At 50.5% G+C, this 64240-nt stretch overlaps 2 protein-coding genes across 2 annotated transcripts in view; one reads left to right on the forward strand and one right to left on the reverse strand.

The window, feature by feature from the left end:
* Nucleotides 1–4195, forward strand: part of LOC121851695 (transmembrane protein 164-like) — a 7587-nt gene extending 3392 nt beyond the window's left edge. The window contains exons 4-6 of the mRNA XM_042345772.1: nucleotides 245–323; nucleotides 2417–2517; nucleotides 3652–4195. Coding sequence (XP_042201706.1) covers nucleotides 245–323; nucleotides 2417–2517; nucleotides 3652–3858 — 387 coding nt within the window. The 3' untranslated portion in view covers nucleotides 3859–4195. The remainder of the gene's footprint in view (nucleotides 1–244; nucleotides 324–2416; nucleotides 2518–3651) is intronic.
* Nucleotides 4196–20096: 15901 nt separating this feature from the next.
* LOC121851696 (integrator complex subunit 4-like) lies at nucleotides 20097–59070 on the reverse strand (the record flags this gene model as incomplete). Its single annotated transcript, XM_042345773.1, is given in 23 exon segments — nucleotides 20097–20445; nucleotides 22221–22341; nucleotides 23916–24059; nucleotides 25369–25528; nucleotides 29741–29800; nucleotides 30518–30648; nucleotides 32978–33058; nucleotides 33266–33359; nucleotides 34772–34925; nucleotides 36176–36313; nucleotides 37475–37590; nucleotides 38259–38280; nucleotides 38283–38400; nucleotides 38962–39167; nucleotides 43877–43961; nucleotides 44958–45029; nucleotides 46939–47059; nucleotides 49610–49698; nucleotides 50632–50682; nucleotides 53294–53479; nucleotides 54126–54235; nucleotides 56700–56817; nucleotides 58873–59070. Coding segments are annotated over 23 exon segments (2766 nt in total), but the record flags the coding sequence as incomplete, so codon positions are not given.
* Nucleotides 59071–64240: the final 5170 nt, after the last annotated feature.

Here is a 64240-nt window from a genome sequence, read left to right on the forward strand (position 1 = left end):
CAAGGAAACTTGCCTAAAGGTTTCCATGCCTGAGAATCAAACCTGGGTCCTCTTGTGTGCGAGGTGAGCTCTCTAACCCCTGAGCTACAGCACTCCTGAAATAGTCAATCCCAGTTGTAAATCTTCGATCCAGTCGCCCCTTAACCCTGTGCATTCTAAAGAGTCCCACCTTCCTCACAACTGTCCCTCAGTGGTGAGACCCTTGTGATGACCTCTGATATAAATGTGATCTCTCTCCTTGAAGCTCCCCTTTGAAACCGAGGTGTATTACATTCAGCACGTCCTCCTGTACATCGTTCCCATCTACCTGCTGCACCAAGGCGGTGAGTCTGACCTGATATTTCTCACTGAATTGTACAACAACTTTACATATACAAAGCACACTTCACGCATCTCAGAGTGTTTAACAGTGGCACTTGCCTTCTATCCAGTGAGGCTCAAACCTGCGTTTGTCACATGCCTACCAAGTACTGACTATCTTCCTTGGCGGGGGGGGTAAGTGGATTGTCAGCACCAAGCCGATCCATTGTGGTGGTCTTGGTTGTCCAGTTCCTGAGCCAGGCAGGTCCGCAGTGCTCCAGGGTACTGCTGATGACAGTCACTGGGGACAAGGAATCATCAACAACAACTTGCACTTATATAACGCCCCCCCATGCAGGGCACCATCTCAGAGCGCTTAACAGTGGTGGAGCCTGACTCCCGAGACAGGAGGAGGGGGAAGGTAGCCATAAGCACAGTCGAACAGGAAAGTCTTCAGGCAGGACTTGATAGAGGGGAGGGATGGGGGATGAGGCAGAGGGATTGAGGAAGAGCATTCCAGAGTTTGGGGGACTAGTGGCTGAAAGCGAGACCTCCGATGTTGGGGCGGAGGGTGCAAGGGACGAGCAGGAGGCCAGTGCCAGTTGAGTGGAGGTGTTGAGTGGTGGATTGGGGAGTGAGGCGGTCAGAGACGTTGGGAGGTGGCAGGGAGTGAATGGATTTGAACACAAAGTGAGGATCTTGAAGTCGAATCCTCTCACTCAGGTCCTGTTAACCCTGTAGCCAAAGCCTTAATAATGGATAGGGTGATCCAGCTGGACAAGCAGCGTGAAAGCTCGCCAAACAGCGCTTTCAATGGCAAACTATGTGGTGTTAGCTGGTTAGACTCCCAACACACACTCTGGGGTCCCCAAACTGTACCTAATACTCCATGGAATTAGGCAAGCAGGATGCATCCCTCTAGGGGATGCACAATCCATTCCAACAATATTTCTTAAGCATGTCTCAGACACTCAGCTGATCCCCCAAAAAATTGATGAAGTGATCCATAAACAGGTGTAGGCCATTCAGCTCCCTTGAGATAAAGGCCAACATCCTATCAGCGTTTGTGATAACATTTTGCGGCTTGTTTTTAGTGATTTGTCTCCGCAGATACCCAAATCCCTTTGCTCCTCCACAGTTCTTAGTTTCTTGCCATTTAGAATATATTGTGTTTTGCTATTTTTGGATCCATAGTTGACGGCCTCACACTTCCCACATTGAATTCCATCTGCCACAGTTTTGCCCACTCACTTAATCAAAGTCCCCTTGTATCTTCCTGCACCCATCTGCACAATTTACTGAGCCTCCTAACTTTGTGTCATCCTGCAAATTTTGTATAAACCTCTCTATTTCTTCATCAAAGTCATTTATATGGTGAAAAACCCGGGCCCCAATACAGACCCCTGGGCTACACCACCTGTCACATCCGACAATCAGGGAACGTTCCTTTATCCCTACTCTCGGTTTCCTGCCTCCCAACCAATTACCAAGCCACATTGCAAGGTTACCTCTGATTCCATGAGCTTTTATCTTTTGCTAATAACTTCTTGTGCAAAACCTTATCAAATTCCTTCTAAAAAGAAAGTCTATGCAGACGATATCTATAAACACTCTCTTATCCAGCATGTTAGTGATCTCCTAAAAAAATTCAATTAGATTCATCAGACATAACCTATCCTCTCAAATCCATGCTGACTCTCTTTGACTTGCTCATACTCAGTCACTCTATCCCTGATGAGAGATTCCAGTGACTTCCCCACGAGTGAAGTGAAGTTGACAGGTCTGTAATTACCTGGTTTCTCCCTCCCTCCCTTCTTAAATGATGAAGTGGCATTTGCAATTCTCCAATCCAAGGCACAACTCCCGAATATAGAACTTTGGAAAATTATGACTAACGCATCTGCAATTTCCTCCCCTACATTACCACTCTCTCTTAATATAGGTATCAAATGGTCTCTCAGTTGCTCTCTTGACCATTTCCCCCCTGCTCGGGTCATGACCCAACTGTGCAGCGCCTTGGGACGTCCTCCTGACGTGAAAGGCGCTCTATAAATGGAATCTTGTTGTTGTTGTTGTTGTTGTTGTTGAGGTGACAGACTCACTGCATGTGTTTCAGGTGTGTACAAGGCAGAGCCCTTTGGGGACATGTGGTGGGCTGTGCTGGCCACAGGGTTGCTGTTCTTCTATCACTTCACACTGCTGCAGACCTTAGCCATGGTGAGTCAACGCTTAATAATAATATTCCTTGCATTTGATATAGCGCCTTATCACATCGTTCTCAAAGCGCTTCACAGGGCAGACACACTGTAAAGTGGATTGACTGTGTATCTTGTGGAGTCCTGTAGCTCAGTGGTTAGAGCACTCGCTTTGCAAGCGAGAGACCTGAGTTCAATTCCAGGCAGAGGGCGAAACCTTGGGCAAGTTTCCTTACTCCACACAGAGCCTAATAATAATCCCTCCAAAACCAAAAACAATAATAAATTGGTCATTTTCAATCTACGACTGTTTGTGGGACATTGCTGTGCGCAATTGGCTGCCGTGTTTCGCCCACAAATATACGGTCAATTCACTTTACAGCATATTCTGTGAAGCTCTTTGAGACGTCGAGAAGATGTGAAAAACACTATATCAAATGCAAAGATTATTATTATATTATCTTGTGGACGAAACGCAGTAGCCAATTGCTCACAGCAGTGTCCCACAAACAGCCGTGGATTGAAGGGACCAAATTGTATTTATTTATTGGGGGGATTATTTCCCCTGGAATGTGATCTGCCAAGCGACTAACAACTGGGTTCCTACTTACTGCTGGTAAACAGAGGTGTGAGGAGTAAGGAAGCTTGCCTAACGTTTTGAACCCGGGTCCCCTTACTTGAGAGGCAAACGGACTAACCAATACCCTTCAGGACTCCCATCCCCTTTGCTGGGAGAGAGGTGACAATGCAGTGTGCAATATCCTCACAGTGAAAGAGATGGAGCACTGTGTGGAAATGGTTTGGCACACTCTCACCGTTGAGTTAGAAGACTGGGTTCAAGCCCCCGGTGTAGGCCAGTCTAGGCTGATGCTCCAGTGTAGTGCTGGGGATTGCTACATTGTGCAATATTACAGGGTATGAAATGAGGAAATGGATGAACATTAAAAGAGGTTCATTAAACCGAGGTCCGTCTGCCTGTTCAGATGGATGGGGTTAGAGAGCTCCAGTGGGGGAGCGAGCCCCAGCACAGACACAATGGGAGAGAGAGCAGGGAATGGGGTTAGAGTAGAGAGTTTGAGTGGGGGAGCGAGCAGTATGAGACAGTGTGCTGTAGCTGTGTGACTGGTGACAGTAATGGGCTCCTTGTATTTTCCAGGTGACCCAGGTGAACCTGAACAACATGCTGTGCCCGGCTGTCTCGGACCCCTTCTATGGCGCCTGCTACCGGATCTGGGCGTCCATCCACCAGACTGCACTGTTACTGCTGCACGGGAAGGTGCTGACCGCACTGGCTCAGGCCGTGCCCCTCACCCGCCGACCTTTGATGGAAGCCATGAAGACCCCCCTGAAAAAGGCAGAGTGAGCGGAGACATATCCGAGACTCGAGACCCGGCTTCAGACCTCCGACCCGACCGGCAAGGACAATAACAACTTGCGGAGCCTTCACCCGGGACAGCGTCTCGGAGTCTGATGCTGAGCCGGGGCAAGGTGAACGGAAGCACGGTCGAAGAGGAAGATCTTCAGGCACGATCGAAAAGCGGGTAAACAACCCCAACAAAAGACATTTACACAAGGCCTTTCGTGTCGGAAGTACGTCCAAAGGCACTGCACAGTCAGACCCAAACTGGGTGTGGAGAGTAGTGAGGGTCGGGGTAGGAGGGTGATCGAAGGCATGGTGGAAGAGGGTCTTGAGACGTGCCTTGAGGAGGTGAGGAGAGAGAGACAAAGAGAGGGGAGAAAGTGAGTACCAGAGAGAGAGAGAGAGAACAAGCGAGCGGAGGGCAAGTATGCAGGCCCTGAGAGATGGGGAAGAGAAAGTGGGGAGAGAGTGAGCGGAGAGGTAGAGAGAGTATGTGAGGGGAGAGAACACAAGTGGCTGAGATCAAAAGGACAGTGAAGCCAAAGAGAGAGCGAGGGTATCGTGCCCAGACCACGCTGCTGTGTACACATCGAAACGGCGACATGTACATGTGTCAGGCAGTGATATGTAACGGGAGGGTGCTGTATACCACATGTGTGTTGGGATAGTGACACTGACGGTATTTGCCAGGGAGCTGCTGGTATTCTGGTCTCCGATTTTCTGGGTTGCTCAGTGTTTCAGCTGCCGAGCTCGCACTCTGGCCTCCGAGTTAGGAGGTTGAGGGTTCAAACCGCAAGTCAGGGACTCTGAGCTCACAATTCAGGCTGACGCTCCAGCCCGGAGAGAGAGAGAGAGACGCATTGTCAGAGACGCCGTCATTCAGATGAGATGTTAAACCTCACTGCCCTGATCCGGTGGATGTTAACGATCGGGAACAGAGACAAGAGTTTCTCTCTCTCACTCTCTCCAGGTGTCTTGGCCAACAATCTCCCGGATAAAATCACGGGCTCACTTCAACCACAACAACAAGATTCCATTTATAGAGCGCCTTTCACGTCGGGAGGACTCCCAAAGCGATGGACAGTTGGGTCACTTCACGGCTGTTAGTGGGACCTCATCACATCACATGACTGCAATTAGGGACATCGCTGTGTGAAAATTGGCTGTCTCAGTCACCTACAAAACAGTGAATTCTGTGAAGCGCTTTGACTCGTCTTCCCGCTGTGAAAGGCGCTGTATAAATAATAATAACCCTTGCACTTGACATTGCGTCTTATCACGTGTCGAGACGTCTTAAAGTGCTTCACAGAATATACTGTAAAGTGAATTGACTGCACATTTTTGAGGGTGAAACATGGGAGCCAATTGTGCACAGTGGTATCCCACAAACAGTCATGGATTATTTTTTTTACGAGATTATTTAATAGCAAATTGTTGTTGAGGCGATATCCAAACCCATGTAATTGGCATCTGCAAACAAACTGTTCTCCAGACAGAAATTCCAATGTCATATATATCTGGGGGATTGTGTTCCAGGATGCTTGGAAACAGAGAGAGAAAGTTGCTTCTCCTTTTCACTAGCCTTGGGGGGAATCCTCAGTGCCAGAGTGGCAGGTGATGTGAAGCTGTTTTGTGTTGAGTTTCCTATCTCACTCATGGTACAATAAAAATAGTCCAGTATCACACAATGTGCCTTTTAGCTGCCTGAAAATATTGTCTTCGGTCCTTGTATGTTTTCGCCTCATTCCTCACTCGACTTCCTGCTCCCGAGCCTGGAAATCTCACCCAGTCTCAGCCCCAAACACCACCTTGTCTTAACATTTAAGTTGGCGACAAATTCAGGGAGAATTCTTCTTTGGTGGAGTTGAGTTAGGTTACTTATTTGCAGAGTAAAGGTGTCAGCCTGGCTCCGTAAGAAAGACTCTCGCTTCCAAGTCAGAAGGTTATGGGTTCAATCTCCACTGTCAGGACATTGAACTCATGTGGTCACGGGCTGACCCTACAATACAATACAGCGCTGAGGGGAAAGAGCGCTGCATTGTCAGATACGACGTACAGCGGATGAGACGTTAATCCAGTCAGTACCCTGTTCAGGTGGATGTTAAAGATCCCGCGGTGCTTTGGAAGATGAGAAGGAAGTTTCTCTCTCTTGGTGTCCTGGCCAAAAATCCCCCAGATAAAATCACGCGCTCACTTTATGGGATGTTGTTGTGTGCAAATTAGCTGCCCCTATTAGCTGCCCCTACATAACCGAGTCACTACACTTTACAGTAAATCCTGTGAAGCACTTTGAGACGTCCTGCCAACATGAAAGTACTGTATCTCGGATGCAAGATGAACGTAGGAAAAATAGGAACAGGACCCGCCAGGGCCATTCAGGCAACAAGTCTGTTCCATTAGTTTAATGGATCTCGACACCTCGAGAGCCTCACTCGAGCAGAGAACCCAGAGTGAGCTACGTCCGGAGTGAGGCAAGGCCAGAGTGAGAAGGAATTGGGTGAGAGTGGTAATTGCTGTGGAAGCTGCTATCGTGAGTATTCAAGGGTTCAAGTATTGTGCTACTAAAAACTGTTAAAACTGTTGATACCATTGGGAGATTGGTCTTGTGGTGAAACTCTACAGGGAGCGGTTGTAGCTAATTAGAGTTAGACTTAACCAATAACAGCAACATACTGATTAATCACTTGATTAGGTGTTAATTCTAAATTACTGCTGACCAATTGGAAACTGTTGCATCCAGGGGGTATATACAGGGGATCGCTGGGAGAGCCTTACTCGAGCAGAGAGCCTAGAGTGAGCTATGTCTGGAGTGAGGCGAGAAGAAATTGGGTGAGAGTGGGAATTGGGTGCAGAGGGTAAGTATATCTTCTAAACGACAATAATACAGGGATAAATAGAGTGAGAGGTGAGAATGGCCTGGCAGGGGACGTGTGAGGAGTGTGGTATGTGGGTGTTGATGGAGGGCCCTGAGCCCGGGTGACTTCACCTGCAACAAATATCTGCAACTGAGGAAGCTCCAGCTTAGAATAGCTGAGCTGGAGTCTCAGGGGGAGACACTGCGCAGCATTAGAGATGGGGAGAGCTTCCTGGACAGTTTCACTGGAGCCAGACACTCCCTCGAGTCCCAGGGAACATTCCTTTGCCAACAACGGGCAGGACTGGGTGAGGGTCAGACAGGCGCGTAAGAGGACCCGAAAGAGAAGGGCAGAGGAACCCCAGGCCCAACAGCAATGAAATACTTGCAACCTGTGTCGACAAGGAAGTCTGTGAGGAAGATGGGCAAACTTACCCCAACACCTCTATACAGGAGGCCACACTGGGAATAGTCAGAAAGAATATAGTGGTAATTGGGGATGAGACAGTCAGGAAGACTGACGCACTTTTCTGCAGCCATAATAATAATCCTTGCATTTGATATAGCGCTTTTCACGTCGGGAGGACGTCCCAAAGCGCTTCACAGAATAACTAATGTGAATTGACTGTATATTTGTGGGCGAACGCGGCAGCCAATTGCGCACAGCAATGTCCCACAAACAGTCGTAGATTGAAAATGACCAATTTATTATTGTTTTTTGGAGGGATTATTATTAGGCTCTGTGTGGAGTAAGGAAACTTGCCCAAGGTTTCACCCTGATCTGCTGGGAATTGAACTTAGGTCTCTCACTTGCAAAGCGAGTGCTCTAACCACTGAGCTACAGGACTCCACAAAGAAGACTCAGTTGCCTTCCTGGGACCAGAGTGAAGGATGTCACTTCTGGGCTGGAGAAAAAATTGAAGCAGGAGGGAGTGGATCCAATAGTTATGATTCACATAGGGACCAATGATGTAGGGAGGACCGAGTTGAGGAGCAAGTTCCGGGAATTGGGAGTTGAGCTAAAGTGTAGAACATCAAAGGTATTAATATTGGGATTATTACCTGAGCCGGGGGCAAAAAAAAATAAAGAGCTGAATGCCTGGCTAAAAGAATGGTGCGGAGCGCAGGGGTTTCACTTTATAGGCCACTGGCACCAGTATTGGGGGAGACGGGAGCTATTCCAAAGGAATGGACTCCACCTAAACAGGGCTGGGACAAATGTCCTGGCAACATGAATAAATAGGGAGGTAGACAGGGCTTTAATTCAATCACATGTAATCCCATCACAATTAAAATTAGGACAGATGAAAGTGGGAGAGCAGATTAACCAGGGAGATGAGCAAAGGGTGTCAAACGGGGAAAGGAAGTCCAGGGATAGGGCACTGGTGAATAGGACTAATAGCCCGAAGTCAGAATTAAAGGCGCTATATCTGAATGCGCGAAGCATTCGAAACAGGAGAGATGAACTAACTGCCCAAATAGAAACAAACGGGTATGATCTGGTAGTCATCACCGAGACACGGTTACAGGGAGATCGAGGGTGGGAGCTAAATATTCCAGGGTATGTGGTGTGTAGGAAAGATAGGCAATGTGGTAAACGAGGAGCGGGGGTGGACCCGCTAATAAAGGATGGGATAAAAATAGGAGAGGGGAAAGATTTTAAATCAGAAAAGCAGGAAGTGGAGTCAGTATGGGTGGAGGTACGTAACAACAAGGGGCAGAAAACTCCAGTGGGAGTAGTTTATAGACCCCCGAACAGCAGTCACAGTATCTCTCAAGGTATAAATCAGGAAATTAGCAGAGCTGTAGTAAAGGAAAAACATTAATTGTGGGTGATTTTAATCTGCACATAGATTGGGACAACCAAAGTGGGAAAAATATGATAGAGGAAGAGTTTATAGAATGTATTAGGGATAATTATGGAGATCAGTGGCCGAGGAGCCGACCAGGAACAGGTCATATTAGCCCTTGTTTTGTGCAATGAAACAGGGCTGATCAGCAAACTGGAACTTAGGGCTCCTTGAGGGCAAAGTGATCATAATGCGATGGAATTTAGCATTAAGTTAGAGAGAGAAATAGTTAAGTCCAAAGCAAAGTTTTTAAATTTAAGTAGAGCTGATTTTTCTGGTATGAGAGAGGATTTGGCCAAAATAAACTGGGAAATTAGACTGAAGGATTTGACAGTAGACCAGCAATGGCAGACGTTTAAGGAGATAGTGCAAAATTCCCAGTGAGCACGTATTCCTTTGAGGAATAAGAATGCCACAGGAAAGGTGGCCCAACCGTGGCTCACTAGAGCAGTGAGGGACAGTATAAAGTTAAAGGAAGAAGCCTATAAAACAGCTAAGATGAGGAGTAAACCCGAGGATTGGGAGAACTTTAGGGATCAACAAAGGAGAACCAAAAAAGTGATTAAGAGGAAAAAAATGGAATATGAGGGCAAACTAACGAAGAACATAAAGACAGACTGCAAGAGTTTTTATAAATATATAAAGAGGAAGAGGATGTCAAAGGTAAATGTGGGTCCGTTACAGGCAGAGACGGGGGGAATTATAGTAGGGGACAAAGTCATGGCAGAGTCATTAAACAAGTACTTTGCTACTGTCTTCACCTTAGAAGACACTGAAAACCTACTAAGAATAGAGGGGAACCAAGAAGACAATGTTAGTGAGCAACTTGGGGGAATTAATATTAGTAAAGAAATGGGTTTAGGTAAATTGTCAGGTCTTAAAACTGATAAATCCCCTGGACCTGATGGCCTACATCTTAGTGTTTTAAAAGAGGTGACTACTGAGATAGTGGACGGCTTGTCTTTGATCTTCCAAAATTCTCTGGATTCTGGAACGGTTCCTAATGATTGGAAGATTGCAAACGTGACACCACTATTTAAGAAGGGTGGGAGAGAAAAGATGGGAACTATAGACCAGTTAGTCTGACATCAGTGGGAGGGAAAATTCTTGAGTCCTTAATTAAAGATGTCATTATGGGATTCCTGGAAGACCATAACAAGATTAGGCAGTCACACGGCTTTACAAAAGGGAAGTCATGCTTCACTAATCCTTTAGAGTGTTTTGAAGATGTATCTATCAGGTTAGAGAGGGGGGAACCAGTAGGTGTAGTATATTTAGATTTTAAGAAGGCATTTGACAAAGTGCCACACAAAAGGCTATTGCACAAGGTTAAGGCCCACGGGATTAATGGGAACATATTAGCGTGGATTGAAGAGTGGCCAACGGGTAGAAAACAGAGAGTAGATAGACGGGTCATTCTCGAATTGGCAGGAGGTGACTAATGGAGTGCCACAAGGATCAGTGCTGGGCCTCAGCTATTTACCATTTACATCAATGATGCAGACGAGGACATTGAATGTAACATATCTAAATTCGCGGATGACACTAAACTCGGTGGGAGAGTGAGCTCTGAGGATGATGCAAAAAGATTGCAATGGGATATAGATAGGAGAGGGGAGTGGGCGAGTTAGTGGCAGATGGAGTTTAATGTGGGGAAGTGAGAAGTTATTCATGTAGGTAGAAAAAATAGAAAAACAGATTATTTTCTAGAGGGGGAGAGATTAGATAGTGTTAGTGTTCAGAGGGATTTGGGTGTCCTCGTACACCAGTCTCAAAAAGTTCGTTTGCAGCAGCAACTAAGAAGGCGAACGGCAGTTAGTGCTCATTGCAAAAGGTTTAGAATACAAGAGTAGGGAAGTCTCGCTGCAACTGTATAGGGCTTTGGTGAGACCGCACTAAGAGTATTGTGTGCAGTTTTGGTCCTTATTTAATGAAGGACATACTTGCCCTGGAGGGGGTGCAGCGTAGATTCACTCAGTTAGTGCCTGGGATGAGAGGACTGACCTATGAGGAGAGGCTGAATAAACTGGGGCTGAAATCTCCAGAGTACAGAAGAATTAGAGGAGATCTTAATGAAACATATAAGATTCTTAAAGGGCTGATAAAGTAGACACTGAGGGTCTGTTTCCCCGGGAGGAGAATCTATAACCAGTCTGAAAATTAAGGGTCAGCCTTTTAGAACAGAGTTGAGGAAATATTTCTTCACTTGAATTTATGGAAATATTTCTTCACTTGAATTTATGGAATTCACTCCCCCAGAAGGCTGTAGATGCTCAGTCCTTGAACATCTTGAAGGCTGAGACTGATAGATTTTTTAAAAATAGAGGGATTAGGGGATATGGGGAGAGAGCGGGTAATTAGAGTTAGGTCAGAAGATTAGCCATGATCTTATCGAATGGCGGGGCACAGCTCGAGGGGCCGAATGGCCGACTCCTGCTCCTAATTCTTATGTTCTTATCTTTTAATCCCAATGGCCTGTCCTTTTTTATTGCTCAGCCGGGTGTCAGACACACACGGAAACCCATCATTGTGCTCAAGAGTCTCCAAACCAAGCTGAGGATTCCACGCATCCCACCTACACGTGGAAATCCCAGATAGATTGCTGGAATGGAATACGCTCTCTCTCTCTCCCTGGAGGGACACATCCTGTTTACCTAATTCTGAAGAGGATAAGGTGCAGGTTGGCGAGAGCGAAGGGGGAGCCCAGAGTGTGCGTTGGGGTAACTGCTGGAGTCTAACCATCTAAAACCACGTAGCTTGCCATTGATATCACTGGCAAGCTTTCTGCTGCTTGTCCAGCAAGTATCACTCTCCACGTTCGGGCTTTGTCGTGCAGGATTAACAGGAGCTGAGTGGGAGGATTTGCTGCCCCTTTTATTTCTTAAAGTCATACCAAACCTGTTGGCCCTGGGAGACTGGAGGTCTGAAGAGTTAAATGTGTATGTGCTGAATATCCTGTTTACCAGACACTTCAACTAAGTCTCCAGCTGTTCACTGGAGGGTAACAAATTGTTCCAAGATGCACATACCTGGATTCGTTCAACAAACAACATTTCCAGCTGTGTCTCAAGCGAGTCAAACCTTCCCCCAGGAAAACAGATGTGAAGAAACAACATTCATCTTTATAACATCTTATCAAGGTGAAACCCTCAAAACCCGTATAAAAATAATAATCCTTGCATTTGATACATCAGCTCTAGGGAATGTCCTCTAATAGTGCCCATCTTTGCCAGTTTGTGAAATCCTGTAGCTGAGTGGTTAGAGCACTCACCTCACAAGCAAGAGGACCTGGGTTCAATTCCCAGCCAGGGCAAGAACTTGGGGAAGTTTCCTGACTCCACACACACTCTCTGTTTACTTAACGGTAAGTAGCAACCCGGTTGTCAAGTCGATTGACAGACTGTTTTCGGAGGGAGGTGGTGGGGGGTGAAATGTGATCACTCAACCCACGATGGAAGTTTCAAGGCTTGGATCTTGGAAGTCTCTCCGTTGGGGGCAGCGAGCCAGGTGAGTTTGGGGGCGAGAGGTTGGAGGATTCTGGCAAAAGGAGGGGAACATGCATTAATGAGTGAGTCCATACAATGGGACCTGTACCTTACGGTTATTCCTAAAACTGTAATAATAATAATCATTGCATTTGATTTATCACGATAGACATCTCAAAATGCTTCACAGGATATATTGTAATGTGGTTAGACTGTATTTTGTGGGCGAAACACAGCACAAAGCAGTTGTCCTGGAATCGAGTGTAGAAGCAGAGAGATAGAGTTGGGTGTGGAATGTGAAAGTTGAGACCATGTCTGTGGATGATGTCACCAAGGGGGAGCATGTAGGGGTTGAATTTATCACCTCAAGGCTGGACTACGGGAACTCTCCTCGTCAGCCTTCCCGGCACCTCCCTCAACACTGCAGGTCATTCAGAACTCTGCAGCTCGTGTACTGTCCCGCACAAGACACCGCGACCACATCACTCCCACCCTCGCCCTCACCCTCACTCGCCTCCACTGGCTCCCCATCCCCCAGAGGATCGAATTCAAGATCCTCACCTACAAGGCCATTCACGGCCTCGCTCCCTCCCACCTCTCCGACCTACTATCCCCCCACGTACCTGCCCGTACTCTCCGTTCTTCTGCTCTGGTTTGGTCCACACACACCCCGCCCTAACCCTCCCCTACCATCGGTGGCCGGGCCTTCAGCCTCTCAGCCCCGAGGCTCTGGAACTCCGTCCCCCAGTGCCTTCGCCACTTCCTCCCTTTCCTCCTTCAAGGCCGGTCTCAAGACCTTTCTCTTCAACCGTGCCTTCAGCTCCCCTCTCGACTCTTCCCCCTCCTCACTCTCTTCCCTCCCCTCACCATTTCCCTCCTGCTCGGGTCCCGACCCAACTGTCCAGCGCCTTGGGACGTCCTCCCGACGTGAAAGGTGCTCTATAAATACAATCCTGTTGTTGTTATTGAAGGGAGGGGACCGAGGACAGAGCCCTGAGGAACCGCACTGTGTGGGGATTGCAAGAGAAACCGGAGACAATTTAGCGAAGGTGTGAGAACAGATCTAAATTATTCAAGGGCAGAACGTTGAAGGGTGAGATGAGAGGAGAGGTGGTGAAGGAGGATAGAGTGGTCCACAGTATCGAAGGCAGCAGAGAGGTCAAGGAGAACGAGGAGGCAGAGGAAGCCCTGGTCACAGATGAACAAAATGTAGTTTGTCACCTTGACCAGAGCAGTTTCCGCACTGTGAGCAGCATGGAAACCCGATTAGAGGGGCTCATGAAAGGAGTGGTTGGAGAGGAAGGAGCGAGCTGGGAAGCAACAACTCTTTCAAGAACCTTGGAAAGAAAAGGGAGGTTGGAGATGGGCCGGTAGTTAGAAGGTAAGGTCAGGGAATGATTACAGGCGTTTTTACGGGGATGAACATAACAAAATAAGAAATAGGAACAGGATTAGGCCATTCAGCCCCTCGAGCCTACCCCGCCATTCAATAAGATCATGGCTGATCTTCTAAACTAACTTCATTTACCTGCCCTATCCCCACATCCCTTAATCCCTTTAGTTTTTAAAAATCTATCGATCTCAGTCTTGAACATGTTTTTGTCCACAAATACAAAGTCAATGCACTTTACAGCATATTCTGTGAAGCGTTTTGAGACGTCTAGAAGACATGAAAAGCGCTATATCAAATGCAAGGATTATTATATTATCCATAGCCTCTGGGGTCCAGAATTCCATAGTCACTACCCTCTGAGTGAAGAAATGTTTTCTCAACAGTGCTAAAGTGATCTTTAATCCTGAGACTATGACCCTAGTTTTAGATTCTCCAACCAGGGGAAATAGTCTCATGGCATCTATCCTGTCAAAACTCTTAAGAATCCTATAGATTTGTGTAAGATCACCTCTAATTCTTCTATATTCTAGAGAATATAGGCCTAGTCTACTCAACCTCTGCTCATAGATCAACCCCCTCATCCCAGGAACCAACCTCGTGAATCTACACTGCACTAATCTAAGTGATAATTTATCTAAGGTGAGTGTATCCTTTCTTAGATAAGGAGACCAAAAGTGCACACAATATTCTAGGTGCAGTCTCACTGAGGCCCTGTACAGTTGCAGTAAGACTACCCTACTCTTGTACTCTAACCCCTTTGCAATAAACGCCAACATGCCATTAGCCTTCCTAACTGCTTGCTGTACTTGCAAACTAACTTTCTGTGACTGGTGTACAAGGACACCCAAATCCCTCTGAAAACTATCTAGTCTCTCCTCCTCTAGGAAATAATCTGCTTTTCTATTTTTTCTACCTAGATGAATAACTTCACACTTCCCCACATTATACTTCATCTGCCACCTTCTTGCACACTCACTTAACCTATATCCCTTTGCATTTTCCTTGTGTCCTCCTCACGGCTGACTTTCCCACCGAGCTTTGTATTGTGCACGAATTTAGATACATTGAGCTCTATTTCCTCGTCTAAGTAATTGATGTCGACTGTAAACAGTTGAGACCCAAACACCGATCCGTGTGGCCTCCACTCGTCACAACCTGCCAATCTGAGAAGGACCCATTTATCCCTACTCTCTGGTTTCTGCCTGTTAACCACTCTTCGATCCACGCTAATATCCTTAATTCCATGACCCCTAATCTTATGTAACAACCTTTTATGTGGCATCTTGTTGAATGCCTTCTGAAAATCCCAATTCACTATATCCACTGGTTCCCCCATGTAATCTGCTCATTATATCTTCAAAAAACTCTTTAAAAGATTTGTCAAACACGATTTCCCTTTCATAAAAGCCATGTTGACTCTGCCTAATCATACTTAGACTTTCTAAGTGCCCCACGACGACGTCCCTAATTACAGACTCTAGAATTTTCGCTACCACCGATGTCAGGCTAACTAGTCTATAGTTCCCCATTTTTTCTCTCCCACCCTTCTTAAACAGCGGTGTTATGTTTGCGACCTTCCAATCAACGGGAACCGTTACAGAATCAGGAAACTTTGGAAGATCAAAAACAATGCATCCACTGTCTCTGCAGTTGCCTCTGCAGCCATAAACCCGAGGATGCAGCCCATCAGGTCCAGAGGATTTATCAGTTTTTAGTTCCATCAATTTCTCTAGTACTATTATTTTACTGATAATAATAATAATCCTTGCATTTGATATAGCGCTTTTCAGTCTTCTCAACGTCTCAAAGCGCTTCACAGAATAGACTGTAAAGTGAATTGACTGTATATTTGTGGGCAAAATATTAATTTCTTTAAGTTCCTCACTAACATTAGTCCCACTATTTTGGTAAATTTTTAGTATCTTCTAATGTGAAGACAGAAGCAAAATATTTGTTTAGTGACTGCCATTTCTTTATTTCCCATTATAATTTCTCCTGTCTCTGCCTGTAAAGGACCCACATTTACTTTTGTTAATCTCTTCCTCTTTATATATTGTAAAAGCTTTTACAATCTGTCTTCATATCTCCAGCTCGTTTACTCATGTTCCATTTTCTCCTTAATCAGTTTCTTGGTTATATTTTGCTGATCTCTAAAGCCCTCCCAATCCTTAGACTTACAGCTCTTGTTGGCAATATTATAGGCCTCTTTTAATTTTATACTTTCCTTAACTTCTCTAGTTAGCCATGGTTGAAGCACTTTTCCTGTGGAATTTTTATTTTTCAAGGGAACATGCATTCGCTGGGAATTATCTAATATATCTTTGAATGTTTGCCATTGCTGGTCTACCATCATATCTTTTAATCTATTTTTCCAGTCTATTTTAGCCAAATCGTCCCTCATACCTGCAAAGTTGGCTTTATTTAAGTTTAAGACACTTGTTTCGGACTTAACTCCATCACTTAATATTAAATTCCATCATATTATGTATGGTCACTCTGCCTTAACTTGAAGATTACTGATTAGCTTGCCTTCATTACAATACAAGGTCGAGGCGAGCCTGTTGCTTGGTTGTTTCCTCAGCATATTGTTCTAGAAAACTATTTCCAATGCATTCCATAAACTCATCCTCTAAGTCACTTTTGCCAATGTGGTTTTTCCAGTCTATGTGAAGATTAAAATCACCCGCTATTATTGTATTCCCCTTGCTACACGTTCCTCTAATTTCCTGATTAATACTCTGCCCAATTCTGTAACTGCTGTTCGGGGGTCTATAAACTACTCTCACCAGTGTTTTCTGCCCCACCTCCACCCAGACTGACTCTACATCCTGATTTTCTGACTTAAAATCCTTCCTCTCTCCTGTTTTTATCTCATCCTTTATTAACAGCCCCCTCCCACCCCTCGGTTTCCATATTGCCTATCTTTCCTGTACTTCAGGTACCCTGGAATGTTTAGCTCCCAACCTTGGTCTCCCTGTAACCACATCTCAGTAGTGGCCACTAGATCGTACGGATTATCTCTATTTGTGCCATTAATTAATCTATCTTGTTTCAAATGCTTCGTGCATTCAGGTTAGCGCCTTTAATTTTAACTTTTTACTATTTCCCCTACTTATTAATGCTCTATTTTTGTTGTTAAACTCTTTGTCCCTACCTGACACACTCTTTTTCATTTCCCAAGTCGCTACTCTGCTCTAGTCTTGACTTAATTGCTTTGTAAGTTTACATTTAACCGTAACCCTCCCTCCTCCACCCCCACCCCACCCTCCCTCTCTCTCACTCGCTCGCTCCCTCCTTCCGCCACTCTATCTACCTAGTTATTGGTTTTGCCAGGACACTGGTCCCAGCCCGGTTTAAGTGGAGCGCATCCCGATCAAAGAGCTCCCTCTTTCCCCAATACTGGTGTCAGTGGCTCATAAAATGAAACCCCTGCCTCCTTCACCGCTCTTTCAGCCAGTCTAACCCTTTAATCTGCTTGACCCTGTACCAATTTGTGCATGGCTCAGGAGTAATCCCGAGATATTACCTTAGAGGTTCTGCTTTTTAATTTCATCCCTAGCTCTTTAAACTCCCTCATCAGATCATCTTTACTAGCAGAATCCATGTGGTCAGTTCCTATGTGGATCACAATGGGATCCTTCCCCTCCTGCTCCAAGTTCTTCTCCAACCGTGAAGAGACATCCTTAAACCCTGACACCAGGAAGGCAACAGCCTTTGTGACTCCTGATAGTGAAGAGTATCTGTCCTCCTGACTATATCGTCCCCAACCACATTCCTTTTTGCTGCCCCCACTTGTGTGGCCTCCTGTACAGAGGTGCTGTGGTCAGTTTGCCCATCCTCTTTACAGGCTTCCTTACCCACACAGGTTGCAAGTACCTTGTACCTGTTTGACAAGGTTAAAGCCTGAGGCTCCTCCACCACTCCCTCTGGGGTCCCCTTGACCTGCCTGACTGTCAGTCACACTGTCCTGTCCCTGACCACTGACAAGATCTGTACATCTACTGAGCCTCGGGGGAGTGATTGCCTCCTGGGTCAGAGTATCCAGGTCGCTTTCCTCTTCTCTAACGCTGTGCAATGTCTACACCTCAGATTGCAGCTCAGCAGCTCTCTGCGCTGAAGCTTCTTTAGTCGCAGATGTAGCTGCCGGGGCTCAGGCTGCTCTCCTTCAACTCCCACAACACCCGCCCTGCCATTCCTCCGCCACTCACACTGACCTCACGGTCATGTCACTTATTGTTTTCCTGCAGCTCCACCGCAGCTCCTCCCCACACTGCCCTCGCTCTCCTCTCCGAATTCCTTCCTCTCTCTCTCCTGTTTTTTTCCCCCAGGTTCAGCCGTTAAGTGTGACATCCCCTGACGTCACTTGTTGTTTTCCCACTCTCTGAATTAGCGGCTGCTGACCTACACTATAGGGGGTTTATACCGCTGCTCAGCCGCAGCGCCTCCCCTTGCCAGATGATAGGGAGATATTGATGGTGTCAGAGCAGAGGGTGAGGAGGTGGAGCTGGGAGGTAAGGAGAGGGGTGGGATCAAGGGAGCAGGTGGTGTTTCAGGATGGATATGGTGGTGATGAGAGGAGGGGGAGACAGGTTCAAAGATATGGTGGGAGGGTTGGATAGGGGTCAGAGTGTGGGGGGGAGATGAGGATGGAGTGACAATTGGGAGGGCGGAGGCAGTTGATTGGATCCCCTCGATTTTGGACTCGAAGAAATCCAGCATCTCCTCACAGTCAGAGGTTGAGGAGCGAATGGGCGAGTGTGGGAGGGTGGATGGAGGAGCGGTTGGTGGTGGAGAGTAGGAGCCTGGGGATGTCCTTCGCTTCCAAGATTATCTTGGAGTTGGATGATTTGGCGGAGGCAAGGGCAGAGTGGTACATTTTGATGTGGTGTAGCCAGATCTGCCAGTGAACCGTTAGGTCAGAGTTAGGAAATAATATCTCGGGAGACAGTATATAGTTCAGGACATGACATGTGGTAGCAACTGCCAGGATGGTGGAAGGTGAACTGGATGGACCTTGGTCTTTTTTGGTCTAGCATTTCCTACGTTCCTATCATCACGGGAACTTTAAAAGTTCACCTGAATGTCTCAAGTGAAAGATAATAATAATCCTGGCATTTGATACATCGCCTTATCGCAGTTTTGAGACGTCCTCAAAGCGCTTCACAGAATATACTGTAAAGTGAATTGACTGTATTTTGAAATATACACAGCAGCCGATCGCACACAGCAGATGGCACCTTGTCAATACAGCTGGCAGTGGGGCTTGAACCCACAATCTCCTGGGCCAGGCGATCACCCGAGCCAGGCTGACACACATTCTCCATCTGTCCTCCTCTGAGCCAACATACTAACCTTTTAACTGAAGCTACTTCAAGGTCCCAGGAACTTTACAGGCTGTCCACAAGGTCCTGTTACACCCGTTACAAAACACCCACACACTAACACACACAAAAATAACACAAACACTCACTCTCACACAACTTAACACACGCAAACTACTACACACACACTGACAAACATATTCAGTTTCACATACACACTCGCTAATACACACACAAAACCCGCAAACACATACACCCCTGACCCACAGTCACACACTCACTCACACACACACAAACTAACATACAGTAACACACACACCACACACACAGACAGCCATTAAAACACTTGTAGTGAATACAATGAAGTAATTCTAAATACAATTATCATCGTCCTTCCACATGTTGTTGGTCAGTGTTGGGGGATTGTCGGCCAGGACACCGGGAGAGAAAGAGTTTGAGAGAAACTGCCTTCTCTTTTCAAAGGTCTTTAAAATCCACCTGAACAGACAGATGGTACCCTCCGTTTAACGTCTCATCTGAAGGACGGCACCTCCGCAAACCCCCACCCCCCCCACCAAGCGCTGAGTGGAGTTCTGGGCGTAGATTAGATAAGATTGGGGCAAAAAAACAAACAGTGGGAAGTGGAGGATAACCACTTTGCAGACACCCTGTAGATGGACATTCCCAGCACAGAGGTCAGGCCGCCCCACTCAGCCCCCGAGTCTCTGGGGCTGGTTTCATTGCTTCCACTCGGTCTCCTGCCCACAGGCTGAAACAGACTCAAAAACAACTGCAACAAAACCTGGGATATTTTTGTTACAAAGCTATTTATTTACAGGACCACACACAGGGTGACTTCCCCACGGGGAGAGGAGGAGGGAGTAGGCGGGAGGGTTGAGGAGCTGTGGGGGGAGGAGAGAGAGCCCCCGCCACCACGACTCACTGAGTGACACCTAAAGTAGCTTCACCAATTCTACCTGAAGCAAAGGAAGGGCTGTGCCCTGAAGGGGTCATGTTTATGCTCGATAAACAGGGTCTAAAATGTGGGTTGGGAGGGTAGCCTATGGGCTAATTCCACGCAGAACCCACACAGGTGCCTTCAATTAGAATACATGTAGCGCCTTATTGCGTCTTCGAGACGTCTCAAAGCACTTCACAGGATACACTGTAAAGTGAATTGACTGTGTATTTTGTGGGTGAAACGTAGCAGCCAATTGCGCACAGCAGTGAGTGTCTCACAGGCAATCGTGGATTGAAGTGACCAATTTTTGTAAGGGGATTATTACCCCAGGAAAAGTGATCCACTAATTACCTAACAACCATGTTCCTACTGACTGTCGATAAACAGAGGTGTGTGCGTCTGTGTCTGTGTGTGGAGTAAGGAAACTTTAACGTTTCTCCCAACCCAGGACTCAAACCCAGGTCCTCTCGCTCGTGAGGTGAGCGCTCTAACCACTGAGCTCTCCCCCACTTCCCTCCCCCAGGCTCTGCTCAACTCAGCGCCTGGCTGGTTTGGGCATCAGGTAGACCTTGACGGGTTTGCTGAGGTTGATGGTGCCCTCGATGGTGGTGTCTGTCTGGGGGAGTCCGTCCACACTGTCCCCCCAGGCCGGCCTGGCCCCAGCCCCTCCCCGGCTGCCGCTTGCACTGTACGCCAACAACAGTCGCACCTCCACCTGGCAGGGCTCTGTGGGGAGTGGGAGATAGAGAGCGAGAGACAGAGAAAGAGAGAGAGAGAGAGACACACAGAGAGAGGGAGACAGAAAGAGAGACAGAGCGAGAGACAGAGGCAGAGAGAGAGAGAGAGACATTGAGAGAGAGACAGTGAGGCAAGAGATAGAAAGACAGAGAGAGGAAGACAGAGAGAGAGGTAGAGAAACAGATAGAGAGACAGAGACAGAGAGACACAGACAGAGAAAGAGAGAAACAGCGAGAGAGGGAGAGAGAGAGGCAGAGAGAGGACAGAGAGAGAGATAGAGCTCCAATTATTACACTACCCAACAAAGCAAAACACAACCACACATCACAAGTCATCATAATAATAATCCCTGCATTTGATATAGTGCCTTATCACGTTGTTGGGACCTTTCAAAGCGATTCACAGATTATACTGTAAAGTGTAGCGACTGTGTATTTTGTGGGCAAAATCCGGTAACCAATTGTGCACAGGGATGTCCCACGCACAGTCAATTGCTTTTGGGGAGGAGGGATTACTATTTCTGGAAAGTGATCCGCTAGTCAACTAACAGTCGGATAGAATATAATAATTGGTCCATTTTATACAACCTCTATATCATCAAAAAGACTTAATACGCCTCACGTGAGATTTGTTTTAGTCTGGAACAAGTGGAAACCCGTCACCGTGACCAGCCGGGTAACAGAAACCCGTCACCGTGACCGGTCGGGTGTCTGACACACACGGAAACCCGTCACTGTGACCGGTCGGGTGTCTGACACACACGGAAACCCGTCACTGTGACCGGTCGGGTGTCTGACACACACGGAAACCCATCACCGTGACCGGCCGGGTGTCTGACACACACGGAAACCCGTCACCGTGACCGGCCGGGTGTCTGTCACACACGGAAACCCGTCACCGTGACCGGCCGGGTGTCTGACACACACGGAAACCCGTCACCGTGACCGGCCGGGTGTCTGACACACACGGAAACCCGTCACCGTGACCGGCCGGGTGTCTGTCACACACGGAAACCCGTCACCGTGACCGGCCGGGTGTCTGTCACACACGGAAACCCGTCACCGTGACCGGCCGGGTGTCTGACACACACGGAAACCCGTCACCGTGACCGGTCGGGTGTCTGACACACACGGAAACCCGTCACCGTGACCGGCCGGGTATCTGACACACACGGAAACCCATTAAGATGCTTCAGAGTCTCCAAACCAAACAGAGTTCTAGATATGTATCCCCTATACGCGGAAGTCTCCCTGTGTCTGGGATGGAATGCTCTCTCTCTCTCTCGTAATCACATAGTATTAGGTGCAGGTTGGGCGAGACCCAAGGCTTGGGGGGAGCCCAGAGTGTGCGTTGGGGTAACTGCTGGGGTCTAACCAGCTAAACCCACATTGAGAGCACCGTCAAAACATGTGTTCAGACGCTTTAGAGTCGAGCTACATTTTTCACACAGAAAGGTCCCACAAATAGTTTAGGGAGATTGATAGCCAGGACAGTGGGAGAGAGAGAGAGACTCCATTCTCTGTTCTCTGTTAACATCCCAAACATGGGATTGATTGCTCCTCTGACCATGTGGTGCTCACCCCAACAGTGACCTGGGGGGGTCAGTCTGGGCTGTGAGCTTAGGGACCCCACAACCTTTTGTTGCGTTTCTGACCCTTTCCTCTGAGGCTGTGAATTCACCGCTTGTCATCTCCTCCTCCTTCTCCTCTTCTCCCCGTGTGAAGTGAGTGAGTGAGTGAGTGAGTGCGGACAGAGTCAGTTACCTGTCCAGGCTGTGTGAGAGAGATAGACCTCGGTAATCAATCGGTGTCTGCCGGGCCCAGGATTGCGGAAATCGGACGCTTTGGGATGGATTATGTGGGCCTGGCCGTCGGGATACACAACCTGCAGAGATAATAATAATCATAATAATCCCCGCGTCTGATACAGCGGCTTCATCACGTCGGTGAGACGTCTCAAAGCGCCTCACAGGATATACTTATTTTGTGGGTGAAATTTTTGTGGGCGAGAAGAGGTTTCAGACACACCCTCAGGATGGGGCCAGGAATAAGGGATGTGTGTGTGTGTGGTGGGGGTGGGGAGGGTGGGGAGAAGGAGAACCTTCACCAGGGATGTTAGAGGAGGGGTGTTGTGGAATTGGAGGGCAAGATGGGAGATTATTCACAAGGCTGGGAGGTGGTGGGGGGGGCAGCCACAGGAGACGGTCAGTGGGGTACTCACTGGACCTGTTGGTCTCCCCAACTCCTCCCTTCATAGGCTGCAGATCATCCAGAACTAACTCTGCAGCCCATGTCCTCTCCCCCACCCCATCACCCCCATCCTCACCCCCACCAGGCTCCCCGACCCCATCACCCCATCCTCACCCCCACCAGGCTCCCCGACCCCATCACCCCCATCCTCACCCCCACCAGGCTCCCCGACCCCATCACCCCCATCCTCACCCCCACCAGGCTCCCCGACCCCATCACCCCATCCTCAACCCCACCAGGCTCCCCGACCCCATCACCCCCATCCTCACCCCCACCAGGCTCCCCGACCCCATCACCCCCATCCTCACCCCCACCAGGCTCCCCGACCCCATCACCCCCATCCTCACCCCCACCAGGCTCCCCGACCCCATCACCCCCATCCTCACCCCCACCAGGCTCCCCGACCCCATCACCCCCATCCTCACCCCCACCAGGCTCCCCAACCCCATCACCCCCATCCTCACCCCCACCAGGCTCCCCGACCCCATCACCCCCATCCTCGCCCCCACCAGGCGCCACGACCCCATCACCCCCATTCTCGCCCCCACCAGGCTCCCAGACCCCATCCTCACCCCCACCAGGCTCCCCAACCCCATCACCCCCATCCTCACCCCCACCAGGCTCCCCGACCCCATCACCCCCATCCTCACCCCCACCAGGCTCCCCAACCCCATCACCCCCATCCTCACCCCCACCAGGCTCCCCGACCCCATCACCCCCATCCTCGCCCCCACCAGGCGCCACGACCCATCACCCCCATTCTCGCCCTACTCCGCTGGCTTCCTATACCCAGAGGACACAGTCCAAGATCCTGGTCCTCACCTTCAAACCCCCCCCCATGGCCTCGCTCCCCCCAACCTCTGCCACGTCCTAACCCCCTACCATTCTGCTCGCTCTCTCGACTCAGCGGGCTCTGGCCGCCTCGCTCGCCCCACTATTGGTGGGGGGGCCTTCAGCCACTCTGCCCCCACCCTCTGGAACTCCATCCCACAGTTCCTCCGCCTCTCCCCTCCCTCGCCATCTTCAAGACCCATCTCAAGACCCTCCTCTTTGACAGGTCACCCTCCTACCTCTGCCCTGCCCGCTTTGATCCCAACCCCCAGCTCGGGAGTGGATCCCTGACTGTCCAGCGCCTTGGGAAGTCGTCCTGATGTGAAAGCGCTGTGTGTAAGTGGCATTTGTTGTTGTTGTACGCTCAGCGCTGCTCACCTGCACCTTGATGGAGTTGGGGGGGTCACTCACGTGCTGTAGTGTGGCATCCAGCTCCAGCACAGCCACCAGCCCTGTGGTGAACCGCAGAGGATTGTCAGACTCTCCCGTGGGCTCGATGATGGTGGCTGACGCCCGGTGAACCTACAACACACCAGGACCAGCAGGTCATCCACCAACTCTTCCCTCCCCTCACCCCACCCCCCGCCCCCACTGGGCAGCTCCACCAACACCAGCACAGGAAGCACAGGGGGAACCTCTGAGGGCAAGTGGCGCAACTGTGTGTCTGTCCCCTAGTGTAATAATAATAATAACCCTTCAGATAGCTCCTTATCATGTCATTGAGGTATCTCAAAGCGCGTCACACAGTATATTTAAAGTGTAGTGACTTTGAATATTGTGGCAGAACATGACAGTCAATTATACACAGCGGTGAGTGTCCCACAAACAGTCGTAGATTCAGTGAACACATTGTTGTGGGGGATTATTACTCATTGAAAAAAGATCTGCTAATCAGGTTCCAATTGACCCCTGATAAACAAAAGTGTGTGTCTGTGTGTGTGTCTGTGTGGGTGTCTATGTGGGTGTATGCATCTGTCTGTGTGTCTATGTGTGTGTGTATTGTCTGTGTGTGTGTCTGTGTGTGTGTATATGCAGAGTAAGGAAACTTACCTTAGGTTCCCAATTGCCCGGGAATTGAACCCGGATCCTCTCGCTTGTGAGGCGATGTCTAACCACTGAGCTACAGTACATTGCTGCAGCAGCTGTGTACAGGTGGCTGGGGAGGACCAGGGAGTTACTGGGGCCCAGGGGAGACAACAACAACTTGCAGTGTCTCGCAGCGCTTCCCAGGGCTGAGCTGTGAGGCTGAGCCGGGGAGGAAACGACCGTAAACACGGTGGAAGAGGAAGGTAATCTAAAACAGGGGAAGGAGGGGAAGGCGGAGGGATTGGGGCAGTGAGTTGCAAAGCTTTGGGGCGTACGTGCCACCAAATGTCGAGCAGAGGGGGACAACAACAACAACAACTTGCATTTATATAATGGCTTCACACGGGGTAACGTCCCGGAGAGTTTCACAGTGACGGAGTCTGACCCCGAGCCAAGGAGAGCGGGGAGGGGGGAGGGGGGAGGGGGAGGAGGGTGACTGTGAGCACCAGCAACAAGGCAGGATGTGAAGGTGGGGAGAGGGGGGTGAGGCGGAGGGATTGAGGGAGAGAGTGACAGAGTTTCTGGGTGTTGTGGCTGAAGTCACGGCCACTGATGGTGGAACAGAGGGAACAACAGGAGGCCTGAGCCGGCTGAGCGGAGGCAGTGGGTGGTGTGTATGGGGGGGAGCAGGTCGGGGGGGTAGGGAGGTGCCAGGGCGAGGTGCCAGGGCGAGGTGCCAGGGCGAGGTGCCAGGGCTCAGGGACGAGCGGGAAGCCGGGGCCGGCCGAGCGGGTACGTGACTGACCTGCTCTGGGAGCTGGAGGTGCAGGAAGGCGCTCTGCCGCAGGGTGGTCTGCAGGATCTTCACCATCTCGGTGGGTTTACAGGCCACGAGCCGCGGCATCACATCCAACAGCCGCTCCACAAACCCCCCCTGTAACTGCTGCAGCTCCACAGCAAAACACCTGGGGAGGAGCACAGCAACAGCCATCACACACACACACACACAGGCGCACACACACACACATACACACACACAGGCACTCACACACACACAGGCTCTCACACACACACACAGGCTCACACACACACACAGGCTCACACACACACACAGGCTCACACACACACACAGGCTCACACACACACACAGGCTCACACACACACACAGGCTCACACACACACACACACACAGGCTCACACACACACAGGCTCACACACACACACACACACAGGCTCTCACACACACACACACAGGCTCACACACACACAGGCTCACACACACACACACGCACACACACACAGGCTCACACACACACACAGGCTCACACACACAGGCTCACACACACACACAGGCTCACACACACACACACACAGGCTCACACACCACACACACACACAGGCTCACACACACACACACACACACACACACACAGGCTCACACACACACACAGGCTCACACACACACACACAGGCTCACACACACAGGCTCACACACACACACACACAGACACACAGGTTCACACACACAGGCACACACCGGCTCACACACAGGCTAACACACACACACACAGGCTCACACACACACACACAGGCTCACACACACACAGGCTCACACATACACACAGGCTCACACATACACACAGGCTCACACACACACACACAGGCTCTCACACACACAGGCTCACACACACACAGGCTCACACACACACAGGCTCTCTCACACACACACACACAGGCTCACACACACACACACAGGCTCACACACACAGGCTCACACACACACAGGCTCACACACACACACACAGGCTCACACACACACACAGGCTCACACACACACACACACTCACACACACAGGCTCACACACACACACACACACACACACACACACACACAGGTTCACACACACAGGCACACACACACAGGCTCACACACACACCGGCTCACACACAGGCTCACACACACACAGGCTCACACACACACACAGGCTCTCACACACACACACACACAGGCTAACACACACACACACAGGCTCACACACACACACACACAGGCTCACACATACACACAGGCTCACACACACATACACACACACACACAGACTCACACACAAAGGCTCACATGCACACACACACACATACACAAACCCACACACACAGGCTCACACACACACAGGCTCACACACACACACACAGGCTCACACACACACACACACAGGCTCACACACACACACACAGGCTCACACACACAGGCTCACACACACACACACAGGCTCACACACACACACAGGCTCACACACACACACACAGGCTCACACACACAGGCTCACACACACACACACACACATACACACAGACACACAGGTTCACACACACAGGCACACACACACAGGCTCACACACACACCCACACAGGCTCACACACATACACACTCACACACACACACAGGCTCTCACACACACACACACACAGGCTCACACACACACACACAAAGGCTCACACACACGCACACACGCTCACATACACAGGCTCACACACACACACACACACACAGGCTCACACACACACACACACACACAGACTCACACACACACACACACACACAGGTTCACACACACAGGCACACACACACAGGCTCACACACACACCGGCTCACACACACACACACAGGCTCATACACACACACACACAGGCTCTCACACACACACACAGGTTCACACACACAGGCTCACACACACACACACAGGTTCACACACACAGGCACACACACACAGGCTCACACACACACCGGCTCACACACACACCGGCTCACACACACACCGGCTCACACACACACCGGCTCACACACACACACAGGCTCTCACACACACACACAGGCTAACACACACAGGCTCACACACACACACAGGCTCACACACATACACACACAGGCTCACACACACACAGGCTCACACACACACACACAGGCTCACACACACAGGCTCTCACACACACACACAGGCTAACACACACACAGGCTCACACACACACACAGGCTCACACACATACACACACAGGCTCTCTCACACACACACCGGCTCTCTCACACACACACACAAACACCGGCTCACACACACACGGGCTCACACACATACACACTCAGGCTCACACACACAGGTTCACACACACACACAGGCTCACACACACAGGTTCACACACACACACAGGCTCACACACACACACAGGCTCACACACACAGGTTCACACACACACACAGGCTCACACACACTCACACAGGCTCACACACACACACACAGAACAGGCTCACACACACACGGGCTCACACACACAGGCTCACACACACACAGGCTGACACACACACACTGGCACTCACACACACAGGCACTTACACACTCATACACACACAGGCACTCACACACACACAGGCTCACACACACACCGGCTCACACACAGGCTCACACACATACACACACAGGCTCACACACACACAGGCTCACACACACACACACACAGGCTCACACACACACAGGCTCACACACACACACACACAGCCCCACAAACACACACACTGGCACTCACACACACACAGACACACACACACCCACACACACACCCCCCACACACACACAGGCACTCACACACACACACAGGCTCACACACACACATGCGCACACACACACACAGGCTCACACACAGGCTCACACACACACACAGGCTCACACACAGGCTCACACACACACACAGGCTCACACACACACAGGCTCACACACACATAGGCTCACACACACACACACAGGTTCACACACACACACACAGGCTCTCTCACACACACACACACACACGGGCTCACACACACACGGGCTCACACACATACACACACAGGCTCTCACACACACAGGCTCTCTCACACACACACACACAGGCTAACACACACAGGCTCACACACACAAACAGGCTCACACACATACACACACAGGCTAACACACACAGGCTCACACACACACACACAGGCTCACACACACAGGCTCTCACACACACACACAGGCTCACACACACACACAGGCTCACACACACAGGTTCACACACACACAGGCTCACACACACTCACACAGGCTAACACACACACACACAGAACAGGCTCACACACACACGGGCTCACACACATACACACACAGGCTAACACACACACACACACAGGCTCACACACACACAGGCTGACACACACACACTGGCACTCACACACACAGGCACTCACACACACACACACAGGCACTTACACACTCATACACACACAGGCACTCACACACTCACAGGCACTCACACACACACAGGCACTCACACAAACACAGGCACTCATACACACACACACAGGCACTCACAAAAATACAGGCATTCACACACACTGTGAATTGGAGGGGTTTGAGAAGGGAGTGGCGGAGAGGAAGGAGTGAAGCTGAGAAGCAACAACTCGTTCCAGGAGAGGAAGGGGAGGTTGGAGATGGGATGGTAGTTAGGGAGTAGAGAAGGGTCCAGGGAGGGCTTTTTAAGGATAGGAGTGATGACAGCAGTTTTTAATGGGATGGGAACAGTACCAGAGGACAGGGAGAGGTTACAATGTCAGTGAGTAGAGGGGCAAGGAGGTGGAGCTGAGAGGTGAGGAGAGGGGTAGGGATGGGGTCGAGGGAGCAGGTGGTCGGTTTCAAGCGTATTATAGTGATGGTGAGAGAGGAGAGGAGACAGGCTCGAAGGTGTGGAGAGAGGGGTGGGTAGGGGCCGGGGTGAGAGGTGGAGATGGGGAGGGGGTAACAGACAGAAGGGCAGAGGCAGCTGAGTGGATTCCCTCGACTTTGGATTCGATGAAGTCCAGCATCGCCTCACAGGCAGGCAGCCCACATCACACACACAGCACACACATCACACAGGCACTCACACACATACAGCAACCCACAGCACTCATACACCACACACTCATCAACACACACACAAACAGCCACACACCACACACACAGAGGCAGCCACACACACACACACACCCCTACCTACATAATAATAATAATCCTTGCATTTGATACAGCGCCTTATCATGTTGTTGAGACGTCTCAAAGCACTTCATGGCACACGCTGTAAAGTGTTTTGACTGTGTGTTTGATGGGTGAGATGAGGAATAATGAGCTGGTTACCTTGTGAATGCCTCGAGCTCCTGGAGGAACTTCTCACACATGTTCAGGAGGATTTCCATGCTGGGGGCAGAACAGACACAATGAAGTGAGGGCATCTTCCACAAACACTGCCCCACAGAGCCCTGGCATCATCACCCCCATCACTCCTCACTCCGTAAATGATTACACATGTACAGGGTGGCACAACGTCAAAACATCTCAACACTTCAGAGGAAAGGTCACCAACAAGTGCAACTGTGCTCACACACCACACACACACACCACACACACACACCACTCACACCACACAAACACCACTCACACCACACACACACCACTCACACCACACACACACCAGTCATACACCACACACACACCGCACACACACATACCACACTGATACACACCACTCCCAACACACACACACACCACTCACACCACACATACACTACTCACACACACTACACACACCACTCACACACCACATCACTCACACAAAATACACACCCCACACACACTACACACACACCAACTCCACACACCACACACACACACACCACATACACACCATACACCCCACATACACACTCCACACACACACACCACATGCACACATCACACACCCCCCCCACACACACCACACATCCCACACACACACCACATATCACACACACATTCCACACACACCGCATACCCCACACACACCACACACACACATCACACACCCCACACACACCACACACCACACACACACCCCACACATACACCACGCACACACCCCACCGCTCCTGGCCTCACCCTCTGGTGGTGCAAGCGCTCAGGATGAGCTGCAAGGCTTTAGCCTGGAGCCGCACGTGGTGAATGATAACGAGCTGCCGGCTCTCCAGCCCACTGTACAGGAACTCCAGCTCGTATGTGTAGGCCAGGACCTGGCGGGACAGAGAGAGAGAGAGAGTTAGGCTGCGAGTGACAGAGAGAGAGAGAGTGACAGTGAGTCAGGATTGGGGGGTAGAGAGAGAGTGAGTCAGGACGGGGGTGGGGGGGGGTAGAGAGAGTGAGTCAGGACGGGGGGGTAGAGAGAGTGAGTCAGGACGGGGGTGGGGGGGGTAGAGAGAGTGAGTCAGGACGGGGGTAGAGAGAGTGAGTCAGGACGGGGGTGGGGGGGTAGAGAGAGTGAGTCAGGACGGGGGTGGGGGGTAGAGAGAGTGAGTCAGGACGGGGGGTAGAGAGAGTGAGTCAGGACGGGGGTGGGGGGGTAGAGAGAGTGAGTCAGGACGGGGGTGGGGGGGTAGAGAGAGTGAGTCAGGACGGGGGGTAGAGAGAGTGAATCAGGACGGGGGTGGGGGGGTAGAGAGAGTGAGTCAGGACGGGGGGGTAGAGAGAGTGAGTCAGGACGGGGGTGGGGGGGGTAGAGAGAGTGAGTCAGGACGGGGGTGGGGGTAGAGAGAGTGAGTCAGGACGGGGGGTAGAGAGAGTGAATCAGGACGGGGGTGGGGGGGTAGAGAGAGTGAGTCAGAACGGGGGTGGGGGGGTAGAGAGAGTGAGTCAGGACGGGGGTGGGGGGGTAGAGAGAGTGAGTCAGGACGGGGGTTAGAGAGAGTGAATCAGGATGGGGGGTGTAGAGAGAGAGTCAGGACTGGGTGGGGCAGAGAGAGTCAGGATAATAATAATAATCCTTAATAATAATCCTTCCATTTGATATAGCGCTTTTCACGTCCTTTATACTGTAAAGTGAATTGACTGTATATTTGTGGGCGAACACGGCAGCCAATTGCGCACAGCAGTGTCCCACAATTGTTTTTGGTTTTGGAGGGATTATTATTAGGTTTGTGGAGTAAGCAAACTTGCCCAAGGTTTTGCCCTCTGCCTGGAAATGAACTCAGGTCTCTTCGCTTGCAAAGCGAGTGCTCTAACCACTGAGCTACAGGACTCCACGGGGGGTAGAGAGAGAGTCAGGGTGGGGGGGTAGAGAGAAAGTCAGGACGGGGGGGGGGGGGTAGAGAGAAAGAGAGAGTCAGGATAGGAGGGTAGAGAGAGAGAGAAAGTCAGGATGGGGGGGGGAAGAGAGTCAGGATGGGGGGGGTAGAGAGAGAGATTCAGGACGGGGTGGCGGGGTGGAGGAGCGTCAGAGAGACAAACAAAAGGAACAAAATCAAATGACATTTGCACATCAGGAGGACGTCCTGAGGCGCTGGACAGTCAGGGATTTGGACCTGAGCTGGGGTTCGGGGTCAGGAGGGTGGAGGGCACGGGGGGATTGCAAGGATGACCGAAGGCGCCATCGGGGAGGAGAGTCTCAAACAACAACATTGCATTTGTACAGTGCCTTGAACAGGCTTTGGACATGGCAAGGGAAGGGAGCAGTTCCAGAGGGTGGGGGCAGAAAGGCTGAAGGCCTGACCGCTGAGGGTGGGGTGGGCCGGGCTGGGCCGGGCTGGGCGGGGCGGGGGACGTGGAGCAGGCCGAAGCCCGCTGGGCGTAGGGAACAGACACACAAGAACTTGAGATTACACAGCGTTGTCCCGAAGTGAGTCACTGCGGCGAAGCTGGACTCCGAGCCGGGGGGAGCACAGGCGAAGAGCAAGGTCTTCATGTGTGATCTAAACGAGGGGAAGGAGTGGGCAAGGCGGAGGGTGTGAGGGAGCGAGTTCCAAAGCTTCGGGGCGTGGTGTCTGATGGTGGAGCGGAGGGGACGAGGGACGAGTAGAGCAAACAGCAGACACTGTGTCAGGATTTAGGGGGAGAGGAGTGCAGTGATGGTCTATCAGGACCTGTGGGCAAATTATGAGTGACAAAGCCTCTGTGGGAAGCACGAGGTAACGGATCCAATGTAAACCTCTCTCTCCCTCACCCTCAGCTTTGGTGAATAAACCCAAACTCTCAGCCTCTCATCCCTGCCAATCCCCCAGTGAGCGCCCGCTGCCCCCTTTCCGTTGTTACAATAACAACAACAATAATCCTTGCATTTGATACAGCGCCTCATCATGTCTCAAAGCACCTCACAAGATAGGCTGTAAAGTGTAGTGACTGTCTATTTTGTAAAAGAAACACAGCAGCCAATTACACACAGCCACATCAAACGCACGGATTATTATTCTTATTACTATCAAGTGGAAGTGACAAGTTAAGCCAGGGTCGAGTTGTGGGAAGGCAGCGAGACGAGACCTCGCAGGGGGTCCAGTGACAATACACAGTGAAGCAGGTACTGTGCGAGCAGGGCAGGGCGGGGCGGGGCGGGGCAGGGCATCTGTGGCTCACCTGTTTGGCAGCGGCTGACGCCATAGCGTTCTGCTTCAGGTAGAGCGGAGCTGCCACGTTCCACAGCTTCTCCTGTAGCGACTGTGGGGAAAGATCAGCTCAGGACAATAACAATAACAACAATAACAACAACAATAACAATAATAACAATAACAACAATAATAACAATACCAATAATAATACCAATAATAACATACTGCAACAATAACAACAATAATATTAACAATAATAACAACAATAATACTTGCAGGGGTCTGGTGACAATACAGAGATAACCAACACACTCACCTTCATGAGCAGGAGCTGGCACTGCAGGTAGGTGGCAGAGAATTCAGCAATCCCTGCCAGCTCCGGCTGCAGCTCTCCCAGTCTCTGCAAGTCCCTGTGTGAGAGAGCGAGAAAGGCAACATGGAATACATTCTTAATAATAATAATCCTTGCATTTGGTACAGCGCCTGATCACATCGTTGAGACGTCTCAAAGCGCACGTAAAGATACACGTAAAGTGAATTGACTTTTATGGAGGAATCGCAGCAGCCAATTGCACTCAGTAGTGAGTGTCCCACAAAAGGCCTCAAAGTGAGTAACCAATTTTATTTAGTTATTTTTGAAGGGAAACTAACAATAATCCCTTATTTATTTACAGCAAATTTACATTGACATTTACATTTACAACACAGAGGAAGGCCATTTGGTCCATTGCATCTGTTGATTTTTGGGACGTCCTCCCGACGTGAAAGGCGCTCAATAAATGGAATCTTGTTGTTGTTGTTGTTGTTGATTTTTAAGAGCGATCCTTTCAGTCCCATTTACCTGTCCTTTCCCCACAGTACAACAACTTGTATTTCCTTCACACTAGACGGTGTCTCAGAGAACTTAGTACTGGGAGATACTGCCACTTGAAGTCTGAAGTCACCGCCTCTTCAGGATCATAGAATTATACAGCACAGAAGGAGGCCCTACGAGCCATCGTGTCTGTGCCAACACGATGGGCCGAATGGGACGTTAAAGATCGTCGTTCGTCGATAAGAGAAGGGATTTTCTCCCTCTCTCCCTGGACAACAATCCACCAAATAAAATCACTCCCTCCATGGCTATTTGCGGTAAGTCACTGAGCATAAATCGGATACCACGTTTTGCCAACAAAACACACAGTCACTACAGTCTACAGTCTACAACAATAAATTACATAGAGAAACAGCCTTTCACGTTGGAAAGATGTTCAAGGTGCTGGATAGTTAAAGGTTTGCAACCGAGCCGGGGATTGGAATCAAGAGGGTTGGAGAGTAGTGGGGGGATGGGAGTGGGGGGATGGGAGTGGGGGTGTGGGAGTGGGAGTGGGGGGTGTGACTGGGGGGTGTGAGTGAGGGGGTGGGAGTGGGGGTTGGGAGTGGGGCCGAAGACACGGTCACAGAGGAAGGTATTGAGATGGCCTTTGAAGGAGACCCGGGAGGGGACAAGGCAGAGGGACTCAGAGTTGCAGACGGTGGGAGAGTAAACCTGAAGGCCAGACTGGCAATAGTGGGGTGGGCAGGGCAGGGGTAAGTCAGTGCCCACCGAGCGGCAAAGCGGACAGGTTGGTAGGGTATCATAGTCTAACCTGGAAGCACTTTGAGACGTCTCAACGACGTGATGAGGCAAGGATTATACTTTTTATTATTATTATGAATTATTATTATTATTATATTGAGTGCTCCACCACATGACCATATGTGAAGGGTACCACGGAAATGAAAGGTGTTGTTGGCCAGAAGGTTTGTTGTTTAGCGGGCGGTGAAGATGCCTCTTGCCTACCGTGTGGTGAGTTTCAGGAGGTCCTGGGACCCGTGTGCATCCAGGTGCTGAATGCTTTGAACTCGGTCCAGGCTCTTCTGTACAAACTGCCGAGAGGAGTCCTCACTCAGAGCCAGGCTGCTGGAATCCGACACCAAGGTCTTTCTCCCGGCAACTGGAGGAAACCGCAGAGAAACTGGATTATTAAACCCCGGCCAACACAGCAGTTAGCTAACCTGCCCCTGTTCTCAAATCACACTGCAGGAATGCTCAGCGAGTTACGAGAGCTATTGGACACCAGGTACTGGTCTAATCCCATTCCCCTGCGCTTTCAACCCCTCATTGTGTCTGTGCTGGGGCTCGCTCCCCACTGGAGCTCTCTACACTAATCCTATTCCCTGCTCTCTCTCTCCCCATAGTGTCTGTGCTGGGGCTCTCTCCCCCACTGACGCTATGGCTGTTCCCAGATGCTCCACACATTGAACACAACCTAATTTTTCTTCAAACAGGATAAATCTCATCCAGGCCACTCACTAGCTATTTTGGGAGCTATATTAACAAGCACTGGAGCTGGGCCAAGAGTTTTTGGTGCTGGTGTGTGGGTTTAAGTGATTAGATGGGCTTCAGAAGAGAAAGGACTGGTAAGGAATGACTGATCAGGACAAGAAGTCAAATGGATGGTCACGGACATTGCAAAACAATCCCAGGAGGACAAACTGAGGAATGTGAGGGGAACAAAGCAACAATTCAAACACTGCAAACAGGGAAGGGCATGACATTCCCTCAGGAAGCACATGGAATAAAAAACTTCAGGATTACACGAATGGACAGTCAAACGATCATTGGGTGACTAGACACTAGGGTTAAACCAGTCACTGGAGCTTAGTGTTTAAAGCTTCCTCCAAAGAACAGGATGATACTAGGGTTAAGATTCTACGATTCTGTTCCACGGAAATGAAAATGTGCAGGGCTATGGGGTAAGAGCATGGGAGGGGATTAGTTGGTGCTCTTTCAAAGAGCCGGCACAGGCATGATGGGCCTCCTTGTGCTGTAATATTCTATGATTCTACAAATGATGCCTCTGACATTGAGCACTTCTCCTGCTGGAGTGTCAGCCAGGACTGTGAGCTCAGCTTAATGAGAGGCCTTTGTACACTGACCATGTTGTTCTTGTCCCTGAAACTCTGGAACTCTCTCCCTCAATCCCTCAGCCTTGCCCCCTCACTTACCCAACTTCAAATCCCACCTAAAGACTTTCCTTTTTGATCATGCATACGGTCACCTCCCCCCTCCCTCTCCCCTTGGCTCAGGATTCCCATATTAAGAGCGCTATATAAATACAAGTTGTTGGCTTCCAAGAACGCCAGGCACCTGGGGTGAAAGGTCAGGGGAGGGTTAAATAGAATGAGCTGCCGCGGCCCTCACTGACCTGCAGCGGGGGCACCAGGTGAGAGAGGCTGTCCCGCAGGTAGGCGTAGTGCCGAAACGTGTGGTCGGAGAAGAGCGCGGACATGGTGGGGCAAGTCTTGGCTGCGTTGAACACCAGCACCAACACCGCGATATCTGAGGCAAGGTTAAGCCACGCAACATCTAACAAGATTAAATAAAATGGAGTCCTGTAGCTCAGTGGTTAGAGCACTCGCCTCGCAAGCGAGAGGACCTGGGTTCGATTCCCGGGCAGTAGAGTGAAACATTGGATAAGTTTCCCTGCTACACACACGCAAACAGACCTCTATTTACCAAGCAGTTGTTTGGGCAAATCACTTTTCCCGGGGTAATAATTCCATCAAAAAAAATTTGGTCACTTCAATCCATGACTGTCTGTGGGACACTCACTGCTGTGTGCAATTGGCTGTCGCAATTTCGCCCACAAAAAATACAGTCAATTCACAGTATATTTTGTGAAGCGCTTTGAGACGTCTAGAAAATCTGATAAGGCGCTGTGTCAAATGCAAGGATTATTATTAATAAAACTACCACGAGTGAGTGTACACACACCAATGGCCACCCAGTGTGTATGCGCCTGGGAGCAGTTGGTGAAGAGGTGTGTGAAAGGACGGCAGCAAATGTGGTCTCTTTAGTGCTGAGTTAGTTTCAAACTGCCGGGGAGGGAGGGAGGGAGGGAGGGACAACCCTCATTTCAGAGAAACGGAAACCAGACATCTGTAGAGTTTGGAGACACAACAACAATAATAATAACAATCTTTGCATTTGATGTAGTGTCTTATCATGTCTTCGAGGCGTCTCAAAGTGCTTCACAGAATATACTGTAAAGTAAACTGACTATATTTTGTGAGCGAAATGCGGCAGCCAATTGCGCACAGCAGCGTCCCACAAACAGCCGTGGGTTGAGTGATCAATATCCTCGGAAAAGCAATCCGCCAATCGACCAACAACCGGGTCCCTACTGACCGCTGGTAACCAGAGGCCTGTGTGTGCGGAGTTAGGAAACTTGCCTAAGGTTTCACCCTGACCTGTCTGGGAATTGAACCCAGGTCCTCTCGCTTGCAAGGCAAGCGCGGAAACCCGAGCTGCAGTACTGCACAATCCGCAAGATGGCAACTCCAGCAATGCAGCGCTCTCACCCGGCACCCCCCACAACTCCACCAGCACTGCATTGCAGCGAGCGTCAGCCTGGTCTGTCTGTGAGTTCAAAGTCCCCACGTGGAGGCTGGAACCCACCCAGTGAGCCAGGCTGAGGCCAGACTGACACGGCAAGGATACAGGCTGGGTCGTCCATGTCTGGCTCTGGAGTATCGAAGTACGGGTGTGTGCTCAGCAACTCGGGTACGAGGGGGAGAACCAGGGTCGGGTGCCGGCTCCCAAGGTACTTGAGGCATCTTGAGAGAGAGGAAGAGAGAGAGAGAGAAGCGATTAACACGGGTTCCCTCGAGGGTGCAAACCATCCCAAAGACAACAGCAGCTGAACAGATAGATAGCTCTCTATCTAGTTCATAACAATAACAATAATAACAATAACAGTAATGACAATAATTCTGGCATTTGATGCAGAGCCTTATCACGTCTTCTAGACTTCTCAAAGCGTTTCACAGAATATACTGCAAAGTGAATTGACTGTATATCTTTTTGGGTGAAACACGGCAGCCAATTGCTCACAGCAGTGAGTGTCCCACAGGCAGTCATGGAGTGAAGTGATCAAATTATTATTATTATTTTTAAGGGGATTATTGCTCCCAGAAAGTGATCCGCGATTCGACTAACAACCGGGTTCCTATTGATTGCTGCTGAAGCCTGTGGAGTAAGGAAACTAGTCTAAGGTTTTGGGAATTGAACCCCGATCCTCTCGCTTGCAAGGCGAGTGCTCTAACCACTACACTACAGGATTTCAGTATTGCTGGCAGGTGTAGTGACTGTGCATTTTGTAGGCAAAACTACCCCTCCCATGACAGAGGCATTAAATCCCTGGAACCCTATTCTGGCAAAGCAAAGTTAGAAGATTTTAGAACAAATCACATTGACCCCCCCACTGCTCCGAGCCGAGACTCACTTCCAGATGGAATTCCTGTCGTCGGATACTTGGCCAGGTTTTTCAGCAGCTCCACAAGCGCCAGGTGGATGCCGTCCTTGGTGGACACGTTGGTGTAGCACAGCAGCTCATGCAAGGCCTCACGAATGTCCCGGGAGGAATCCTGCAGGTCACAGACACATATCCTCACCCGCACCAAACAACACATGCCCATCCCCCACTCCCCTCCAGCCCCCCCCTCCCTTCCTCAATCCCCGCCCCCCATCCCCTCCCCTCCCCAAACCCCTCCCCAATCCCCTCCCCTCCCCAATCCTCTCCCGCCCCCTCCCATTCCCAATCCTCTCAAGCCCCCACCTCCCCAATCCTCTCCAGCCCCACCTCCCCTCCCCAATCCTCTCCAGCCCCACCTCCCCTCCCCAATCCCCTCCAGCCCCCACCCTCCCAACCCCAATCCCCTCCAGCCCCCACCCTCCCAACCCCAATCCCTCCAGCCCCCACCCTCCCATCCTCAATCCCCTCCAGCCTGGCTTCCCAACACCCACAAATCCATACAGACACAGACAAGACTCACATAAACACACACACATACCACACAGACACACACACAGACACACACGAAGACACACGCGAACCCACAGACAGATGCACAAACACGCACACACACAGATCGACAGACACACAGACAGTCAGACAGATAGACCCAGACAAACACACACACACTGACCTCCAGGACGGCGAGCACGGTGTCCAGCTGGTCCTCCCGCAGACGGATGTGGCTGGAGATGTGGCGCAAGGCGTGGATGGAGCCCAGACGCACCTCCTCAATCTCGTCGTTGAACATGTCCACCAGGAAGTCCAGGCACTTCTCAGCGAAGGAGGCGGAGGCCTGGCCCAGCGTACAGAGAGACTCCACCGCAGCCAGCCGCACCTCTGCTCACACACACAGGGCGATACTGAGCTCTGACCTCACACAGTGTCTGGGCTCACACAGTGTCTGGGCTCACACAGTGTCTGAGCTCACACAGTGTCTGAGCTCACACAGTGTCTGGGATCACACAGTGTCTGGGCTCACACAGTGTCTGAGCTCACACAGTGTCTGGGCTCACACAGTGTCTGGGCTCACACAGTGTCTGGGCTCACACAGTGTCTGGGCTCACACAGTGTCTGGGCTCACACAGTGTCTGAGCTCACACAGTGTCTGGGATCACACAGTGTCTGGGCTCACACAGTGTCTGAGCTCACACAGTGTCTGGGCTCACACAGTGTCTGAGCTCACACAGTGTCTGAGCTCACACAGTGTCTGAGCTCACACAGTGTCTGAGCTCACACAGTGTGTGGGCTCACACAGTGTCTGAGCTCACACAGTGTCTGAGCTCACACAGTGTCTGGGATCACACAGTGTCTGGGCTCACACAGTGTCTGAGCTCACACAGTGTCTGAGCTCACACAGTGTCTGAGCTCACACAGTGTCTGGGCTCACACAGTGTCTGAGCTCACACAGTGTCTGAGCTCACACAGTGTCTGGGATCACACAGTGTCTAGGCTCACACAGTGTCTGAGCTCACACAGTGTCTGGGATCACACAGTGTCTGGGCTCACACAGTGTCTGAGCTCACACAGTGTCTGGGCTCACACAGTGTCTGGGCTCACACAGTGTCTGGGATCACACAGTGTCTGGGCTCACACAGTGTCTGAGCTCACACAGTGTCTGGGATCACACAGTGTCTGGGCTCACACAGTGTCTGAGCTCACACAGTGTCTGGGATCACACAGTGTCTGGGCTCACACAGTGTCTGAGCTCACACAGTGTCTGGGCTCACACAGTGTCTGGGCTCACACAGTGTCTGGGATCACACAGTGTCTGGCTCACACAGTGTCTGAGCTCACACAGTGTCTGGGATCACACAGTGTCTGGCTCACACAGTGTCTGAGCTCACACAGTGTCTGGGCTCACACAGTGTCTGGGCTCACACAGTGTCTGGGATCACACAGTGTCTGGGCTCACACAGTGTCTGAGCTCACACAGTGTCTGGATCACACAGTGTCTGGCTCACACAGTGTCTGAGCTCACACAGTGTCTGGGATCACACAGTGTCTGGGCTCACACAGTGTCTGAGCTCACACAGTGTCTGGGCTCACACAGTGTCTGGGCTCACACAGTGTCTGGGATCACACAGTGTCTGGGCTCACACAGTGTCTGAGCTCACACAGTGTCTGGGATCACACAGTGTCTGGGCTCACACAGTGTCTGAGCCCACACATAGAGAATGTCGATTTAAAGTACTGGAGGGCAGCTGGCGTTCAGGGAACTGTACCTCAACACATGTCAGAACTTCCAGGAGAGGAGGGAAGAAAACTGAAGCTTTTAAAAGTATGTGTAATTTAAGATATGAGGCCACTAATTCAATCAGAGCATTGCTCTACCGTCTTTATTTTCAGAATCTATTCACATTCTAAATATCTGCTTTATTCTGCTCCAGGTCCATGAAGCTTTCTTGAACAGTAGAGGAAGCAATCCTCCCCAACAGCGTTCCTTCGCCTTCTTGCACCAAGTGATACAATTGAAACTGACAATTTGTTCCCTTGGGGAAAGCTCAAACACAAACGCTAATGAAAACTAGAATTTAAATTCCTGTCTACATATCCCATATTTTATGATGTTGCTCCAAGCTCTGTGAGCCGATCACCCCATCCTCGCCCGACTTCACTGACTCTCCATTCGCCGGATGAATGAGTTTAATAATCCCGTCCTGACTTTTAAAGCCCTCCTTCCTCTGCAACCTATTAACATCATATCAACCTTCCCGCTCCCTCTGTTGTGTAAATGCAATTTGTTGTTGTTGATGTCCTGTCCCATCCTTTAAGTATTAGATACATTCTGACTATTAATAATAATAATAATCCTTGCATTTTATATAGCACTTTTCATGTCTTCAAGACGTCTCAAAGCGCTTCACAGAATATAGTGTAAAGTGTAGTGACTATACTTTGTGGGCGAAACGCGGCAGTCAATTGCACACAGCAGTGTTCCACAAACAGCCATGGATTGAAGTGACCAAATTATTATTTTATTTTCTTTCGTTGAGGGATTATTATTAGGTGTGTGGAGTAAGGAAACTTGCCCAAGGTTTCGCCCTGATCTGCCGGGGATTGAACTCAGGTCTCTCGCTCGCAAAGCGAGTGCTCTAACCACTGAGCTACAGGATTACCAGAGTACTGGAGCTACACTTACAGACACCTCTTTTCCAACAAATATGGATAATGCCATACTCTTGAGAAAATTTATTTTCTGTGAAAATAGTTATGTTCAGGGTTAATGTATGAAATAGATTCTGGCAAATTTAAACGATGTTTTCAATATGCTGAAACAAATCTATTTATATAGAATATAAATCTATGAGCAAAAGTTCAAAATTAACTTTTCATTACTTTTAAAACTTATTTGTTCAACAGTTACTTCTTTTATATAATGTCGTTCATATAGCACAACTTCTCAAAGCGCTTCATTCTCTTGGCTTGTTTGACCCTCAACTGTCCTTTCTACCCATATCCGTGCCATGACCCGCTCTGCCTTCCCCACCTCCACAACATGGCCCGACTCTGCCACTGTCTCCCACCGCAGCCCCCGAGACCCTCACATACCCCTTCATTACATCCAGACTCCACCACACCAACTCCCTGCATCCAGACTCCACCACACCAACTCCCTGCTTGTCGCCCCCCAACTCCTCCCTCCATAGGCTGCACATCATCCAGAACTAACCTCTCCTCCACCCCATCACCCCCATCCTCACCCCCACCAGGCTCCCCCACCCCATCCTCACCCCACCAGGCTCCCCCACCCCATCCTCACCCCCACCAGGCTCCCCGACCCCATCACCCCCACCCTCACCCCCACCCGACTCCCCCACCCCATCACCCCCATCCTAACCCCCACCAGGCTCCCCGACCCCATCACCCGCATCCTCGCCCCCATCAGGCTCCCCAACCCCATCACTCCCATCCTCATTCCCACCAGGCTCCTCCACCCCATCACCCCCATCCTCACCCCCAAGGCTCCCCCACCCCATCCTCACCCCACCAGACTCCCCGAACCCATCACCCCCATCCTCAGCCCCACCAGGCTCCCCAACCCCATCTACCCCATCCTCACCCTCACCAGGCTCCCCCACCCCATCACCCCTATCCTCACCCCCACCAGGCTCCCCAACCCCATCACCCCCATCCTCACCCCCACCCGGCTCCCCGACCCCATCACCCCCATCCTCACCCCCACCAGGCTCCCCGACCCCATCACCCCCATCCTCACCCCCACCAGGCTCCCCCACCCCATCACCCCCATCCTCACCCCCACCAGGCTCCCCGACACCATCACCCCCATCCTCACCCCCACCAGGCTCCCTGATCCCATCGCCCCCATCCTCACCCCCACCAGGCTCCCCGACCCCATTACCCCCCATCCTCGCCCGACTCCGCTGGCTTCCCATCACACAGAGGATACAGTTCAAGAACCTGGTCCTCACCTTCAAAGCCTCATACACACTGCTCATACACACAGCCTCATTCACACCACTGCTCACACGCATAGTCCTGACTTGACTTGGCATGTTGTACAGTCAAACATTACAAAGAATGTACAGCATTGAAACAGGCCACTCAGCCCAACCAGTCCGTGTCGGTATTTATATTCCTCACGAGTCTCCAGTAGTTCCTTACTCCCTCCCACACCCTCTGTTCCCCTCTCCCTCACCTGAAGGTCTAGCTTCCTCTATCTCCTCCATGACCGCCTCAGGCAGCAAATGCCTCTATTCACTGCCTTCTGCATGAACTTGTTCCTCCTAAATTCCGTTTTCGACCCTCTAGTCATTATCATACTTGTGTTCCTGGTTACAGACTCCCCAATCAGGGAAACTGCCTGGCTATGTTAACGTTATCATATTAAACACTTCTATTAGGTTTCCCCCCTTTAAACGTCTGTTCTTGAGCTAAAAAAAAGGCTCAACCTGTCCAGTCTGTCCTGATATTAATAACCTGCAACCTCCATATAACAATAATAATCCCTGCATTTGATATCGAGCCTTATCACGTCACTGAGATGTCGCAAAGTGCTTCACAGGGTATACTGTAAATGTAGTGACTGTACATTTTGTGCTCAAAAACACGGCAGCCAGTTGCGCACAGCAGTGTCCCACACACATTCGTGGTGTGAGTGACCAATTTTAATTTAGGGGATTGTTGGCCAGGATACCTGAACAGGCTGTCAGGACCTCAGTTTAACATCTCATCCGACAATGCGACAATGTAGCACTGCATTGGAGCGTCAGCTTGGACTGCGTGATGCCAAGTCCCGATGTGAGGGCTTGAACTTCAAGACTCAGAGGCGAGAGAGTGCCACCGAGCCAGGCTGACACACAGACCACCACCCCGGAAAGCGATTAGCCAATCGACAAACAAACGGGTTTCTACTTATTGCTAGAACAGAGGCGTGTGTGAGTGTGGAGTAAGGAAACTTGCCTAGGATTTCGCCCCAAGCCAGGAATGGAACCAGTTCCTCTCGCTTGCTAACCACTACCCTACAGGATTTTGAATCATCCTCGTCAGCCAACGTGACTTGTAACATAGTCTCTGAAGCCACTTACCGTACATCTCGTCCTCCAGCCCGTGCACGAAGGCCCCGCAGGCCCCCGAGTTGATGAGATTGACGGTATAAGTGTTGACCGGCTCCTTCGGGCGTCATCCCCCCATTTGCGGCCACTTGAGAACTCGCCCGACGTGTACAGCTCCTTGGCTCGCTCATGGCACTGCGCTTCCTCTGGGCTCACACAAGGGAGAGAGAGAGACGGTCAGTCTCTGCTCGGCTGTCAGGGAAGTGGTAACCATGTCCCCCCTCTCCCCCACCCCCAACTACATCAGCTCGGCTCAGTCACACTCTCCTGTCTATAACCCCAAACGCCCTGCACCTCTGCTAACCCTGCAGCCAAAGTAAGTACGTACTTCCATACAATGAATGAACGAACGAACGAACGAAGAGGGTGGACCTCGCTGGACAAGCAGCGGGAAAGCTAGCCAGACAATGTGGTTTAGCTGGTTAGACCCCAGCAGTTACCCCAACACACACACTGGGCTCCCTCAAGCCTTGGCTCTCACCCAACCTGCGCCTAATACTCTCCGGAATTAGGTAAACCGGATGCCTCCCTCCAGGGGGAGGGGGAGAGAGAGAGAGAGAGAGCGCCTTCCATTCCGACAATCTATCTCTGGGATTTCCAGGTGTAGGTGGGATGCGTGGAATTCTAATCTTGGCGTGCATCAGACACCTGGCTGACCAAGCAAAAACACCTCGCTCCCCCGGTCAGATGGTGTCTAACTTCTGATCGCACCCGAAGACTTTCCTCAAGCTCTGCCACATCAGCTCGGCTCAGTCACGCTCTCCTGTCTAAAATCCCGAACACCTTGGTCAGTGCTCTGAGACGTTACCCACATGAAGAGTGCTGTGTGAAAGCGATATATATATATAACATTAAGTCAAACCCGAGCCCTCTGGCTGGCGAGGCAAGCGTGCTAAACCGCTATGCTACGGGACTCAACAAAGTTGTTGTTGGTTTGGTCCCCGTCCTCTATCTCCCCTCCACGCCCCTTCTCTCTGCCTGACTCAGTGAGCCTCCCCACAGAGCGTCAGCCCCCACACCCCCCCACCCCGCCCCCCGCATGGTGTGATCTTACCTTCAGGTCGGACATCAGTTTCTTGTCGAGAGTCTGCTCCAGGAACTGCACACTGACCTGGTTCATGGATCCCTGACGAATACAAACAGGGGATGGTAACACAGTGCAGTTGGTGTCAGTCGTATCTTTATAAATCGTGCAATCGCCTAAGTCGTACATTCACCCCAGTCCCCATCAGGTTCCAATCAAAACCACTTAAGATTTCTTTACAAAACATAAAATACTGCCGATGCTGGAAATCTGGAATAATAACAGACGTCGGTGGGAACACTCAGCAGGTCAGGCAGCATCTATGGATAAAGGAAAGTCGTGGACCTGAAACGTTGACTCACTTTCCTTTCTCCATAGATGCTGCCTGACCTGCTGAGTGTTCCCAGCGACTAGTGTTTGTCCTCCCACTTTACACTCTATTCTGTGAAGCGCTTTGAGATGTGATAAGGCCCTGCATCAAATGCAAGGATTATTATTAAAATACAAGTGATTTGGGTTCCTCTCTTCACGGGTTCCTTTTATATAAATTCCCACAAACGCAATAATAATATTATTAATAATATAGAATAATCCTTGCGTTTGATATAGCGCTAACTGTATCAAACTTTAAACGTTAGCTTTATAGTATACTGTAAAGTGAATTGACAGTGTATATTCTGAGTGAAACACGGCAGCCAATTGAGCACAGCAGTGAGAGTCCCACAAACAGTCGTGGATTGGTGACCAAATCTTTTTTGAAGGAATTATTACCCCCGGTAAAGTGATCTGCCAATTGACTAATGACCAGGTTCCTACTGATTGCTGGTAAACAGAGGCGTATGTGTGGAAACGTTGACTCACTTTCCTTTCTCCATAGATGATGCCTGACCTGCTGAGTGTTCCCAGCGACATCTGTTTAAGATTTCTTTACACCATTCATATTAATTACCTCCTAACTCGTAACTCTGCTGCCCTACCCTCCCATTACTCCGCACTTGCCAGCTGTCTTCAATGCGGGAAACATTCACCCGTCAACGCATGAGCAGCAGAACTTCCCGCGATTCAATGTGACTCCAACCCCTACCGGTAAGTGCACATGTGGTGACGGGACAAGTACCTTTGAATCATGGGAAACGCAGCGTTAACCAGTCACCACATGTGCACTTACCGGCCGCAGTGAATTACGCCTGAGCAGCGCAGATTATTAATTAAATTGGATTTTGTACGACGTATACAGTTTGCCCGCAACTCAGACCTTCACGTATGTCATATTAAATGTTATGGTCCAGAATGATAGGATTTATGTAAGTTTTTTACATCCGATGCAGTGATTTATATAGCGACTGTGAACTTTATAGACCAAAGAGGTAAACAATCAACGCACAACAAGGCCTCGCAGTCATAATAATCCTGGCATTTGAGGCATTACAGCGCCTGATCACGTCTTCGAGACGTCTCAAAGCCCTTCACAGCTACACTGTAAAGTGAATTGACTGTATATTTTGTGGGTGAAACGCAGCAGCCAATTGTGCACAGCAGTGAGTATCCCACAAACAGTTGTGGATGGAGTGACCAATTTTTTTTTGAAGGAATAATTATCACTGGAAAAGCGATCCATCGATCAACTAACAACCAGGTTCCTACTGACTGCTGGTAAACAGAGGCATGAGGAAGGAAACTTGCCTAAGGTTTCACCCTGCCCGGGAATCGAACCTGGGTCCTCTCGCTTGCAAGATGAGTGCTCCAACCACTGAGCTACAGGTGGTGTGTGCTTGTGTGCGTTGGAGGGTGGTGGGGGGGGCATTTATCTGAATTGTAGAGGGCAAAACCAGCCGAGGCTCCAGCTCCTGGTCCCTCTACAGTGCCCTCTCCTAGCTGTACAAGTGTCTGCCCACACTCACTGGCAAAGGCACACAAAGACAAAACAATACATCATTAACATTCACACAGGGCCTTTTTCATCAGGAGGGTGTCCTAAGGCGCTTAAGCTTGGATGAAGGACGAATCTTACCAGTAGTTTAGCAGCCTGTACTCGGACCAACCAGGACCCATCGTTCACCAGGTGACAAACCTTTCCGAAAGTGTCGTCCACTAGCCGGATTTCCTCGTTGGAGGAGGGAATGGGGACGATGCTGAGACACAGATACTCAGGGTTAATTTGGAGTCCTGATGCTTGTCCACTCCCTCCACTCAGCGGGCTCCGGCCTGCTCCACACCTCCCGCCTGGCTCACCCACCATCGGCGGTCAGGCCTTCAGCCTCGCTGTCCCCACGCTCTGGAACTCCATCCCACAACCTCTCTGCCTCGTTTCCTCCCTCGCCTCCTTCAAGACCTGTTTCAAGACCCTCCTCTTCGACCGCGTCTTCGGTCACCCTCATACCCCCACCCTCCCTGCCCTCCACCCGTCCTGATCCCAACCCCCAGCTGAGGTCCAAATCCCGGACAACCAGTGCCTTAGGATGTCCTCCCGCTCTGTAAATGTCAGTTTTTATTGTTGCCATTGATATACTGCCTAAAAGGGATTTTTTTTCACTCGTCTAATGTCTGTTCCTGCTCCCCAGCGTCCTCTCACTGGCTTCCAGTTCCATATTTGCTGGTTGTGCCCTGGAATCCCAGTCAGACAACCCCACTTGTCAGTCGGACCTCCTGCACTCTGCGCTCTGGAGCTCCATCACGGAGTCCCTCTGACTCCCTCCTTCCCTCGTTCAAGGTTCGTCTCAAGACCTAGCTCTTTGACCACAGCTTTGGTTGATCTGTTCTCAAAATGTAACCCTTTAAGCCCTGGTCTCATTCTGGTGAATCTGAGCTGCATCCCCTCCAGAGTCAATATATCCTTCCTGAGGTGCGGTGCCCACAGGAACACTGAACACAGTCTCCAGATGGGAGTTTGACCAAGGCTCTGTATGACTGAGGCATCATTTGATCACCTTTGTATTGCAGCCCCTTGTTGGTCATACGATCCTGCCAACTGGAAGGATTATGGGCTACTGAGAGCGAGACAGAAACTTTGAAGGAGTTGGTCTGGGAAGTTGGACGGAGTGAGTTGGGGATATTACGTTTTGACATTGTGGATAGAAGATACAGAGGAGAGCAACCAACATGATTGAGGGGAGGGAGGGGCTGGACTATGAGGAGCAATTAGATAAACTGGGCAGATTCACACTGGAGAAGAGAACGTTGAGGGTGATATGATTGCGGTCTTTAAGATTCTGAAGGGAATAGATAATGTAGACCATGAGAAGCTGTTTTATCTTGCCTGAACAGTAGAACCAGAGGAAATGGTCTTCGAATGAAGTAAATTCAGAAGAAATTCTGCTTGGAGCAGAGAAAGTTAAGAGGAGACTTAATAGAAGTTTTCAAAATTATGAGGGGATTCAAAAGGGTGAACAAGGAGAAACTATTCCCACTGGCGGGTGGGTCGGTAACCCGAGGACACCGATTTAAAATTGAGGTTAAAAGAAGCAGAGGAGAAATTTTTTTACACAGCGCGTTGTCGGGATCTGGAATGCATTGTGTGAAAGGCTGGGGGAAGGCGATTAGATAATAACTTTTAAGAGAGAAGCAGATAATTATTTGGGGAGGACAAGTTTGCAGGGATATGGGGAGAGTGGGGGAGTGGGGTTGATCAGGGCTATGGGGAGAGAGCGGGGGAGTGGGGTTGATCAGGGCTATGGGGAGAGAGCGGGGAGTGGGGTTGATCAGGGCTATGGGGAGAGAGCGGGGGAGTGGGTTGATCAGGGCTATGGGGAGAGAGCGGGGGAGTGGGGTTGATCAGGGCTATGGGAGAGAGCGGGGGAGTGGGGTTGATCAGGGCTATGGGGAGAGAGCGGGGGAGTGGGGTTGATCAGGGCTATGGGGAGAGAGTGGGGGAGTGGGGTTGATCAGGGCTATGGGGAGAGAGCGGGGGAGTGGGGTTGATCAGGGCTATGGGGGAGAGGGGGGAGTGAGGTTGATCAGGGCTACGGGGAGAGAGCGGGGAGTGGGGTTGATCAGGGCTGTGGGGAGAGTGGGGGAGTGGGGTTGATCAGGGCTATGGGGAGAGAGTGGGGTTCATTTGGAAGCTCTTTTCAAAGAGCAGCACAGACAGTTATGGGCCGAATGGCCTCCTTCTGTACTGTATAACTCTATGAAATCTGTGGAAACACTGCTTCACTGAGTGAGTGGTAAACATATGGGACATGCTCCCTTGGGAGATGGTGGAAGCAGAAAATGTCATTTGTTTCAAGAACAAATGAGATAGATTTCTGCTAGAAAATATAATAACAATAATAATCTTTGCATTTCATATAGTGCCTTATCACGTCTTCTCGACGTCTCAAAACGCTTCACAGAATATACTGTAAAGTGAATTGACTGTATATTTATGGGTGAAACACGGCAGCTGATTGCGCACAACAGTGTCCCACAAACACTCGTGGATTTTTTTTTCTTGAGGGATTATTATCAGGTGTGTGGAGAAAGGAAACCTGCCCAAGGTTTCGCCCTGCTGGGAATCAAAGCCAGAAACACGCTTGCGAGGCCAGTGCTCTAAGCTTCAGGACCCGTGGGATACAGTGGGATACGCGTTTGGAACACGACGTATCAAGTGACTCCAGGATGGTGGAAGGCCAACTAGATAGACCTTGGTCTTCCTTCCCCTAGAAAATGATCATGTTGTTATTGTTCAAACCTCCACTGCTCACCTGTCAGGGTACAGCTGACTCAGGACCCACACAAGCTGCACTGCCACAGACCGCACCTGCTCATAATCATCAGACAGTGCCTGGCAAACCTTACAGACAAACACAACACAGAACATTAGAGCCACGATGATGGTGTTCAAAAATGGAACCCAAAAACACACTGTTTGAGAGACCTCACTGTAGCTGGTTATACTCCACACTCTGGGCTACACCCAAGCCTTGGCTCTTATCAAACTGCGCCTAATACTCCCCGGAATTAAGTAAGCAGGATGAGTCCCTCCAGGAAGAGAGTGTATTCCACTCTATCCATCTCTGGGATTTCCATGTGCAGGTGGGATGCACAGAATTCTGTTTGGTTTGGATACTCTTAATCACAGTTTCCGCACGTGTCAGACCTCCGGGTGACCAAAATACACTGTGCAAAAATTGGCTGCCCTGTTTCACCCACAAAACAGTCACTGAACTTTGCAGTGTATCCTGTGAAACGCTTTGCGACGTCTCAAAGACGTGATAAGCTGCTATATCAAATGCCAGGAATATTATTATTATCCAAAGGACTAGCCATGTACTCCATCAACACAGCGCCCCCCCTCCTCCCTCCCCTGGTACTGTGCTGGAGTGCAGTATTGAGAGGGGGACACCATTTGCTTCTCATCGGTCCAGTTGATGCCCGACACGTGCAGAAATGTCACGGCCACACTGGAGAGTCTCCAAATCAAACTACCAAGAATTCCAACTGTGTAAGGAAATTTCCGTTTGTCTGATATGGGGCAGTGACTGGGGCTCGACCTACGTGTAAAGGAGGTGGACTGCAATCAGGCTTGATTCTTAAAATAAACCTTTTTTTTGTTACAGCTCTTGTGCAAGTTGTATTTTTAGACACAGTGGGAAAGAGACTTAGATCTCAAACGTAACAGAGTGATTTTGCTAGCTGGGCTGTGGAAGCGCCCCAGGACGCTACCCCACGTAAAGGACGCTATATATTTACAAGTTATTATTGTTGGTCACTTCGCCACTCTTACCTGGCAGTAGATTGTCTGCTGTAACCTCATTCCTCGCTCGTGCAACTGCAACTGGGATAAAAGTACAAAGATCAAGATAGTAAGAAAAAAGGAACTCTGATTCTATGTCGCATCAAAACCTCTCAAAGCACTTTACTCTCACCATGGCTCTGTTTACCCAGCAATAAGTAGGAAATCAGTGGTTAGTCGATTGGCGGAGCGCTTTCTGGGGTAAGGAATCGACTAACAACCGGGTTCCTACTTACTGCCATGTAGACAGAGGCGTGTGGAGTAAGGAAACTTGCTTAAGGGAATCAAACCTGGATCCTGATGCTTGCGAGACGAGTGCTCTAACTACTATGCTATGGGACTCGGATTGAGAGGAGGTCTGACAAAAGTAGAAGGGTTTTTTGATGAGGTAAATAGAGAGAAACTATTTTCTCTCGTCAGTGAGTCGGTAAGAGAGCATCGATTTAAGATCATAGCATCATAGAATTATACAGCACAGAAGGAGGCCATTCGGCCCATCGTGTCTGTGCTGCTCTTTGAAAAGAGCTTCCAAATCAACCCCACCCCCCCACTCTCCCCATAGCCCTGATCAACCCCACTCCCCCACTCTCTCCCCATAGCCCTGATCAACCCCACTCCCCCACTCTCTCCCCATAGCCCTGATCAACCCCACTCCCCCCGCTCTCTCCTCATATCCCTGATCAAGCCCACTCCCCCCGCTCTCTCCCCATAGCTCTGCAAACTTTTCCTCCCCAAATAATTATCTGCTTCTCTCTCCAAAGTTGTTATCTAATCTCCTTCCTCCAGCCTTTCAGGCAACGCATTCCAGATCCCAACAACTCACTGTGTGAAAATATTTCTCCTCCCCTCTGTTTCTTTTAACAACTAATTTAAACCGGTGTCCTCGGGTTACCGACCCACCCGCCAGTGGGAAAAGTTTCTCCTGTTCACCCTATCATATCCCCTCATCATTTTGAAAACTTTTATTAAATCTTCTCTTAACCTTCTCTGCCCGAGGAGGACAGTCCTGGCCTCTCCGGCCTCTCCTGATAACTGAAGGCCCTCATTCCTGGTACCATTCTGGTCAATCCCCTTCGCACCCTCTCCAATGCCTTGACATCCTTCCTAAAGTGTGGGGCCCAGAACTGAACCCAGTCTCTCGCTGAGGCCCAACCAGTGTTTTATATAAAGGTTCATCATAACTTCCTGACTTGTGTATTCTATGGCCCTATTTATAAAGCCCAGTATCCCGGATGCTTTTTTATAATAATAATAATAATCCTTGCATTTGATATAGCGCTTTTCACGTCGGGAGGACGTCCCAAAGCGCTTCACAGAACACACTGTAAAGTTAATTGACTGTATATTTGTGGGCGAACGCGGCAGCCAATTGCGCACAGCAATGTCCCACAAACAGTCGTAGATTGAAAATGACCAATTTTTATTATTGTTTTTGGTTTTGGAGGGATTATTAGATTATTTTTAACAGCTTTATCTGCCTGTCCTGCCACCTTCAGAGATTTACTATATGACCCCAGGTCTCTCTGTTCCTTCACCCCCTTTAAGACTGTACCATCAGTTTATATCGCCTCTCCTCATTCTTCCTCACAAAATGCACCACTTTGTATTTCTCCACATTAAACGTCATCTGTCGAGGTCATTAAAAACCCAGTGAGGGGTTAGAATTGTTTACACACAACACCAGCTTACATTCATACAGTGCCCTTCACCAGGTAGCGTCTCAGAGCGCTTAACAATGGCAAAGTTTGACGCCAGGCTGGGAGAAAAGGGAGGTGACAGGAGCCACGGTTATAGAGGAAGTGTCAAACGCACACACACTAGGATCGGAAGGGCTGGTTAAAACAGAATCTACAATAACCACTGAAAAGGAATCGGAACAAATATTTGCAAAGGAAAACACAGGGGAATAATAATAATGATAATAATCTTGTAGTTGATATAGCCCTTCCGATCCTAGTGTGTGTGTGTTTGACATTTCCTCTTTAACCGTGGCTCCTGTCACGTCCCTTTCTCCCAGCCTGGCGTCAAACTTTGCCATTGTTAAGCGCTCTGAGATCACGTCTTCGAGACGTCTCTGATGTCGAGACTTCGAAAGTGTTTCACAGAATATACTGTAAATTGAATTGACTGTATGTTTTGCGAGCGAATGGTGCTAAACAGTTCTTTCAACAATTACAACGACCTGCATTTGCTCAGCGCCCTTCAGTCAGGGGAACGTCTCGGAGCATTGCTCTGGGTCGCTACCCCGTGTGAGGGCGCTATATAAATGCAAGCTGTTGTTGTTGTTGCCAGAGAGCTGCCACAGGCACGCTGGACCGGATGGCCTCCTTCAGCGCTGGAAGATTCCTGGAATAAATGGAAGGGGAATAATAATAATAATTTGATGTAGCGCGTTATCACATCGTTCAGATGTCTCAAAGCATCTTTCAGGATATACTGTAAAGTGGATTGACTGTGTATTTTGTGGCTGAAATTCAGCAAAATTACCCCCAGAAAGCAATCCGACAATCAACTAAACAAGTGGGTTCCTACTTACTGTGAGGTAAATAGAGGCGCGGAGTAAGGAAACTTGCCTAGAGATTCCCCCCCGACCGGGAATCAAACCCACTCGCTTACGTGGCGAGCGCTTTACCCACTACGCTGCGGGACTTACCATTGCCTTCATGGCTGCGGTGCGAACACGAGGGTCCTGGTCGGTGAAGTAATCGGTGATGATCTTCTGAACGTCCCTGGCTGCCAGGTTTTCCATCTCTTTCCCCACTGGCTTCTCCAGTAAACCCAAACAGCCCACCAGCTCCAGGCACTTGTTCCTCACTACATGAGACGTGTCCGTCAGGTGCTAACAAACATGAGGGAGGTTACAGCTGAGGATCAGCCATTTTACAAGGTGCTACATCACCCATTATAATAATAATAATCCTTGCATTTCATACAGCGCCTTATCAGGTCTTCGAGACGTCTCAAAGCGCTTCACAGAATGTACTGTAAAGTGAGTTGACTGTATATTTGTGAACGAAACATGGCAGCCAATTGTGCACAGCAGTGTCCCCACAAACAGTCAGGGATTGAGTGACCAAATTATTATTATTATTTTTTGAAGGAATTATCACCCCCGGAAAAGCGATCCGCCAATCGATTAACAACCGGGTCCCTACTTATTGCTGGTAAACACAGAGGTGTGTGGAGCAATATTGTGCCCAATGTTTCGCTCTCCTGCCCGGGAATCAAACCCAGATCCTCTCGCTTGTGAGGCGAGTGCTCTAACTACTGAGCTAAAGGACTCCAAAGCACACAGAGCAGCTTAGGAAGCTGGCTAGTCAGCTCCAAGTGTTCAGGTTACAATGAGATCAGAGACACTTCTTTTGCTTTCCCAAAAGCTCTGCAGAATTTTCACATCTGACCTGAATGGGCCGACTGGGACATGGAATAACCCCTGACCTCCCCCCCACCACCCGCCCTCACTCCCAAGCATTAGACAGCCCTACCTTACAGGCGATCTCAACCAGCCGATAAGAGACAGGCAGGTTTTCTTGGGAGCTGTTTTCCCGATGACCAGGGAGAGCGTCCACTAACTGTGCGAGGACCTGGTGAGACTCTGCAGGGAATAATATAGGGAATCAGCAACAGCCCAGAAACAACCAACAAACCCAAGACTACGCTATGAAATGTTACACAGAATTAAATAGCACGGAAATAGGTTATTTGGCCAAAAACTTATGGCTACAATTCAATTTACACTCATACAGCGCCTTAAATTAAGTACTTGAAGAGGCACAATATAAAAGAGGGAGAGCAAAGAATGGGGTTAGAGTAGAGAGTTCCAGTGGGGGAGCGAGGCCCAGCACAGACATGATGGGGAGAGAGAGAGAGAGAGCAGGGAATGGGGTTAGAGGAGAGAGCTGCAGTGGGCAGCGAGCCCCAGCAGACACCATGGGGAGAGAGAGAGAGAGAGCAGGGAATGGGGTTAGAGTAGAGAGTTCCAGTGGGGGAGCGAGCCCCAGCACAGACACCATAGGGAGAGAGAGAGAGAGCAGGGAATGGGGTTAGAGTAGAGAGTTCCAGCGGGGGAGCGAGTCCCAGCACAGACACCATGGGGAGAGGAGAGAGAGGAATGAGGTTAGAGTAGAGAGTTCCAGTGAGGGAGCGAGCCCCAGCACAGACACAATGGGGAGAGAGAGAGAGAGAGAGAGCAGGGAATGGGGTTAGAGTAGAGAGCTCCAGTGGGGGAGCGAGCCCCAGCACAGACACCATGGGGAGAGAGAGAGAGAGAGAGAGAGCAGGGAATGGGGTTAGAGTAGAGAGCTCCAGTGGGGGAGCGAGCCCCAGCACAGACACCATGGGGAGAGAGAGAGAGAGAGAGCAGGGAATGGGGTTAGAGTAGAGAGCTCCAGTGGGGGAGCGAGCCCCAGCACAGACACCATGGGGGAGAGAGAGAGAGAGAGAGCAGGGAATGGGGTTAGAGTAGAGAGCTCCAGTGGGGGAGCGAGCCCCAGCACAGACACCATGGGGGAGAGAGAGAGAGAGGAGAGCAGGGAATGGGGTTAGAGTAGAGAGCTCCAGTGGGGGAGCGAGCCCCAGCACAGACACCATGGGGAGAGAGAGAGAGAGAGAGAGCAGGGAATGGGGTTAGAGTAGAGAGCTCCAGTGGGGGAGCGAGCCCCAGCACAGACACCATGGGGGAGAGAGAGAGAGAGAGAGCAGGGAATGGGGTTAGAGTAGAGAGCTCCAGTGGGGGAGCGAGCCCCAGCACAGACACGATGGGGAGAGAGAGAGAGCAGGGAATGGGGTTACAGTGGAGAGCTCCAGCGGGGGTGCGAGCCCCAGCACAGACACCATGGGGAGAGAGGAGAGAGAGAGAGCAGGGAATGGGGTTAGAGTAGAGAGCTCCAGTGGGGGAGCGAGCCCCAGCACAGACACCATGGGGGGAGAGAGAGAGCAGGGAATGGGTTAGAGTAGAGAGCTCCAGTGGGGGAGCGAGCCCCAGCACAGACACCATGGGGGAGAGAGAGAGAGAGCGGGAATTGGGGGTTAGAGTAGAGAGCTCCAGTTGGGGAGCGAGCCCCAGAACAGACACCATGGGGGAGAGAGAGAGAGAGAGAGAGCAGGGAATGGGGTTAGAGTAGAGAGCTCCAGTGGGGGAGCGAGCCCCAGCACAGACACCATGGGGAGAGAGAGAGAGAGCAGGGAATGGGGTTAGAGTAGAGAGCTCCAGTGGGGGAGCGAGCCCCAGCACAGACACCATGGGGGAGAGAGGAGAGAGAGCAGGGAATGGGGTTAGAGTAGAGAGCTCCAGTGGGGGAGCGAGCCCCAGCACAGACACCATGGGGGAGAGAGAGAGAGAGAGCAGGGAATGGGGTTAGAGTAGAGAGCTCCAGTGGGGGAGCGAGCCCCAGCACAGACACCATGGGGGGAGAGAGAGAGAGAGAGAGAGAGAGCAGGGAATGGGGTTAGAGTAGAGAGCTCCAGTGGGGGAGCGAGCCCCAGCACAGACACCATGGGGGGAGAGAGAGAGAGAGCAGGGAATGGGGTTAGAGTAGAGAGCTCCAGTGGGGGAGCGAGCCCCAGCACAGACACCATGGGGAGAGAGAGAGAGAGCAGGGAATGGGGTTAGAGTAGAGAGCTCCAGTGGGGGAGCGAGCCCCAGCACAGACACCATGGGGAGAGAGAGAGAGAGAGAGAGAGAGAGAGCAGGGAATGGGGTTAGAGTAGAGAGTTCCAGTGGGGGAGCGAGTCCCAGCACAGACACAATGGGGAGGGAGAGAGAGAGAGAGAGAGAGAGAGAGCAGGGAATGGGGTTAGAGTAGAGAGTTCCAGTGGGGGAGCGAGCTCCAACACAGACACCATGGGGAGAGAGAGAGAGAGAGAGAGAGCGCAGGGAATGGGGTTAGAGTACAGAGCTCCTATGGGGGAGCGAGCCCCAGCACAGACACCATGGGGAGAGAGAGAGAGAGAGAGAGAGAGAGCAGGGAATGGGGTTAGAGTAGAGAGTTCCAGTGGGGGAGCGAGCCCCAGTCTATGGTCGATGTGATGCCAGGCTCCGTTTTTCTCCCTAAACTTACTCTCATTGCTGAGGGCTATGATGACCTCATCCACAATGCTGTCGGCTGCGAAGCCGGGAGTTTTAGACAGGAGGCCGATCAGGGAGGCGATCTTCAGTCTGACCGAACTCTCGTTCTCCTGCCAGCAAAACCAGACAAACATAACAACAACAACTTGCACTTGCATAGCTCCCTCCACACAGGGCAGCGTCTCGGAGCGCTTAACAGTGGTGGAGCCTGACTCTGAGCCGGGGGAAGGGGGAGGTGGCCGTAAAAACGGTTGAAGAGGAAGGTTTTCAGGCTGGATTTGACAAGGTGGATAGAGGGGGCGAGGCGGGGGATTGGGGGAGAGCGTTCCTGAGTTTTGGGGCCTAGTGGCTGAAAGAGCGACCTCCGATGGTGGGTGGGGGGATGCGCCAGGTTGAGCGGAGGCACTGACCGGGTGGTGGATTGGGGAGTGAGGAAGTTGGAGAGGGAGGGAGGAGATTGGAGAGAAGTGAGTGAAGGGGTTGGAAAGAGAGGGAGGCGGTCGGAGAGGGAGGGAGCGAGTGAGGGGGTTGGAGAGGGAGGAGGTCGGAGAGGGAGGGAGTGAGGAGGTTGGGAAGGGAGGGAGGAGGGAGGAGAGGGAAGGAGGAGGTTGGGAAGGGAGGGAGGGAGGTGCCAGGGAATGAAGGGATTTGAGCATTAAAAAGTGAGTGTTTTTGGCAGCCATCACTGTGCTGAACACTATTCAAACCAAACTGAGAATCCCCCACATCCACCCACACACGGAAATCCCAGAGATAGATTGTTGGAATGGAAGGCGCTCTCTCTCTCTCTCCCCACCACCCTCTCTCTCCCCCTTCCCCCCCACCCCCCTCTTTCTCTCTCCCCCCCCTCTCTCTCTATCGTTGGAGGAATGCATCCTGCTGACCTAATTCCGAAGAGAATTAGGCGCAGGTTGGTGAGAACCAAGGCTCAGGGGGGACCAGAGTGTGTGTTGGGGTAACTGCTGAGGTCTAACCAACAAAAAACACACAGTTTGCCATTGATATTGCTGTCTGAAAGATTTCCCGCTGCTTGTCCAGCTGGGTCCTAGGAGCTGAGTGGGAGGATTCCCTGCCCTCATCTAAACTATGTAGGTGGGATGCATGGAAATCTCAGCTTGGTTTAGATACTGTTAAGCATAGTGACGGGTTTCCGTGTGTGACAGACACCCGACCGGTCACGGTGACGGGTTTCCGTGTGTGACAGACACCCGGCCGGTCACGGTGACGGGTTTCCGTGTGTGTCAGACACCCGGCCGGTCACGGTGACGGGTTTCCGTGTGTGTCAGACACGCGGCCGGTCACGGTGACGGGTTTCCGTGTGTGTCAGACACCCGGCCGGTCACGGTGACGGGTTTCTGTGTGTGTCAGACACCCGGCCGGTCACGGTGACGGGTTTCCGTGTGTGACAGACACCCGACCGGTCACGGTGACGGGTTTCCGTGTGTGTCAGACACCCGGCCGGTCACGGTGACGGGTTTCCGTGTGTGTCAGACACCCGGCCGGTCACGGTGACGGGTTTCCGTGTGTGTGTCAGACACCCGGCCGGTCACGGTGACGGGTTTCCGTGTGTGACAGACACCCGGCCGGTCACGGTGACGGGTTTCCGTGTGTGTCAGACACCCGGCCGGTCACGGTGACGGGTTTCCGTGTGTGTCAGACACCCGGCCGGTCACGGTGACGGGTTTCCGTGTGTGTCAGACACCCGGCCGGTCACGGTGACGGGTTTCCGTGTGTGTCAGACACGCGGCCGGTCACGGTGACGGGTTTCCGTGTGTGTCAGACACCCGGCCGGTCACGGTGACGGGTTTCCGTGTGTGACAGACACCCGGCCGGTCACGGTGACGGGTTTCCGTGTGTGTCAGACACCCGGCCGGTCACGGTGACGGGTTTCCGTGTGTGTCAGACACCCGGCCGGTCACGGTGACGGGTTTCCGTGTGTGTCAGACACCCGACCGGTCACGGTGACGGGTTTCCGTGTGTGTCAGACACCCGGCCGGTCACGGTGACGGGTTTCCGTGTGTGACAGACACCCGACCGGTCACGGTGACGGGTTTCCGTGTGTGTCAGACACCCGGCCGGTCATGGTGACGGGTTTCCGTGTGTGTCAGACCCGACTGAGCAAAAACAAACGGGTTGTGAGTGTGAGTTTGTCCGAGATAGTGTACCTTATAATAATGCTCCAGCAGAATGCGGACGACACCCTCCACGCTCTCGGCCTCCACAGGTTTCTTGGAGAACTGCAGCAGGTACTGCAGGGCCTCGGTGGGGCTGCTGGATTTGCACAGGTCGATGTGAAGAGCCGCAGACTTGCTGGGTTTTGTCAGGCGAAGCTTTTTGGCGGGAATCTCTTCGTGTGGTTGCAACTGGAAAGGAACCGAGGTTTCGTAAGATATTTAAGAAGCCAATGTAAACCATCGCTCTGCTGAACACAAAGTGATTTTCATCTACAAACGTCCTGTAGCTCAGCCTCGCTGTGATCAGACTGTGGCTCACCTCACAAGCCAGAGGACCCAGATTCAATTCCCGGGAGGGCAATATCTTAGGTAAGTTTCCTTGTTCCACACGCCTCTGTTTACCGAGCAGTAAGTAGGAACCCGGTTGTTCATCGATTGGCAGATCACTTTCCGGGGGTAATAAATTCAGTTTTTAAAAAAAATTGGTCACTGAATCAAATGTCTGTGGGACATTTCATCCACAAAAAAAATTCTCCCCTTCACAATATATTCTATGAAGCGCTTTGAGACATCTCAACAACTTGATAAGGTGCTATATCAAATGCAAGGATTATTATTATTACGAAAACAGTAACTCAGCAATTATCCTAGAGGTGCTTTGATACTTTGCTATTGCAGATATCCTGTGTCAAATATAAGAATTTTCCAGTCCATCGTCAAGGCTCATTTCTCTGCATCTTATAATAATAATAGTTGCATCTGCTGAAGTACCTTTCACATTGTCAAACATCTCAAGGCGCTTCACAGAACATAACGTAAAGTGGATTGACTGTATATTTTGTGGGTGAAATGTGTCAGCCACTTTGCGCCCAACAGTGAGTGTCCCACACACAATCGTAGATTGAGTGACCAATTTTATTTGGGGGATTGTTGGCCAGGACACCAGGAGAGAGAAACTCCCTTCTGTTTTCCAACATTCACGGGATCTTTAACATCCACCTGAGCAGGCAGACGGGACCTCGGTTTAACATCTCATCAGAAGGATGGGTGCCAGCTATGATCTTCCACACGTTAGATCATATCTCGCACCCAACGCTGCCTTCATCACCTCCAGGCTCACTTCAACTAATAACTCATCCATACATTCTGTTGCACTGGACTACACACACACCATCCACGACAGCCTCCACTGTCTCCTGGCAAAACGACTTTCAAGATCCTCTCCCTTCAAATATTTACCCCTCATCTGTCTTGCAAGGTTCTCTAACAGCCTACCCCCCTGACACGCACACAAGCTTAAGTGTCCTTCCGACATGAAAGTCGTAATATAAATGTAATATTGTTGTCGCCCCCAACTTTCTCTTCCCCTATCCTCGCTGCTTGGTTCAGTACGATCTCTGTACCCAGTCAGGAACATCAAGTGTTTTGCAACGTGCTCCCGGCATGAAAGGCGCTATAACTAATAATATTAATCCTTGCATTTGGTACAGTGCCTTATCGTTGAGTACCTTGTCGTTGAGACGTCTCAAAGCTCTTCACAGAATATACTGTAAAGTGTCGTAACTGTGTATTTTGTGGGCAAAATGCGCACAGAGTGAGTGTCCCACCAACAGCTGTGGATTGAGTGACTCCATTTTTTAAAAAGGGATTACTCCCTTCAAAAGTGATCTGCCGATCGGGTTCCTGCTCACTGCCGATCGGGTTCCTGCTCACTGCCGATCGGGTTCCTGCTCACTGCCTGGGGAACCGAGGCGTTTGGAGTAAGGAAACTTGCCTCAGGTTTTGTATAAATATAAAAAGCATTGTTTTGTGCTGTAACCCCTGCCACTACATGTAAAATGGGCTCCGATGATTTTATTTGCGGGTGCGATGTTCACGGTTTTGTGCGGCCCATAGTGGGGATCTGATATAGAGAAATATTGAGACACACACGCACACACACACACACACAGACAGACACACAGACAGACAGACATGAAACCTGTGTCAATCTGTGGGTGTTTCTGTCTAGCTACGTCTCTCATTGTCTATCAGACTTTCTACCTCCATGACTTTCTCTCTCTGTCTGCGTGTCTCTCAGTCTGTGTCTCTCTCACTGTCTGTGTCTCTCTGTCTATGTATCTCTCAGTCTCTTTGCCTGTCTCTCTCTCTGTATGCGTGCTCTCTGACTCTATATTGTGCTCTCTCTCAGTCAGTCTCACTCTTGTCTATTTGTGTCTCTGTTCGCCCGTGTCTGTCTGTGTGTGTATCTCTCTCTCTCTATGTGTATATCTCTCACAGTCTCTCTCTCTGTTGTGTGTGTATATATTTTGCTCAGTTTCTCTCTCTGTACATCATTTGATAAAGTGCAATATAAAGAGACTTATAGGTGAACTAGAAGCCCACGGTATTAGAGGGACAGTGGCAGCGGATACAGAATCGGCTGGGAGACAGACAGCAGAGAGGGTGGGGAACGGCTGTTTTTCTGACTGGAGGGAAGTGTCCAGTGGTGACCCCGAGGGTCAGTATTGGGGCCACTGCTGTGTTTGATCTATATCTCTCTCTCAGTCTCTCTTTCACACGGTCACTCTCTCTCTGTGTATCTCTCTCTCAGTCACTCTCTCTCTGTGTATCTCTCTCAGTCACTCTCTCTCTGTGTATCTCTCTCAGTCACTCTCTCTCTGTGTATCTCTCTCTCAGTCTCTCTCTCAGTCACTCGCTCTCTGTGTATCTCTCTCTCTCTCTCTGTCACTCTCTCTGTGTATCTCTCTCTCAGTCACTCTCTCTGTGTATCTCTGTGTATCTCTCTTAGTCTCTCTCACAGTCACTCTTTCTCTCTCAATCTCTCTCTCTGTATCTCTCTTTCAGTCTCTCTCTCTCTGTGTATCTCTCTCTCTCTCTGTGCATCTCTTTTTCTCCGTTTCTCTCTGTGTATGTAGCTCTCTCTCTCTGTGCATATCTCTCTCTCAGTCTCTCTCTCTGCGTATCTCTCTCTGTCTCTCAGTCTCTCTCTGTCTATCTTTCTGTGAATCGCTCTCTCTGTCTCTCTCTATCGTTCTCAATCTCTCTCAGTCACTCTCTCCTTGTGTATCTCTCTCAGTCTCTCTCTCTCTCTCTCTTCATCACTCTCCCATGTGCATCTCTCTCTGTCTCTCGATGTGTGTATCTCTCTGTCTATCTCTCTGTGTATCTCTCTCTCAGTCTCCCTATGTGTGTATCTCTCTGTCTCTCTCTCCCCCCATCACTCTCTCCCTCTGTATCTCTCTCTCTCAATCTCTCTGTATTCCTCAGTCTCTGTTTCCCTCTCAGTCTCTCTCTGTCTGTAATCTGTATCTCGTAATATGTATCTCTCTCTCTCACAGTTTCTCTCTCTCTCCCACAGTCGCTATCTGTGTATCTCTCTCAGTCTCTCTCCCCCTGTGTATCGCTCTCTCAGTCACTCTCTCCCTGTGTATCTCCCCATCAGTCTCTCTCTCTCCCCCCATCATTCTCTCCCTCTGTATCTCTCTCTCTCTCTCTCTCTCAGTCTCTCTCTGTGTGTATCTCGCTCTCAGTTTCTCTCTCTCTCCCACAGTCGCTATCTGTGTATCTCTCTCAGTCTCTCTCCCTGTGTATCGCTCTCTCAGTCACTCTCTCCCTGTGTATCTCTCCATCAGTCTCTCTCTCTCTCACAGTCTCTCTGTCTCTCTCTCTGTTTATCTCTCTCAGTCTCTCTCTCTGTGTATATCTCTCTCTCAGTCTCTCTCTCTCTGTATCTCTCTCTCAGTCTCTCTCTGTGTATCTCTCTCTGAGTATCGCTCTCTCTCTCAGTCACTCTCTCCCTGTGTATCTCTCTCCGTTACTCTCTCCCTGTGTATCTCTCTCTCAGTCTCTCTTTCGCTCCCCATCACTCTCTCCCTGTGTATCTCTCAGTCTCTCTCTCTTTCTCTCTCTGTGTATCTCTCTCTCAGTCACTCTCTCTCTGTGTATCTCTCTCAGTTTCTCTCTCTGTGTGTCTCATTCTGTCTCTGTGTGTGTGTCTCTCTCTGCGTCTCTCTCTCTCAGTCTGTCTCTCTCTCTCTGTCACTCTTTCCCTGTATCTCTCTCTCGGTCTCTCTCAGTCGGTCTCTCTGTCTCTCTTTCTCGGTCTCTCTCTCTCTCTGTTGGTCGGTCTCTCTCTCTCTGTCGGTCTCTCTCTCTCTGTCTGGTCTCTCTCTCTCTGTCGGTCTCTCTCTTTGTCTCTCTGTTGGTCTCTCTCTCTCTGTCGGTCTCTCTCTCTCTGTCGGTCTCTCTCTCTCTCTCTCTCTGTCGGTCTCTCTCTCTCTCTCTCTCTGTCGGTCTCTCTCGCTCTATCTCTCTGTCGGTCTCTCTCTCTCTCTCTCTCTGTCGGTCTCTCTCGCTCTCTCTCTCTGTCGGTCTCTCTCGCTCTCTCTCTCTGTCGGTCTCTCTCTCTCTCTGTCGGTCTCTCTCTGTTGGTCTCTCTCTCTCTCTCTCTCTGTCGGTCTCTCTCGCTCTCTCTCTCTGTCGGTCTCTCTCTCTCTCTCTCACAGTCGGTCTCCCTCTCTCTCAGTTTGTCTCTCTCTCTCTGTCGGTCTCTCTCTCTCTTTCTCTGTCGGTCTCTCTCTCTCTCTCCAGTCGGTCTCTCTGTCTCTCTGTCGGTCCCTCTCTCTCTCAGTCTCTCTCTCTCTGTCTATCTCTCTCAGTCTCTCTCTCTCGGTATCTCTCTCAGTCGGTCTCTCTGTCTCTCTTTCTCGGTCTCTCTCTCTCTCTGTCGGTCTCTCTCTCTCTGTCGGTCTCTCTCTCTCTGTCGGTCTCTCTCTCTCTGTCGGTCTCTCTCTCTCTGTCGGTCTCTCTCTCTCTGTCGGTCTCTCTCTGTCTGTCGGTCTCTCTCTGTCTGTCGGTCTCTCTCTGTCTGTCGGTCTCTCTCTCTCTGTCGGTCTCTCTCTCTCTGTCGGTCTCTCTCTCTCTGTCGGTCTCTCTCTCTCTGTCGGTCTCTCTCTCTCTGTCGGTCTCTCTCTGTCTGTCGGTCTCTCTCTGTCTGTCGGTCTCTCTCTGTCTGTCGGTCTCTCTCTCTCTGTCGGTCTCTCTCTGTCGGTCTCTCTCAGTCTCTCTCTCTCTGTCAGTCTCTCTCTCTCTGTCGGTCTCTCTCTCTCACAGTCGGTCTCCCTCTCTCTCAGTTTGTCTCTCTCTCTCTGTCGGTCTCTCTCTCTCTGTCGGTCTCTCTCTCTCTTTCTCTGTCGGTCTCTCTCTCTCTCTCTCAGTCGGTCTCTCTGTCTCTCTGTCGGTCCCCCTCTCTCTCTCAGTCTCTCTCTCTCTGTCTATCTCTCTCAGTCTATCTCTCTCGGTCTCTCGGTCTCTGGGGGGGAGGGCGGGGGTGGGGGGGGGGGAGGGCCGGGGTGGG

The sequence above is a fragment of the Callorhinchus milii genome, unplaced genomic scaffold, assembly GCF_018977255.1.
Source record: "Callorhinchus milii isolate IMCB2004 unplaced genomic scaffold, IMCB_Cmil_1.0 Scaffold91, whole genome shotgun sequence".
In the NCBI taxonomy this organism is placed as follows: domain Eukaryota; kingdom Metazoa; phylum Chordata; class Chondrichthyes; order Chimaeriformes; family Callorhinchidae; genus Callorhinchus; species Callorhinchus milii.